Raw genomic sequence first — 72,089 nt, 5'->3', positions numbered from 1 at the left:
ACGTGGAGAGGATGACAGCAGGGACCCGCCAAGGTCATGGCAGTACGCAAGCAAGTGCCTCCTTATTTCAAGCCAATAAAAAATGGCTCCTCCTAGTGGATTTCTGACATCTGGGTCCCATGCCATTGTCAACGTAGTCAATAAACGAGAGAATTGCACAACGAGCGGCTGACACCAGGGACCCAGCAGCTCGCCCAGTTATTTTTGTTTTGGGTTAATTTGATAAATGCCACTCCAAATCTGGTGTATCCGAGAAATGCCACTGCAATTTCCAAACTTTGAAAAATGCCATTTCATGCCATTTCTAGTGGCATTTTTCGAAGTCTGGAGTGGCGTTTTTCAAAGTTTGCAAACTGCAGTGGCGTTTTTCAAAGTTTGCAAAAATTGCAGTGGCATTTTTCAAAGTTTGGAAATTGCAGTGGCATTTTTATGAATCGCCATAATTGGAGTGGCATTTATCTAATTTGTTTTTGAGACGGAAGCAGGGTGTCAACTGGGCTGTGCGGGACACTCTGGCCTGTCTAGACAGCCTTTTCTTTTATGTTTACCACAGACCAGCCCAGTAGTTTTTTTTCTTTCTGAAAATGGCTAGCCCAGTTTTTTTGTGATTTGTCAAGTAAGTCGCTTTATCAGGCCTGTTGGGCTGCAAATCTTTCAAGACGAGGAGAGCTTCATTCGGCTGGCCGAGAAAATGGCCTATCAGTAATGAGAAATGGGCTGTACATTTTTAAAACACATCAAACCGGCAATTATTTTCAAATATCTTTTTTTCATTTCGAGATTTTAAATTGCATTGATTTTTATGCGTGGACAATTTATTGGATTTTATATTGATATACATTTATTTTTAAAATCAGTCTGAATGTGACTCGAAATTTCGGGATTAAAAACAGTTCAGACCGCACCGACATATGCAAAATTTCGTATAATTTTTTAACCGTGGCCACAATATGGGCTGTAATGCTAACATAAAGAATATGGGCTCCAAAAAAACCCGTAAGAATTAGCAAATGGGCTGTAAATTATTTGAAATAATGGCAGATGGGTTGTATGCTGTTTTCCACAGATTTGAGGCTTTCCACAGATGGCCTGTATACTGTTGGATGTCCATCCAACGGCCGTCGTGCTTCTTCAATCTCTGCTCTTCCTGCTCCAGCCGCTCAAACAAGCGCCGGCGGGACTGCCTGCTCCCTCCTCCCCGCGGCCGGCTGTGCTGCCGCGCAGGCCTCACCGCCCCACCGTACTCCCATCGCTGGCCTAGCCATCCCTCTACTCACCCACACCTGCTGTTATTCTCCGGCGACGGCAGACGAACCAGTAAACCCTCGTACAGTCGTACTCCCCTCCGCGTGGGAAACAAAAACAACGGCCGAGTCTTCCCTGCCTCCGTGTCGTTCCCTTCCTAGGCCTCGCCGTCGTCCACCGCCCTGGTGCTCTCGGCGTGGCGTGGTCAGCGTGGTCAACGACCGACATGCATCTGAAGTGGACTGTACGTGGAGAGGCTGACAGCTGGGTCCACGGCCGCACGCAAGGAAATGCCTCCTTATTACGCGCAAAATAATGATTTCCTCCACCTGACATCTGGGACCCACCGAAACGGCCTCTGTATTTCGCGAAAAAAACGTTACCGCCGCTGACAGCTCGGACCCACCAGCTATATCTTCGCACGCAAGGAAGTGCCTCCTTATTACGCACAAAAAAATGAATACTCCCCCTGCTAGCTGGGACCCAGTATAGTGGGCCTACTAAGTTGACGGGGACGAAGGGCTTTGTCAACTTAGTCAATATGCACGATTCTAGCTCGACTGACCGTACGATGTCCATCCAACGGCCGTAGTGCTTCTTCAACCTCTGGTCTTCTTGCTCCAGCCGCCCAAACCAGCGCCGGTCGTGCCGCCTGCTCCTGCCTCCCGTGGCCGGCTGTGCTGCCGCGGAGGCCTCACCGCCCCCATACTACTCCCACCGCTGGCCAGGCCATCCCTCCACTCCACTCACCCACACCCCCTGTTATTCTGCGGCGACGGCAGCGCAGCCGAACCAGTGAACCCTCGTACTCCTCTCCGCGTGGGCATCCACTGCCGCGTCTTCCCCGGCTCCGCGTCATCCCCTTCCTAGGCCTCACCGTCGTCCACCGCCGTGGTGCTGTCGGCGCGCCGTGGTTAATGTGGTCAACGACCGAATTCCATCGGAAGAATACTGTACGTGGAGAGGCTGACAGCTGGGTCCACGGCAGCCGCAAGGAAGTGCCTCCTTATTACGCGGAAAATAATTATTCCTCCACCTGACAGCAGGGACCCACCGGACGGGCCACCAGTATTTTGCGAAAAAAATCATTTCCCCCTGACTGCTGGGACCCACCGGACGGGCCACCGTATTTCGCGAAAAAAATGTTCCCCCCGCTGTCAGCTCGGACCCACCGGAAGTGCCTCCTTATTACGCACAAAAAATGAATACTCCCCCGGCTAGCTGGGACCCACCTTGCTGGGAGGCTGACTTGTGGGCCTACTAAGTTGACGGGGACGGAGGGCTTTGTCAACTTAGTCAATATGCACGATTCTAGCTCCAGTGACCGTACGATGTCCATCCAACGGCCGTAGTGCTTCTTCAACCTCTGGTCTTCTTGCTCCAGCCGCCCAAACCAGCGCCGGTCGTGCCTCGTGCTCCTGCCTCCCGTGGCCGGCTGCGATGCGGCGGAGGCCTCACCGCCCCCTACTACTCCCACCGCTGGCCAGGCCATCCCTCTACTCACCCACACCCCTGTTATTCTGCGGCGACGGCAGCCTCACACCGCAGCGAACCAGTGAACCCTCGTACTCCTCTACGCGTGGGCATCCACTGCCGCGTCTTCCCCGGCTCCGCGTCGTCCCCTTCCTAGGCCTCGCCGTCGTCCACCGCCCTGGTGCTCTCGGGGCGCGTGGTCAACGTGGTCAAGGAACGACTTCCATCGGACGTGGACTGTACGTGGAGAGGCTGACAGCTGGGTCCACGGCCGCAGCAAGGAAGTGCCTCCTTATTACGTGCAAAATAATTATTCCTCCACCTGACAGCGGGGACCCACCGGACGGGCCACCGTATTTCGCCCCCCTGACTGCTGGGACCCACCAGCTACATCTTCGCAGGCAAGGAAGTGCCTGACAGTCGGGACCCACCTGGTCGAAGCGTACGTAGCGTTGTCATTCTGGTCGCGAACGTGTACGTACATATATACTGGTGGATGTAGAGGCGCGCATGTGTCGTAGTAGAGGGGCCAGGCGGCCAGGGTGCAAGAAAGAAAATACGGCCACGTATGTGTACATACGGGCGGGGTCTCGAACGCCTACTCGCGCATACGTACGGCGAGGGCTCGTGTACATGGCTGGGTCGGAACGGAGAAACAGCGTCGTCGTCGTGTTCATGGGTCGGAACGGAATGCGTGGTCGTGTTCATCGGGAGGGCTTGGACGGAAGAGGCGATGGAAACGAGGCCTGGCGTACCGCACAACGGAGGAAACGGACCTCCTACGGTCGAAACGGGGGTCCTGTTGATCGGGAGGGGTGTGGCGTACCGCAAAACGGAGGAAACGGACCTCCTACGGTCGAAACGGGGGTCCTGTTGATCGGGAGGGGTGTGGCGTACCGCAAAACGGAGGAAACGGACCTCCTACGGTCGAAACGGGGGTCCTGTTGATCGGGAGGGGTGTGGCGTACCGCAAAACGGAGGAAACGGACTTGTGTTGGAGCGCTACGGTCGAAACGGGGGTCCTGTTCATCGGGAGGGGTGTGGCGTACCGCAAAACGGGACTCCACGGGATACTGTTCATCTCCACCGTCGACCCCCTCCAGCCTCCACGAGCTACTGTTCATCCACCGTCGACCTCCTCCAGCCTCCACGGGCTCCTGTTCATCCAGCCTCCACCGCGCGCTACTCCACCGGCTACTGTTCAACCACCCCTCCACCGTCTACTGTTCATCCAGCCCTCCACACCACGGGGTCCTGTTCAACCACCCCTCCACGGGCACCCCTCCACCGTCTACTGTTCATCCTACCCTCCACACCACGGGGTCCTGTTCATCCACCCCTCCACGGGCACCCCTCCACCGTCTACTGTTCATCCAGCCCTCCACCACACCACGGGGTCCTGTTCATCCAGAGGCAACGCCACCGCTCACTGGTCATCCAAACCCCCCGCAACGCTCACTGTTCATCCCATCGATCGGCTTCAGTTAGCAGCAGTAGCCAAGGAATCGCTCGATCGGGTTCAGTTAACAGCCATCGATCGATCGCTCGGGTTCAGTAACGCGTAGCCTGCAGTGCAATCGCTCGGGTTCAGTTAGAGCCCAACGCCTCGCTCGGGTTCAGTTAGAGCCAACGCCTCGCACACACGCGCGTACGTGTACGAGAGAAACGTGCATCGCTCGGCCCCCGACCTCCCACCGTAACCAGGAACTCCCCGAAATTTTGCTCCCCCTCGCTTCTACCATGGTTTTTTCCGTCATGGACGGCCCAAAGAATTTCATGCAGCTGCGTCTCCGGCCCGCCCAGGACGAAAAGCCCATTTTCTGTCATGATTTTTTGTCATAGAAGTAGGAGCCCACCACATCTATGATGATACCGGGTTTTGTCACAATTATCGTCATAGAAGTGTCATATGTATGACAGAAAAAAATTTCGTTCGGCCCAAAATGTCACGGATGTGTCTTTTTTTTGTAGTGGGTGGTGTTTCATTTATATGATGAGCATAAGGAAATGTCAATTTATGATTTCTGTCGGGTTTGTTTAGTCCCTTTTGAGGGCAAGACAGAAGAACCACATCATGATGATGTGGCTGGGTTTATTGATAATATCATTGTAGGAGAAACCAGGAAGGTTTCCGATGCACGAATCACTAGCATACATTTTCCTGTTTTGCGATACTTTGCATTATTTGCTAGTCGTTGTTTAATTGGACGTGGAAATTCTGGAAACCTGAGTATCCCTGATTTAATTATTCTGCTCCAAGGTTTATACAGTAATAACACTTTTAGTTTGGGCGGTATTATTGCTAGACAGTTAAATATGAACCGTACTAAGGGCCCATCTTTGGAGGCATCTATGCCACACGCCTAGCCGCACATTTTAACATACCTATTAGGCATGCTGAGAAGGAAGAAAAGGTGCTGCCCCGTGTTTATCTAGATCATAAAAGTATGGTGGCACGTGATTTTACTGTTAAGAATAGAGCAGGAGAGCTTAAGTATCAATTGTTCTTTAATAAACATCATCCTGAGACTATTACCTTGCTTGCTCCTTCTTTGTTTGATTTGACTGCAGGCACGTACCTTGTTCCGTTGACGGCTATTCATGCCTACCGGAACCCTGCACCAGTCGAGGAGCCAGAACCGGAACCACAATTTGATCCTTCATGACAGTCTAACTATCAGTGGGATCCAGAGATGATTGCCAGCCAGTGGCAATCGGAGCCTTCTTCTTCCTCATTACAGTACAACCCCAACAACTATTATTATGGATATCCGCCAGGCCAGCCATGGCCATAGACCAACTTAGGCCAAAAGCCTAAGCTTGGGGGAGTACGTATTTCTCACCGACATTACATTTATGTTCACACACACTCATTGCTAGATGTCGGTGCTCATACTTTTTCACTGTAATATCCATGCTAGTTTATTTTCTTTTTCTTGCTTTCTTCTTGTGTGTTTGTTAAACTTAAGAAAAACCAAAAAAATTAGTAGTAGTTTATTTTTCTGCTGTAGAAGTAATAATTAAAAAGAAAACCCAAAAATATTTCCCGTTCTTCTTTTGCTTGGGAGCTTTCTCGTGTAAATAGTTTTATTTCTTTTCTTTGGGGTCAGTAGGAGAAGACCATAATTAAATTGGTGAAGTGGCTCTTATATGCATTATTGTTGATTTAACCAAGAGCCCATATTGCTTGTCTTCTCCTGTTTATTGAATGCTCGCAGATTCCAGCTTAGTCCAATGCAAGTGCACTCTTATTATTATTCACACCGTTCGGTCGTGCAAGTGAAAGGCAATTATGATGATATATGATGGACTGACTGAGATGAGAAAAGCTGGTATGAACTCGACTTCTTTTGTTTTTGTAAATGTGATGAGCCCGTCGTTCTTGATTCAGCTTATTATGAATAAACATGTTTGCAATGACAATTAGATATCAGAGTTGCTTGTGCCATGCTTGATTAGCTATGAGTTATAATGATTTACCTTGTATGCCGACATGCTATTGAGATGATTATGATGTGGTATGATGGGGTGGTATCCTCCTTTGAATGATTTAAGTGACTTGACTTGGCACATGTTCACGCATGTAGTTGAAACAAAATCAACATAGCCTTCACGATATTTATGTTCATGGTGGATTATATCCTACTCACGCTTGCATCCAATGTTTATTAATTTTAATGCATGTACATGGACGTTGTCGCTCTCTAGTTGGTCGCTTCCCAGTCTTTTGCTAGCCTTCACTTGTACTAAGCGGGAATACTGCTTGTGCATCCAATCCCTTAAACCCCAAAGTTATTCTAGATGAGTCCACCATACCTTCCTATATGCGGTATCTACCTACCGTTCCAAGTAAATTTGTATGTGCCAAACTCTAAACCTTCAAACAAATATTCTATTTTGTATGCTCGAATAGCTCATGTATCAACAAAGGTTGTCCTTATCTTCCATGTTAGGCGGGTTATTCTCAAGAGGAGTGGACTCCGCTCCTCACTCATGAGAAAATGGCTGGTCACCGGGATGCCCAGTCCCATGCTTTATGCAAACTAAATCAAAATTAATTGCAAACAAAACTCCACCTGGGACCTGATGTATGTTGGAGGCACTCGTTGTTTCGAGCAAGCCATGGATTGATGCTTGTTGGTGGAGGGGGAGTATGAACTTTACCATTCTGTTTGGGAACTGCCTATAATGTGTTTAGCATGGAAGATATCGCCATCTCTTAGTTGTTACATTGACAATGAAAGTATACCGCTCAAAATACAATTTATCTCTATTTCAAAACCGAGCTCTGGCACCTCTACAAATCCCTACTTCCCTCTGCGAAGGGCCTATCCGTTTACTTTTATGTTGAGTCATCACCCTCTTATTAAAAAGCACTAGCTAGAGAGCACAGCCGTCATTTGCATTCATCACTATTAATTCATATTGGGTATGACTATGATTGGATCTCTTTTACCATGAATTACAATGTCTAGTCAGTCCTTGATCTTTAAAGGTGCTCTGCATTTATGTTTTGCGGTCTCAGAAAGGGCTAGCGAGATACCATCTTGTTATATCATATTATGATTGTCTTGAGAAAGTGTTGTCATCCGAGATTTATTATTATGACTCGCTAGTTGATTATGCTATTGATATGAGTAATGATGAGACCTGAGAATTATTGCAAGTGTGGTTAGTTATGATCTATGCTGAAAACTTGAATGCTGGCTTGACATAGTTACAACAACAAGAGCAAACAGAGTTTGTAAAAGTTTTTCTTTCTTTCTTTCAGTTTTTCAACTGAATTGCTTGAGGACAAGCAAGGGTTTAAGCTTGGGGGAGTTGATACGTCTCCGTCGTATCTACTTTTCCAAACACTTTTGCCCTTGTTTTAGACTCTAACTTGTATAATTTGAATGGAACTAACCCGGACTGACGCTGTTTTCAGCAGAATTACCATGATGTTGTTTTATGTGCAGAAAACAAATATTCTCGAAATGACCTGAAACTCCACGGGAGGTCTTAGAAAAAATAATAAAAAATCCTCGCCAAATATGAAGACCAGGGGGCCCACACCCTTCTCACGAGGGTGGGGGCGCCCCCCCCCCCACTAGGGCGTGCCCCCTACCTCGTGGGCCCCCTGTTGACCCTCCGCCGCCAACTCCAACTCTATATATTTGCTTTCAGAGAGAAAAAAATCAGGGAGAAGAAATCATCGCGTTTTACGATACGGAGCCGCCGCCAAGCCCTAAAACCTCTCGGGAGGGCTGATCTGGAGTCCGTTCGGGGCTCCAGAGGGGGGGATTCGTCGCCGTCGTCATCATCAACCATCCTCATTCACCAATTTCATGATGCTCACCGCCGTGCGTGAGTAATTGCATCATAGGCTTGCTAGACGGTGATGGGTTGGATGATATTTATCATGTAATCGAGTTAGTTTTGTTAGGGTTTGATCCCTAGTATCCATTATGTTCTGAGATTGATGTTGCTATGATTTTGCTATGCTTAATGCTTGTCACTAAGGCCCGAGTGCCATGATTTCAGATCTGAACCTATTATGTTTTCATGATCCTATCTTGCAAGTCTATAGTCACCTACTATGTGTTATGATCCGGCAACCCCGAAGTGACAATAATCGGGGCCACTCCCGGTGATGACCATAGTTTGAGGAGTTCATGTATTCACTATGTGCTAATGCTTTGTTCCGGTTCTCTATTAAAAGGAGGCCTTAATATCCCTTAGTTTCCAATAGGACCCCGCTACCACGGGAGGGTAGGACAAAAGATGTCATGCAAGTTCTTTTCCATAAGCACGTATGACTATATACGGAATACATGCCTACATTACATTGATGGATTGGAGATAGTTCTGTGTCACCCTATGTTATGACTGTTACATGATGAACCGCATCCGGCATAATTATCCATCACTGATCCGGTGCCTACGAGTTTTCCATATACTGGTTTACGCTTATTTACTTTCCCGCAGCTACTGTTACAATCACTACAAAATACCAAAAACATTACTTTTGTTGTCTTTACTTTTGTTGCCGCTACCACCACTATCATATTACTTTGCTACTAAACACTTTGCTGCAGATACTAAGTTTCCAGGTGTGGTTGAATTGACAACTCAGCTGCTAATACTTGAGAATATTCTTTGGCTCCCCTTGTGTCGAATCAATAAATTTGGGTTGAATACTCTACCCTCGAAAGTTGTTGCGATCCCCTATACTTGTGGGTTATCAGCCCTCTCCATTAAACTTAACAAAATCTGAATTTTATATCCCGGGGGGCATTGAATTGCATCAAAGTATTCTCGATATGGCTTTTGGTAAATCTGGTTCCGTGGTAACTCAACTCCGAAATTCTCTCGGAGCATCTTAGCCATATCCTCTCTAAGATTAGCTAGACCATCATCCATAGCGGACGATGAAGCTTGTGGAATTGGCATAGGAGGAGTAGGGTTAGTAGCAACAGGTGTGAATTGTGGCAAGTATGCCGAACTATAATTCAGCAATGATCTAATAGCGTTTGCACTTGTGGGTAGGGTTTGGTTCGGCATCACCACCGAACTTAGCATACTCATTATAGGATTAATGGGTGCAGCAACAATTTGATTGGTTGGGCTAGGATAAAAATTCATCGGCATGGGAGGCGCCGATGAAATAGACAAAGTTGGATTAGGGATTTCTGCGGTAATAGGCACACCAACATTACCAATAGATGATTGAGGCATACTTTTTTGAGCATTACTATTTTCCAAGAAAATGTGGTATAAAAGATTATTGCTATCAGTAATGCGACTATCAATTTCAGCCCATACCTCAGGAGAGAAGGTATTACTCATAGAGGGTTTAACCTGCTCATCATGAAGAGGAGGAAGCTTGATTTCTCCAACCGAAGTGATGTTGCCTTGGCAATCCTTCTTGAAATTCCCAAGAAACTCCTGCATCTCCTTCTCTTCACGTTCCTTCTTGTAATCCTCATAAATTCGGCGATACTCTGCCGATAATTCCTCAAAATTGGGCTTGATGATGTTACCGGCATCCACTTCAGATGGCTTAGGAATCTTTTCGCTTATAGACATGATGGATGATGATGATGATTGCTCTTTAGTCCCTAGCGGAGTCGCCAAAAAGTCTGTTGACGCACGAACACGTCACGTGTACCCTCGACGCCGGGGGTGATCCGTCGCAGCTCACGTCGAAGGAGACCCGACCGATAGTGCGATAGGCAGGACAGTCGGCGGGTGCCTTTTATACCCGAAACCCCGCACACCCAGGAGGGGCCCCGTCAGGGAGTGCGGCGGCAATGGGCTGCCCTAGGTAGATTCACTCGCCCCTAGAGCCTCGGGATTTGCAGATCTCATACTCGAGGAACAGCGAAGAATGAGAGAGAAAAACGGTGGAGAGATAAAACGTAGATGAAAAAGTAGTATATTGATTTGTTCGATTGTATGTTGTTTCAATAGGCCGTCACTCCTAACATATATAAGAGGCGGCTGAACTTCCCGTACAAGTAAAGGATTCATCTAGGCTTTCCTTACAAGAAAATTACATCAATTCACGCCCTACCATTCTAGTTTCAGTCCAACTCAGATTCAGTCCGAATCTGTCCCATACTTCTGTCGTGCTTCTTGCACGGGCTGTAGAAATCGCATACTAACTCGGATGGAGTCGAGTTGAACATCAAACTTGTTCGCCTCTATGATCTGCATAATACAAAGCAGGTGACTTCGACTTTGAAGGCCATCTTTATGACTTTTAGGGCCCATCTTTAACTGTGTATCGGATTCAATTATGCAGTTTTCTGAACTGTCCGAGTCTTGTAACAACTTTGCAGGCCGTATACTATCTCCGAAGACGATGACTCCAAAAGAGAAGTTGGCTGTTTTGACGATACACACAACTTCCATGTAGAACACTTTTCCATCCGAGGTCATCTGAATAACCTTCGAGCCCATCTCCAACTTTCGGTCAGATTGACTTTGACATCCTCCACTTTTCCAGCAAGCTTTCCACGCTGGCAAGCTTTCCACCCCGACAAGCTTTCCACACCAGCAAGGTTTCCACCCCGGCAAGCTTTCACACCGGCAAGGTTTCCACCTGGCAAGCTTTCACACCGGCAAGCTTCCAGGAAAGGTTTCACCCCGGCAAGCTTTCACACCGGCAAGCTTCCATGCCGGCAAACTTTTCGCACCGGCAACCTTCATTCAGCCGGCAAAGGCCGAATAACTCACGCGACCCATCAGACATCACCTAGGTGGGTGTCTAGTCCCTCGCGTCACTTTTTCACTAAGGACCAGTCCGCAAAGTATTGCTCTAACTTTTGAATACGAACTTGGATTGGGATGATTTTTATATCAAAATCGACCGTTTCGACGAGACGAAGACAATTCATGTAGAAAGTTTTCCCATTTGAGGTCGTCTTGGGGGGCTTAATCGAACAAACTGTACTCTGCATATAAGATCTTGGTACTTTGAGCATAGTTTCGGCCTTCGAGATGAAATCGGACGGCGATGGCCCAAACTTCAAAGATGTTCATATCAACAATATGGAACTCTTTCATGTAGACCACTTCTCCATTTGAGGTCATCTTAGATAAGTTCTTGATCGTGCCAAAACCTGGTGTCAACAGGGAGCCAAAGAATATTCATGAGTATTAGCAGTTGAGTTGTCAATTCAACCACACTAGAAAGACTTTATATTTGCAGCAAAGTTTTTAGTACCAAAGTAGTATGGAAGTGTTGGGGAACGTAGTAATAATTCAAAATTTTCCTACGTGCCACCAAGATCAATCTAGGAGATGCTAGCAACGAGAGAGAGGGAGTGCATCTTCATATCCTTGAAGATCGCTAAGCGAAAGTGTTACAAGAACACGGTTGATGGAGTCGTACTCGCGGCGATTCAAATCGCGGAAGATCCGATCCAAGCACCAAACGGACGGTGCCTCCGTGTTCAACACCGTACATCCTGGGACGTCTCCTCCTTCTTGATCCAGCAAGGGGAGAGGAGAAGTTGAGGGAGAGCTCCGGCAACACGACGGTGTGGTGGTGGAGCTTGCGGTTCTTCGGCAGGGCTTCGCCAAGCACTACGGAGGAGGAGGAGGTGTTGGAGGAGGGAGGGACTGCGCCAGGGGAAGGGGTGCAGCTGCCCTCCCACCCCCACTATTTATAGGGGGAAGGGAAGAGGGGGCCGGGCCCCCTAGATGCATTAGAGGGGGCGGCGGCCAGGAGGGGGAGACTTGCCCCCCAAGCAAGTGGGAGGCGCCCCCTCCCCTAGGGTTTCCAACCATAGGCGCCTTGGGCCCTTGGGGGCGCACCAGCCCACTAGGGGACTGGTTCCCTCCCATATTCAGCCCATTAAGTCCTCTGAGGCAGGTGGCCCCACCCGGTGGACCACCGGGCACCTTTCGGTGGTCCCGGTATAATACTGATAACCCCTGAAACCATTCCAGCGACTGAAACTGGACTTCCCATATATAAATCTTCACCTCCGGACCATTCCAGAACTCCTCGTGACGTTTGGGATCTCATCCGGTACTCTGAACAACCTTCGGTAACCACATACAATTTCCCATAACAACTCTAGCGTCACCGAACCTTAAGTGTGTAGACCCTACGGGTTCGGGAACCATGCAGACATGACCGAGACATCTCTCTAGCCAATAACCAACAGCGGGATCTGGATATGTGGATCATAACTCGTAATAAGTGTCTACAACTTGCAAGATAGGATCAAGAACACAAATATATTCATGAAAACATAATAGGTTCAGATCTGAAATCATGGCACTCAGGCCCTAGTGACAAGCATTAAGCACAGCAAAGTCATAGCAACATCAATCTCAGAACATAGTGTATACTAGGGATCAAACCCTAACAAAACTAACTCGATTACATGATAAATTTCATCCGACCCATCATCGTCCAGCAAGCCTACGATGTAATTACTCACGCACAGCGGTGAGCATCATGAAATTGGTGATGGAGGAAGGTTGGTGATGATGATGGCGACGAATCCCCCTCTCCGGAGCCTCGAACAAACTCCAGATCAACCCTCCCGATCAAGAACAGATGGCGGTGGCGGCTCCATATCATAAAATGCAATGAATCCTTCTCCCTAAGTTTTTTCTCCCCGAATAGGGTTATATAGAGTTGGAGTTAGGGTCGGAAGAGGTCCAGGGGGCCCACAAGCCCTCTAGGTGCGCCCCCTAGGCTTGAGGCCTCTGGGTGGACCCCCTCTGATTAATTCTTGCACTAATATTCTTTATATATTCTACAAAAATTCTCCGTATATCTTCAGGTCAATCCGAGAACTTTTATTTCTTCACAAAAATAGCACCATGGCAATTCTGCTGAAAATGGCGTCAGTCCGGGTTAGTTCCATTCAAATCATGCAAATTAGAGTCCAAAACAAGGGCAAAAGAGTTTGGAAAAGTTGATACAATGGAGACGTATCATATAGTATTATATGAGTTATGTGATTTGGTGACCAAATGTTGTTTGGAGTCCCGGATGAGATCAGAACATGACGAGGAGCTCCAGAATGGTCCGGAGGTAGATTGATATATAGGACGATGCTATTTGGTCACCGAAAAGGTTTTGGAGTGTATCGGGTAGTCATCGAATCACCGGAAGGGGTTCCGGGAAGCCCCGGAAGGTTAATGAGCCTTATGGGCCAAGAGGGGGGAACACACCAGCCCACAAGGGGCTGGCGCGCCCCTTCCCTTGGCCGTCTGCCCTATGGATGGAAAGGGGGAGGGCCAGCCCCTCTTTCCTTCCTGTTGTGGAACGCAATATTTCAAAAAAATTCCTATGATCACGCAAGATCTATCTAGGAGATGCATAGCAATGAGAGGGGAGAGTGTGTCCATGTATCCTCGTAGACCGAAAGCGGAAGCGTTTAGTAACGCGGTTGATGTAGTCGAACTTCTTCACGATCCAACCGATCCTAGCACTGAACATACGGCACCTCTGTTCAGCACACATTCAGCATGATGACGTCCCTCGAGCTCTTGATCCAGTTAAGGACGATGGAGAGTTCCGTCAGCACGACGGTGTGGCGACAGTGATGATGAAGTTACCGGTGCAGGGCTTCGCCTAAGCACTACGACGATATGACTGAGGTGGTAAACTATGGAGGGGGGCACCGCACACGGCTAAGAGATGTCTGTTGTATCTTTCAGGTACCCCCCGCCTCCATATATAAAGGGGGGAGGAGGAGGTGGCCGGCCTAAGGAGGCGCGCCATAAGGGGGGAGTCCTACTTGGACTCCCAGTCCAAGTAGGATTCGCCCCCCCCCCCTCCTTCCTTCCACCGGAGAGGGAAAAGGGGAAGGGAGAGAGGGGGAGAAGGAAAGAGGGGGACCGACCCCCTCCCCTAGTCCAATTCGGTTTGGGCAAGGGGGGGGGGCGCCCCTCTCACGTGGCCTTTCTCCTCCCCTCCAATAAGGCCCAATATGCCTAATACTTCTCCCAGGGGGTTCCGGTAACCTCCCGGTACTCCGGAAAAATGCCCGAACCACTCAGAACCATTCCGATGTCCAAATGCAACCTTCCAATATATGAATCTTTACCTCTCGACCATATCTAGACTCCTCATCATGTCTGTGATCTCATCCGGGATTCCGAACAAACTTCGGACATCAAATCAAATAACTCATAATACAAATCGTCATCGAACGTTAAGCGTGCGGACCCTACGGGTTCGAGAACTATATAGACATGACCGAGACACATCTCTGGTCAATAACCAATAGCGGAAACTGGATTCTCATATTGGCTCCTACATATTCTATGAAGATCTTTATCGGCCAAACCGCATAACAACATATGTCATTCCCTTTGTCATCGGTATGTTACTTGCCCGAGATTCGATCGTTAGTATCATCATACCTAGTTCAATCCCGTTATCGGCAAGTCTCTTTACTCATTCCGTAATGCATCATCCCGTAACTAACTCATTAGTCACATTGCTTGCAAGGCTCATAGTGATGTGCATTACCGAGAGGGCCCACAGATACCTCTCCGATACACGGAGTGACAAATCCTAATCTCAATCTATGCCAACTCAACAAACGCCATCGGAGACACCTGTAGAGCATCTTTATAATCACCCAGTTACCTTGTGACATTTGATAGTACAAAAGTGAAGGAAATATGCCCTAAAGGCAATAATAAAGTTATTATTTATTTCCTTATATCATGATACATGTTTATTATTCACGCTAGAATTGTATTAACCGGAAACATAATACATGTGTGAATACATAGACAAACAGATTGTCACTAGTATGCCTCTACTTGACTAGCTCGTTGATCAAAGATGGTTATGTTTCCTAACCATATACATGAGTTGTCATTTGATTAACGAGGTCACATCATTAGGAGAATGATGTGATTGACATGACCCATTCTGTTAGCTTAGCACACGATCGTTTAGTATTCTGCTATTGCTTTCTTCATGACTTATACATGTTCATATGACTATGATATTATGCAACCCCCGTTTATCGGAGGAACACTTTGTGTGCCACCAAATGTCACAATGTAACTGGGTGATTATAAAGGTGCTCTACAGGTGTCTCCGAAGGTACTTGTTGGGTTGGCGTATTTCGAGATTAGGATTTGTCACTCCGATTGTCGGAGAGGTATCTCTGGGCCCACTCGGTAATGCACATCACTATAAGCCTTGCAAGCATTGCAACTAATGAGTTAGGTGCGGGATGATGTATTACAGAACGAGTAAAGAGACTTGTCGGTAACGAGATTGAACAAGGTATTGAGATACCGATGATCGAATCTCGGGCAAGTAACATACCGATGACAAAGGGAACAACGTATGTTGTTATGTGGTCTGACCGATAAAGATCTTCGTAGAATATGTAGGAGCCAATATGGGCATCCAGGTCCCGCTATTGGTTATTGACCAGAGAGGTGTCTCGGTCATGTCTACATAGTTCTCGGACCCGTAGGGTCCGCACACTTAACATTCGTTGACGATATAGTATTATATGAGTTATGTATGTTGGTGACCGAATGTTGTTCGGAGTCCCGGATGAGATCACGGACATGACGAGGAGCTCCGGAATGGTCCGGAGGTAAAGATTCATATATTGGATGATATGGTTTGGCCAAGGGGTCAGGCCCATGGGGCTATAAGTCGGTGCAAAAGGAGTTTTGCGGAGGCCAGGGGGCCAAACGCCGGAGACCCTGGCGTCTGGCCTTGGGCCAGAGGCCGAGGCCCATGGCGTCTGGGCCAGACGCCAAGGATTGTGGCGGTTGGTCCTGGAGTCCAAGTGGGACTCTTGCCTTTCGGGCAAAACCGACTTTGAGGAGGCTTTTGCTCCAAGTTTCGACCCCAGGGCTCAACATATAAATAGAGCGGCAGGGCTAGCACCAAAGACACATCAAGAAACACCAAGCCGTGTGCCGGCAACCCCGTCCCCTCTAGTTTATCCTCCGTCATAGTTTTCGTAGTGCTTAGGCGAAGCCCTACGGAGATTGTTCTTCACCAACACCGTCACCACGCCGTCGTGCTGCCGGAACTCATCTACTACTTTGCCCCTCTTGTTGGATCGAGAAGACAAGGACGTCACCGAGCCGAACGTGTGCAGAACTCGGAGGTGCCATGCTTTCGGTACTTGGATCGGTCGGATCGTGAAGACGTACGACTACATCAACCACGTTGATATAACGCTTCCGCGAACGGTCTACAAGGGCATGTAGACAACACTCTCCCCTCTCGTTGCTATGCATCACCATGATCCTGCGTGTGCGTAGGAATTTTTTTGAAATTACTACGTTCCGCAACAGTGGCATCCGAGCCTGGTTTTATGCGTAGATGTTATATGCACGAGTAGGACACAAGTGAGTTGTGGGCGATATAAGTCATACTACTTACCAGCATGTCATACTTTGGTTCGGCGGTATTTTTGGATGAAGCGGCCCGGGCCAACATTACGCGTACGCTTACGCGAGACTTGTTCTACCGATGTGCTTTGCACACAGGTGGCTGGCGGGTGTCAGTTTCTCCAACTTTAGTTGAACCGAGTGTGGCTACGCCCGGTCCTTGAGAAGGTTAAAACATCACTAACTTGACGAACTATCGTTGTGGTTTTGATGCGTAGGTAAGAATGGTTCTTGCTCAGCCCGTAGCGGCCACGTAAAACTTGCAACAATAAAGTAGAGGACGTCTAACTTGTTTTTGCTGGGCATGTTGTGATGTGATATGGTCAAGGCATGATGCCAAATTTTATTGTATGAGATGATCATGTTTTGTAACTGAGTTATCGGCAACTGGCAGGAGCCATATGGTTGTCGCTTTATTGTATGCAATGCAAACGCCCTGTAATGCTTTACTTTATCACTAAATGGTAGCGATAGTCGTAGAAGCATAAGTTGGTGATACGACAATGATGCTATGATGGAGATCAAGGTGTCGCGCCGGTGACGATGGTGATCATGACGGTGCTTCGAAGATGGAGATCACAAGCACAAGATGATGATGGCCAGATCATATCACTTATATTGATTGCATGTGATGTTTATCTTTTTATAAATCTTATCTTGCTTTGATTGACGGTAGCATTATAAGATGATCTCTTACTAAATTATCAAGGTATAAGTGTTCTCCCTGAGTATGCAACGTTGCGAAAGTTCTTCGTGCTGAGACACCACGTGATGATCGGGTGTGATAGGCTCTATGTTCAAATACAACGGGTGCAAAACAATTGCACACGCAGAATACTCAGGTTAAACTTGACGAGCCCAGCATATAAAATATATGGCCTCGGAACGCTGAGACCGAAAGGTCGAGCGTGAATCATATAGTAGATATGATCAACATAGTGATATTCACCATTGAAACTACTCCATCTCACGTGATGATCGGACATGGTTCAGTTGATATGGATCACGTGATCACTTAGAGGATTAGAGGGATGTCTATCTAAGTGGGAGTTCTTAAGTAATATGATTAATTGAACTTAAATTTATCATGAACTTAGTCCTGGTAGTATTAGCATATCTATGTTGTAGATCAATAGCTCGCGTTTAGCTCCCCTATTTTTTATATGTTCCAAGAGAAAACTAAATTGAAAGATGTTAGTAGCAATGATGCGGATTGGATCCGTGATGTAAGGTTTATCCTCATTGCTGCACAGAAGAATTATGTCCTTGATGCACCGCTAGGTGACAAACCTATTGCAGGAGCAGATGCAGATGTTATGAACGTTTGGCTAGCTCAATATGATGACTACTTGATAGTTTAGTGCACCATGCTTAAACGGCTTAGAATCGGGACTTCAAAGATGTTTTGAACGTCATGGACCATATGAGATGTTCCAAGAGTTGAATTTAATATTTCAAGCAAATACCCGAGTTGAGAGATATGAAGTCTCCAACAAGTTCTATAGCTAAAAGATGGAGGAGAATAGCTCAAGCAGTGAGCATGTGCTCAGATTGTCTGGGTACTACAATCGCTTGAATCAAGTGGGAGTTAATCTTGCAGATAAAATAGTGATTAACAGAATTCTCTAGTCACCATCACCAAGTTAGTAGAACTTCGTGATGAACTATAATATGCAAGGGATAACAAAAATGATTCCCAAGCTCTTCGTGATGCTGAAATCGACAAAGGTAGAAATCAAGAAAAGCATCAAGTGTTGATGGTAAACAAAACCACTAGTCTCAAGTAAAGGGACAAAGGTAAGAAAGGGGAACTTCAGGAAGAATGGCAAGAAAGTTGCTGCTCAAGTGAAAAAACCCAAGTCTGGACCTAAACCTGAAACTGAGTGCTTCTACTGCAAAGGGACTGGTCACTGGATGTGGAACTACCCCAAGTAATTGGCGGATAAGAAGGATGGCAAAGTGAACATAAGTATATTTGATATACATGTTATTGATGTGTACTTTTCTAGTGTTTATAGCAACCCCTCAGTATTTGATACTAGTTCAGTTGCTAAGAATAGTAACTCGATACGGGAGTTGCAGAATGAACAGAGACTAGTTAAGGGTGAAGTGACGATGTGTATTGGAAATGGTTCCAAGATTGATATGATCATCATTGCACACTCCCTATACTTTCAGGATTAGTGTTAAACCTAAAATAAATATTATTTAGTGTTTGCATTGAGCATGAATATGATTGGATCATGTTTATTGCAATACGGTTATTCTTGTAAGTTAGAGAATAATTGTTGTTCTGTTTACATGAATAAAACCTTCTATGGTCATACACCCAATGAAAATGGTTTGTTGTATCTCGATCGTGGTGATACACATTTGTTAGGGAACGTAGCAGAAATTCAAAATTTTCCTACGTGTCACCAAGATCTATCTATGGAGAAACCAGCAACGAAGGGAAGGAGAGTGCATCTACATACCCTTGTAGATCGCTAAGCGGAAGCGTTCAAGAGAACGGGGTTGATGGAGTCGTACTCGTCGTGATTCAAATCACCGATGATCCTAGCGCCGAACGGACGGCACCTCCGCGTTCAACACACGTACGGAGCAGCGATGTCTCTTCCTTCTTGATCCAGCAAGGGGGGAGGAGAGGTTGATGGAGATCCAACAGCACGACGGCATGGTGGAAGTAGCGGGATTCCAACAGGGCTTCGCTAAGCGCTGCGGGAGGAAGGAGATGTGTCACGGGAGGGAGAGGGAGGCGCCAGGCCTTAGGTATGGTTGCTCCTCCTTTTCCCCACTATATATAGGGCCAAGGGAGAGGGGGGAGGCGCAGCCCTTGCCCCTTCCTCCAAGGAAGGGTGCGGCCAAGGGTGGGGAGGAGTCCATCCTCCCCAAGGCACCTCGGAGGTGCCTTCCCCTTTTAGGACTCTCCCCTTTTTCTCTTCTCTTGGCGCATGGGCCTCTTGGGGCTGGTGCCCTTGGCCCATGTAGGCCAAGGCGCACCCCCTACAGCCCATGTGGCCCCCGGGGCAGGTGGCCCCACCCGGTGGACCCCCGGGACCCTTCCGGTGGTCCCGGTACAATACCGGTGACCCCGAAACTTGTCCCGATGGCCGAAATAGCACTTCCTATATATAATTATTTACCTCCGGACCATTTCGGAACTCCTCGTGATGTCCGGGATCTCATCCGGGACTCCGAACAACTTTCAGGTTACCGCATACTAATATCTCTATAACCCTAGCGTCACCGAACCTTAAGTGTGTAGACCCTACGGGTTCGGGAGACATGCAGACATGACCGAGATGAATCTCCGGTCAATAACCAACAGCGGGATCTGGATACCCATGTTGGCTCCCACATGTTCCATGATGATCTCATCGGATGAACCATGATGTCAAGGACTTAATCAATCCCGTATACAATTCCCTTTGTCTAGCGGTACGATACTTGCCCGAGATTCGATCGTCGGTATCCCAATACCTTGTTCAATCTCGTTACCGGCAAGTCTCTTTTACTCGTTCCGTAACACATCATCCCGTGATCAACTCCTTGATCACATTGTGCACATTATGATGATGTCCTACCGAGTGGGCCCAGAGATATCTCTCCGTTTACACGGAGTGACAAATCCCAGTCTCGATTCGTGCCAACCCAACAGACACTTTCGGAGATACCTGTAATGTACCTTTATAGCCACCCAGTTATGTTGTGACGTTTGGCACACCCAAAGCACTCCTACGGTATCCGGGAGTTGCACAATCTCATGGTCTAAGGAAATGATACTTGACATTAGAAAAACTTTAGCATACGAACTACACGATCTTGTGCTATGCTTAGGATTGGGTCTTGTCCATCACATCATTCTCCTAATGATGTGATCCCGTTATCAATGACATCCAATGTCCATGGTCAGGAAACCGTAACCATCTATTGATCAACGAGCCAGTCAACTAGAGGCTTACTAGGGACATGGTGTTGTCTATGTATCCACACATGTATCTGAGTTTCCTATCAATACAATTATAGCATGGATAATAAACGATTATCATGAACAAGGAAATATAATAATAATCAATTTATTATTGCCTCTAGGGCATATTTCCAACAGTCTCCCACTTGCACTAGAGTCAATAATCTAGTTCACATCACCATGTGATTAACACTCACAGGTCATATCGCCATGTAACCAACATCCAAAGAGTTTACTAGAGTCAATAATCTAGTTCACATCACCATGTGATTAACACTCAATGAGTTCTGGGTTTGATCATGTTGCTTGTGAGAGAGGTTTTAGTCAACGGGTCTGAACCTTTCAGATCCGTGTGTGCTTTACAAATCTCTATGTCATCTCCTAGATGCAGCTACCACGCTCTATTTGGAGCTATTCCAAATAACTGTTCTACTATACGAATCCAGTTTACTACTCAGAATAATCTGGATTAGTGTCAAAGCTTGCATCGACGTAACCCTTTACGACGAACTCTTTTACCACCTCCATAACCGAGAAAATTCCTTAGTCCACTAGTTACTAAGGATAACTTTGACCGCTGTCCTGTGATCCATTCCTGGATCACTCTTGTACCCCTTGACTGACTCATGGCAAGGCACACTTCAGGTGCGGTACACAGCATAGCATACTATGGATCCTATGTCTATGCATAGGGGACGACCTTCGTCCTTTCTCTCTGTTCTGCCGTGGTCGAGCTTTAAGTCTTAACTTCGTACCTTACAACTCATGCAAGAACTCCTTCTTTGACTGATTCATCTTGAACACCTTCAAGATCATGTCAAGGTATGTGCTCATTTGAAAGTACCATTAAGCGTTTTGATCTATCCTTATAGATCTTGATGCTCAATGTTCAAGTAGCTTAATCCAGGCTTTCCATTGAAAAACATTTTTCAAATAACCCTATATGCTTTCCAGAAATTCTACGTCACTTCTGATCAACAATATGTCAACAACATATACTTATCAGGAATTCTATAGTGCTCCCACTCACTTCTTTGGAAATACAAGTTTCTCATAAACTTTGTATACACCAAAATCTTTGATCATCTCATCAAAGCATACATTCCAACTCCGAGATGCTTACTCCAGTCCTTAGAAGGATTGCTGGAGCTTTGCATACTTATTAGCATCTTTCAGGATTGACAAAACCTTTCGGTTGTATCACATACAACCTTTCCTCAAGAAAATCGTCGAGGAAACAATGTTTTGACATCCTATCTGCAAGATTTCATAAATAAAGCAGTAATCGCTAATATAATTCCAACAGACTCTTAGCATCGCTACGAGTGAGAAAGTCTCATCGTAGTCAACTCCTTGAACTTGTCGGAAAACATCTTAACGACAAGTCGAGCTTTCTTAATGGTGACATTTACCATCATTGTCCGTCTTCCTTTTAAAATCCATATGTACCTAACAGCCTTACGACCATCAAGTAGTTCTTCCAAAGTCTACACTTTGTTTTCATATATGGATCCTCTCTCGGATTATATGGCCTCGAGCCATTTATCGGAATCCAGGCCCACCACCGCTTCTCCATAGCTCATAGGTTCATTGTTGTCTAGCAACATGACTTCCAAGACAGGATTACGTACCACTTTGAAGTAGTACGCATCCTTGTCGACCTACGAGGTTTGGTAGTGACTTGATCTGAAGTTTCATGATCACTATCATAAGCTTCCACTTCAATTGGTGTAGGTGCCACAGGAACAACTTCCTGTGCCCTGCCACACACTAGTTGAAGAGACGGTTCAATAACCTCATCAAGTCTCCACCATCCTCCCACTCAATTCTTTCGACAGAAACTTTTCCTCGAGAAAGGACCCGATTCTAGAAACAATCCCTTATTGCTTTTGAATCTAAGACAGGAGGTATACCCAACTGTTTTGGGTGTCCTATGAAGATGCATTTATCCGCTTTGGGTTCGAGCTTATCAGCCTGAAGCTTTTTTCACATAAGCGTCGCAGCCCCAAACTTTTAAGAAATGACAGCTTAGGTTTCTCTAAACCATAGTTCATATGGTGTCATCTCATCGGAATTACATGGTGCCCTATTTAAAGTGAATGTGGTTGTCTCTAATTCCTAACCCATAAACTATCGTGGTAATTCGAAAAGAGACATCATGGTATGCATCATATCCAATAGGGTGCAGTTATGATGTTCGGACACACCATCACACTATGGTGTTCCAGGCTGTATTAGTTGTGAAATAATTTCCACAATGTCTTAATTCTATGCCAAACTCGTAATTCAGATATTCATCTCTATGATCATATCATAGATATTTTATCCTCTTGTCACGACGATCTTTCAACTTCACCTTGAAATTACTTGAACCTTTCAATAATTCAGACTCGTGATTTATCAAGTAAATGTACTCAACATCTACTCAAATCATCTGTGAAGTAAGAACATAATGATATCCGCTACACGCCTCAGCACTCATTGGACTGCACACATCAAAATGTATTACTTCCAACAAGTTGCTTTCTAGTTCCATTTTACTGAAACCGAGGCTTTCAGTCATCTTGCCCATGTGGTATGATTTGCATGTCTCAAGTGATTCAAAAATCAAGTGAGTCCAAATGGTCCATTTGCATGGAGTTTCTTCATGCATATACACCAATAGACATGGTTCGCATGTCTCAAACTTTTCAAAAATGAGTGAGCCCAAAGATCCATCAACATGGAGCTTCTTCATGCGTTTTATACCGATATGACTTACGTGGCAGTGCCACAAGTAGGTGGTACTATCATTACTATCCTATATCGTTTGGCATGAACATGTGTATCACTATGATCGAGATTCAATAAACCATTCATTTTAGGCATAAGACCATTGAAGGTATTATTCAAAAAAACAGAGTAACCATTATTCTCCTTAAATGAATAACCGTATTGCGATAGACATAATCCAATCACGTCTATGCTCAACGCAAACACCAAACTCGATGGTAGAGGGAGCATACGATATTTGATCAACCTTGGAAATACTTCCAACACACATCGTCATCTCACCTTTAGCTAGTCTCCGTTTATTCCGTAGCTTTTATTTCGAGTTACTAACACTTAGCAACCGAACCGGTATCTAATACCCTGGTGCTACTAGGAGTACTAGTAAAGTACACATCAACACAATGTATATCCAATATACTTCTATCGACCTTGCCAGCCTTCTCATCTACCAAGTATCTAGGGTAATTCTGCTCCAGTAGTTCTTCCCCTTATTACAGAAGCACTTAGTCTCGGGTTTGGGTTCAACCTTGGGTTTCTTCACTAGAGCAGCAGCTGAATTGCCGTTTTATGAAGTTTCCCTTCTTGCCCTTGCCCTTCTTGAAACTAGTGGTTTCACCAACCATCAACAATTGATGCTCCTTCTTGATTTCTACTTTTGTGGTGTCAAACATCGCGAATATCTCAAGGATCATCATATATGTCCCCGATACATTATAGTTCATCATGAAGCTCTAGCAGCTTGGTGGTAATGACTTCGGAGAAACATCACTATCTCATCTGGAAGATCAACTCCCACTCGATTCAAATGATTGTTGTACTCAGACAATCTGAGCACAAGCTCAACAATTGAGCTTTTCTCCTTAGTTTGTAGGCTAAGAAAACCGTCAGAGGTCTTATACCTCTTGACGTGGGCACGAGCCTGAAATCCCAATTTCAGCCCTCGAAACATCTCATATGTTTTGCGATGTTTCAAAAACATCTTTGGTGCCTCAACTCTAAACCGTTTAACTGAACTATCACGTAGTTATCAAAACTTGTATGTCAGATGTTCACAACATCCACAGACAACGTTCGAGGTCCATCACACTGAGCGGTGTATTAAGGACATAAGCCTTCTAAGAAGCAATGAGGACAGTCCTCAGTTTACGGACCTAGTCCGCATAATTGCTACTATCAACTTTCAACTAAATTTTCTCTAGGAACATATCTAAACAGTAGAACTGAAGCGCGAGCTACACCATAATTTGCAAAATCCCTTTTTGACTATGTTCAAGATAATTAAGTTCATCTCATGAACTCCCACTCAGATAGACATCCCTCTAGTCATCTAAGTGATTACATGATCCGAGTCAACTAGGCCGTGTCCGATCATCACGTGAGACGGACCAGTCAACATCGGTGAACATCTTCATGTTGATCGTATCTACCATACGACTCATGCTCGACCTTTCGGTCTTCTGTGTTCCGAGGCCATGTCTATACACATGCTAGGCTCGTCAAGTCAACCTAAGTGTTTGCATATGTAAATCTGTCTTACACCCGTTGTATGTGAACGTTTGGATCAAACACCCGATCATCACGTGGTGCATTGAAACAACGAACTGTCGCAACAGTGCACAGTTAGGGGGAACACTTTCTTGAAATTTTAATGAGGGATCATCTTATTTACTACCGTCGTTCTAAGCAAATAAGATGTATAAACATGATAAACATCACATGCAATCAAATAGTGACATGATATGGCCAATATCATATTGCTCCTTTTGATCTCCATCTTCGGGGCTCCATGATCATCATCGTCACCGGCATGACACCATGATCTTCATCATCATGATCTCCATCATCGTGTCTTCATGAAGTTGTCTCGTCAACTATTACTTCTACTACTACAGCTAACGGTTAGCAATAAAGTAAAGTAATTACATGACGTTTATGTTGACACGCAGGTCATAAAAAAATTAAGACAACTCCTATGGCTCCTGCCGGTTGTCATACTCATCGACATGCAAGTCGTGATTCCTATTACAAGAACATGATCATCTCATACATCACATATATCATTCATCACATCCTTTGGCCATATCACATCACATAGCATACCCTGCAAAAACAAGTTAGACGTCCTCTAATTGTTGTTTGCATGTTTTACGTGGCTGCTATGGGTTTCTAGCAAGAACGTTTCTTACCTACGCAAAGACCACAACGTGATATGCCAATTGCTATTTACCCTTCATAAGGACCCTTTTCATCGAATCCGATCCGACTAAAGTGGGAGAGACAGACACCCGCCAGCCACCTTATGCAACTAGTGCATGTTTGTCGGTGGAACCGGTCTCACGTAAGCATACGTGTAAGGTTGGTCCGGGCCGCTTCCTCCCACGATGCCGCCGAATCAAGATAAGACTAGTAACGGCAAGCATATTGAACAAAATCAACGCCCACAACTACTTTGTGTTCTACTCGTGCATAGAAACTACGCATAGACCTAGCTCATGATGCCACCGTTGGGGAACGTAGCAGAAATTCAAAATTTTCCTACGTGTCACCAAGATCTATCTATGGAGAAACCAGCAACGAAGGGAAGGAGAGTGAATCTACATACCCTTGTAGATCGCTAAGCGGAAGCGTTCAAGAGAACGGGGTTGATGGAGTCGTACTCGTCGTGATTCAAATCACCGATGATCCTAGCGCCGAACGGACGGCACCTCCGCGTTCAACACACGTACGGAGCAGCGACGTCTCCTCCTTCTTGCTCCAGCAAGGGGGGAGGATAGGTTGATGGAGATCCAACAGCACGACGGCGTGGTAGAAGTAGCGGGATTCCAACAGGGCTTCGCTAAGCGCTGCGGGAGGAAGGAGATGTGTCACGGGAGGGAGAGGGAGGCGCCAGGCCTTAGGTATGGTTGCTCCTCCTTTTCCCCACTATATATAGGGCCAAGGGAGAGGGGGGAGGCGCAGCCCTTGCCCCTTCCTCCAAGGAAGGGTGCGGCCAAGGGTGGGGAGGAGTCCATCCTCCCCAAGGCACCTCGGAGGTGCCTTCCCCTTTTAGGACTCTCCCCTTTTTCTCTTCTCTTGGCGCATGGGCCTCTTGGGGCTGGTGCCCTTGGCCCATGTAGGCCAAGGCGCACCCCCTACAGCCCATGTGGCCCCCGGGGCAGGTGGCCCCACCCGGTGGACCCCCGGGACCCTTCCGGTGGTCCCGGTACAATACCGGTGACCCCGAAACTTGTCCCGATGGCCGAAATAGCACTTCCTATATATAATTCTTTACCTCCGGACCATTCCGGAACTCCTCGTGACGTCCGGGATCTCATCCGGGACTCCGAAAAACTTTCGGGTTACCGCATACTAATATCTCTATAACCCTCGCGTCACCGAACCTTAAGTGTGTAGACCCTACGGGTTCGGGAGACATGCAGACATGACCGAGATGACTCTCCGGTCAATAACCAACAGCGGGATCTGGATACCCATGTTGGCTCCCACATGTTCCACGATGATCTCATCGGATGAGCCACGATGTCAAGGACTTAATCAATCTCGTATACAATTCCCTTTGTCTAGCGGTACGATACTTGCCCGAGATTCGATCGTCGGTATCCCAATACCTTGTTCAATCTCGTTACCGGCAAGTCTCTTTTACTCGTTCCGTAACACATCATCCCGTGATCAACTCCTTGATCACATTGTGCACATTATGATGATGTCCTACCGAGTGGGCCCAGAGATATCTCTCCGTTTACACGGAGTGACAAATCCCAGTCTCGATTCGTGCCAACCCAACAGACACTTTCGGAGATACCTGTAATGTACCTTTATAGCCAACCAGTTACGTTGTGAAGTTTGGCACACCCAAAGCACTCCTACGGTATCCGGGAGTTGCACAATCTCATGGTCTAAGGAAATGATACTTGACATTAGAAAAGCTTTAGCATACGAACTACACGATCTTGTGCTATGCTTAGGATTGGGTCTTGTCCATCACATCATTCTCCTAATGATGTGATCCCGTTATCAATGACATCCAATGTCCATGGTCAGGAAACCGTAACCATCTATTGATCAATGAGCCAGTCAACTAGAGGCTTACTAGGGACATGGTGTTGTCTATGTATCCACACATGTATCTGAGTTTCCTATCAATACAATTATAGCATGGATAATAAACGATTATCATGAACAAGGAAATATAATAATAATCAATTTATTATTTCCTCTAGGGCATATTTCCAACAACATTTTCATAATATTGAAGCCAAAATATGGAAAGTTAATAATGATAGTGTAACTTATTTGTCGCATTGCCGTTTAGGTCATATTGGTGTAAAGCGCATGAAGAAAATCCATGCTGATGGGCTTTTGGAATCACTTGATTATGAATCAGTTGATGCTTGCAAACCATGCCTCTTGGGCAAGATGACTAAAACGCCGTTCTCCGGAACAATGAAGCAAGCAACAGATTTGTTGGAAATCATACATACTAATGTATGTGGTCCGATGAGTGTTGAGGCTCGCAGCGGGTATGGTTATTTTCTGACCTTCACAGATGATTTGAGTAGATATGGGTATATCTACTTGATGAAACATAAGTCTGAAACATTTAAAAAGTTCAAAGAATTTCAGAGTGAAGTGGAAAATCATCGTGACAAGAAAATAAGGTTTCTACGATCTGATCACGGAGACAAATATTTGAGTTACGAGTTTGGTCTTCAATTAAAACAATGTGGAATAGTTTCACAAATTCGTGCCACCTAGAACACCACAGCATAATGGTGTGTCCGAACGTCATATCCGTACTTTATTGGATATAGTGCAATCTATGATGTTTCTTACCGATTTACCACTATAGTTTTGGGGTTATGCATTAGAGACAGCTGCATTCATGTTAATAGGGCACCATCTAAATCCGTTGAGACGACACCGTATGAACTATGGTTTGGCAAGAAATCTAAGTTGTCGTTTCTTAAAGTTTGAGGTTGCAATGCTTATGTGAAAAAGTTTCAACCTGATAAGCTTAGACCCAAATCGGAGAAGTGTGTCTTCATAGGATACCCAAAAGAAAATGTTGGGTACACCTTCTATCACAGATCCAAAGGCAAGATATTCATTACTGAGAATGGATCCTTTCTAGAGGAGTTTCTCTCGAAAGAAGTGACTGGGAGGAAAGTAGAACTTGATGAGGTAACTGTACCTGCTCCCTTATCAGAAAGTAGTTCATCACAGAAATCTATTCCTGTGACTACTACACCAATTAGTGAGGAACCTAATGATGATGATCATGTAACTTCAGATCAAGTTACTACCGAACCTCGTAGGTAAACCAAAGTGAGATCCGCACCAGAGTGGTACGGCAATCCTGTTCTGGAGGTCATGTTACTTGACCATGACAAACCTACGAACTATGAGGAAGCGATGATGAGCCTAGATTCCGCGAAATGGCTTGAGGCCATGAAATCTGAGATGAGATCCATGTATAAGAACAAAGTATGGACTTTGATTGACTTGCCCATTGATCGGCGAGCCATTGAGATTAAATGGATCTTCAAGAGGAAGATGGACGCTGATAGTAGTGTTACTATCTACAAAGCTAGAATTGTCGCAAAAAGGTTTTCGACAAGTTCAAGGTGTTGACAACGATGGGAGTTTCTCACTCGTATCTATGCTTAAGTTTGTCCGAATCATGTTAGCAATTGCCGGATTTTATGAAATCTGGCAAATGGATAAACAAAACTGCATTCCTTAATGGGTTTATTTAAGAAGAGTTGTATATGATGCAACCAGAAGGTTTTGTCAATCCTAAAGGTGCTAACAAAATATGCAAGCTCCAGCGATCCATCTATGGATTGGTGCAAGCATCTCGGAGTTGGAATATACGCTTTGATAAGTTGATCAAAGCATATTGTTTTATACAGACTAGCGGTGAAGCCTGTATTTACAAGAAAGTGAGTGAGAGCACTACAACATTTATGATAAGTATATGTGGATGACATATTATTGATCGGAGATAATGTAGAATTATTCTGCAAAGCATAAAGGAATGTTTGAAAGGAGTTTTTCAAAGAAAGACCTCGGTGAAACTGCTTACATATTGAGCATCAAGATCTATAGAGATAGATCAAGACGCTTGATGAGTTTTTCAATGAGTACATACCTTGACAAGATTTTGAAGTAGTTCAAAATGGAACAGTCAAATAAAGAGTTCTTGCCTGTGTTACAAGGTGTGAAACTGAGTAAGACTCAAAGCCCGACCACGGTAGAAGATAGAAAGAGAATGAAAGTCATTCCCTATGCCTCAGCCATAGGTTCTATAAAGTATGCCATGTTGTGTACCAGATCTATTGTATACCCTACCACTGAGTTTGGCAAGGGAGTACAATAGTGATCTAGGAGTAGATCACTGGACAGCGGTCAAAATTATCCTTAGTGGAATAAGGATATGTTTCTCGATTATGGAGGTGACAAAAAGGTTCGCCGTAAAGGGTTACGTCGATGCCAATTTTGACACTGATCCAGATGACTCTAAGTCTCAATCTGGATACATATTGAAAGTGGGAGCAATTAGCTAGAGTAGCTCCGTGCATAGCATTGTAGACATAGAAATTTGCAAAATACTTACGGATCTGAATGTGGCAGACTCGTTGACTAAACTTCTCTCACAAGCAAAACATGATCACACCTTAGTACTCTTTGGGTGTTAATCACATAGCGATATGAACTAGATTATTTACTCTAGTAAACCCTTTGGGTGTTGGTCACATGTCGATGTGAACTATGGGTGTTAATCACATGGTGATGTGAACTATTGTTATTAAATCACATGGCGATGTGAACTAGATTATTGACTCTAGTGCAAGTGGGAGACTGAAGGAAATATGCCCTAGAGGCAATAATAAAGTTATTATTTATTTCCTTATATCATGATAAATGTTTATTATTCATGCTAGAATTGTATTAACCGGAAACATAATACATGTGTGAATAAATAGACAAACAGATTGTCACTAGTATGCCTCTACTTGAATAGCTCGTTGATCAAAGATGGTTATGTTTCCTAACCATAGACATGAGTTGTCATTTGATTAACGGGGTCACATCATTAGGAGAATGATGTGATTGACATGACCCATTCCGTTAGCTTAGCACACGATCGTTTAGTATTCTGCTATTGCTTTCTTCATGACTTATACATGTTCCTATGACTATAAGATTATGCAACCCCCGTTTACCGGAGGAACACTTTATGTGCCACCAAACATCACAACGTAACTGGGTGATTATAAAGGTGCTCTACAGGTGTCTCCGAAGGTACTTGTTGGGTTGGCGTATTTCGAGATTAGGATTTGTCACTCCGATTGTCGGAGAGGTATCTCTGGGCCCACTCGGTAATGCACATCACTATAAGCCTTGCAAGCATTGCAACTAATGAGTTAGTTGCGGGATGATGTATTACAGAACGAGTAAAGAGACTTGCCGGTAACGAGATTGAACTAGGTATTGAGATACCAACAATCGAATCTCGGGCAAGTAACATACCGATGACAAAGGGAACAACGTATGTTGTTATGCGGTCTGACCGATAAAGATCTTCGTAGAATATGTAGGAGCCAATATGGGCATCCAGGTCCCACTATTGGTTATTGACCAGAGAGGTGTCTCGGTCATGTCTACATAGTTCTCGAACCCGTAGGGTCCGCACGCTTAACGTTCATTGACGATATAGTATTATATGAGTTATGTATGTTGGTGACCGAATGTTGTTCGGAGTCCCGGATGAGATCACGGACATGACGAGGAGCTCCAGAATGGTCCGGAGGTAAAGATTCATATATTGGATGATATGGTTTGGCCAAGGGGTCAGGCCCATGGGGCTATAAGTCGGTGCAAAAAGAGTTTTGCGGAGGCCAGGGGGCCAAACGCCGGAGACCCTGGCGTCTGGCTCTGGGCCAGACGCCGAGGCCAGTGGCGTCTGGGCCAGACGCCAAGGATTGTGGCGTTTGGTCCTGGAGTCCGAGTGGGACTCTTGCCTTTCAAGCAAAACCGACTTTGAGGAGGCTTTTGCTCCATGTTTCGACCCCAGGGCTCAACATATAAATAGAGGGGAAGGGCTAGCACCAAAGACACATCAAGAAACACCAAGCCGTGTGCCAGCAACCCCGTCCCCTCTAGTTTATCCTCCGTCATAGTTTTCGTAGTGCTTAGGCGAAGCCCTACGGAGATTGTTCTTCACCAACACCGTCACCACGCCGTCGTGCTGCCGGAACTCATCTACTACTTTGCCCCTCTTGCTGGATCGAGAAGGCAAGGACGTCACCGAGCCGAACATGTGCAGAACTCGGAGGTGCCGTGCTTTCGGTACTTGGATCGATCGGATCATGAAGACGTACGACTACTCAACCGCGTTGATATAACGCTTCCGCGAACGGTCTACAAGGGTATGTAGACAACACTCTCCCCTCTCGTTCATATGCCTCACCATGATCCTGTGTGTGCGTAGGAATTTTTTTGAAATTACTCATTCCCCAACAACAAGGTGTTCCTCCGATATTCGGGAGTTGCATAATCTCATAGTCAGAGGAACTTGTATAAGTCATGAAGAAAGTAATAGCAATAAAACTTAACGATCATTATGCTAAGCTAACGGATGGGTCTTGTCCATCACATCATTCTCCTAATGATGTGATCCCGTTCATCAATTAAAACACATGTCTATGGTTAGGAAACTCAACCATCTTTGATTAACGAGCTAGTCTAGTAGAGGCTTACTAGGGACACTGTGTTTTCTCTATCTATCCACACATGTATCAAGTTTTCGGTTAATACAATTCTAGCATGAATAATAAACATTTATCATGATATAAGGAAATATAAATAACAACTTTATTATTGCCTCTAGGGCATATTTCCTTTAGTCTCCCACTTGCACTAGAGTCAATAATCTAGTTCACATCGCCATGTGATTTAACACCAATAGTTCACATCACCATGTGACCAACACCCAAAGGGTTTACTAGAGTCAATAATCTAGTTTACATCACCATGTGATTAACACCCAAAGAGTACTAAGGTGTGATCATGTTTTCCTTGTGAGAGAAGTTTAGTCAAAGGGTCTGCCACATTCAGAGCCGTATGTATTTTGCAAATTTATGTGTCTACAATGCTTTGCATGGAGCTACTCTAGATAATTGCTCCCACTTTTAATATATATCCAGATTGAGACTCAGAGTCATCTAGATTAGTGTTAAAGCTTGCATCGACGTAACTCTTTTACGACGAACTCTTTATCAACTCCATAACCGAGAAACATTTCCTTAGTCTCTTAGGTAACTAAGGATAATTTTGACCGCTGTCCAGTGATCCACTCCTGGATCACTATTGTACCCTCTTGCCAAACTCATGGTGAGGTACGCAATAGGTCTGGTACACAGCATAGCATATTTTATAGAACCTATGACCGAGGCATAGGGAATGACTTTCATTCTCTTTCTATTTTCTGTCGTGGCCGGGTTTTGAGTCTTACTCAACTTCACACCTTGCAACACAGGCAAGAACTCCTTTTACTGTTCCATTTTGAACTACTTCAAAATCTTGTCAAGGTATGTTCTCATTGAAAAATCTTATCAAGCGTCTTGATCTATCTCTATAGATCTTGATGCTCAATATGTAAGCAGCTTCACCGAGGTCTTTCTTTGAAAAACTCATTTCAAACACTCCTTTATGCTTTCCAGATAATTCTACGTCATTTTCGATCAACAATATGTCATTCACATATACTTATCAAAAAGGTTGTAGTGCTCCCACTCACTTTCTTGTAAATACAGGTTTCTCCAAAAGTCTGTATAAAACCATATGCTTTGATCACACTACCAAAGCGTATATTCCAACTCCGAGAGGCTTGCACCAGTCTATAAATGGATCGCTAGAGTTTGCACACTTTGTTAGCACCTTTAGGATCAACAAAACCTTCTGATTGCATCATATACAACTCTTCTTTAGGAAATCCATTAAGGAATGCAGTTTTGACATCCATTTGCCAAATTTCATAATCATAAAAATGCGGCAATTGCTAACATGATTCGGACAAACTTAAGCATCGCTATGAGTGAGAAAATCTCATCCTAGTCAACACCTTGAGCTTGTTGAAAACCTTTTGCGACAATTCGAGCTTTGTAGATAGTAACACTACTATCAGTGTCTGTCTTCCTCTTGAAGATCCATTTATTCTCAATGGCTCACCGATCATCGGGCAAGTCAATCAAAGTCCATACTTTGTTCTCATACATGGATCCCATCTCAGATTTCATGGCCTCAATCCATTTCGTGAAATCTGGCCTCATAATCGCTCCCTCATAGTTCGTAGGTTCGTCATGGTCTAGTAACATGACTTCCATAACAGGATTACCGTACCACTCTGGTGCGGACCGTACTCTGGTTGACCTACGAGGTTCGGTAGTAGCTTGATCTGAAGTTTCATGATCATCATCATTAGCTTCCTCACTAATTGGTCTAGGAATCATTGGAACTACTTTCCAATTTAGGAGAAGGTACAATTACCTCATCAAGTTCTACTTTCCTCCCACTCACTTCTTTTGAGAGAAACTTCTTCTCTAGAAAGGATCCATTACTAGCAACAAAGATCTTGCCTTTGGATCCGTGATAGAAGGTATACCCAATAGTTTCTTTGGGGTATCCTATGAAGACGCACTTAAGAAACGACATCTTTGGTTTCTTGCCAAACCATAGTTCATACGGTGTCGTCTCAACAGATTTAGACGGTGCCCTATTAAACGTGAATGCAGCTGTCTCTAATGCATAACCCCAAAACGATAGTGGTAAATCGGTAAGAGACATCATAGATCGCACGATATCTAATAAAGTACGGTTACGACGTTCGGACACACCATTACACTGTGGTGTTCCAGGTGGCGTGAGTTGTGATACTATTCCACATTGTTTCAAATGAAGACCAAAACTCGTAACTCAAATATTCGCCTCCGCGATCAGATTGTAGAAACTTTATTTTCTTGTTACGATGATTTTCCACTTCACTCTGAAATTCTTCGAACTTTTTCCAATGTTTCAGACTTATGTTTCATTAAGTAGATATACCCATATCTTCTCAAATCATCTGTGAAGGTCAGAAAATAACGATACCTGACGCGAGCCTCGACACTCATCGGACCGCATACATCAGTATGTATTATTTCCAATAAGTCAGTTGCTCGCTCCTTTGTTCCGGAGAACGGAGTCTTAGTCATCTTGCCCATGAGGCATGGCTCGCAAGCATCAAGTGATTCATAATCAAGTGATTCCAAAAGCCAATCAGCATGGAGTTTCTTCATGCACTTTACACCAATATGACCTAAACGGCAGTGCCACAAATAAGTTGCACTATCATTATTAACTTTGCATCTTTTGGCTTCAATATTATGAATATGTGTATCACTATAGTAAAGATTCAATAAACCATTTATACTGGGTGTATGACCATAGAAGGTATTATTCATGCAAATAGAACAACTCTGACTTAAATGAATAGCCGTATTGCAATAAACATGATCCAATCATATTCATGCTCAACGCAAACACCAAATAACATTTATTTAGGTTCAACACTAATTCCGAAGGTGGAGGGAGTATGCGATGGTGATCTTATCAACCTTGGAATTTCTTCCAACACACATCGTCACTTTGCCCTCAACTAGTCTCTGTTCATTTTGTAACTCCTGTTTCGAGTTACTAATCTTAGCAACTGAACCGGTATCAAATACCTAGGGGTTACTATGAACACTAGTAAAGTACGCATCAATAATCTGTATATCAAATATACCTTCATTCACTTTGCCATCCTTCTTAGCCGCCAAATGTTTGGGGCGGTTTTGCTTCCAGTGACCATTTCCTTTGAAGTAGAAGCACTCAGTTTCAGGCTTAGGTCCAGACTTGGGCTTCTTCCCGGGAGCAGCAACTTGCTTGCTATTCTTCTTGAAGTTCCCCTTTCTTCCATTTGCCCTTTTTCTTGAAACTAGTGGTCTTGTTAACCATCAACACTTGATGCTCTTTCTTGATTTCTACCTTCACAACCTTTAGCATTGCGAAGAGCTCAGGAATTGTCTTGTTCATCCCTTGCATATTATAGTTCATCACGAAGTTCTAGTAACATGGTGATAGTGACTAGAGAACTTTGTCAATCACTATCTTATCTGGAAGATTAACTCCCAGTTGATTCAAGCAATTGTAGTACCCAGACAATCTGACCACATGCTCACTGGTTGAGCTATTCTCCTCCATCTTGTAGGCAAAGTACTGTCAGAGGTCTCATACCTCTCGACACGTGCATGAGTCTGAAATACTAATTTTCAACTCTTGGAACATCTTATATGCTCTATAGCGTTCAAAATGTTTTTGAAGTCCCGGTTCTAAGCCGTAAAGTATGGTGCACTAAACTATCAAGTAGTCATCATACCGAGCTTGCCAAACATTCATAACGTCTGCATCTGCTCCTGCAATAGGTTCATCACCTAGCGGCGCATCAAGACCATAATTCTTCTGTGCAGCAATGAGGATAATCCTCAGATCATGGACCTACTCCTCATCATTGCTACTATCATCTTTCAACTTATTTTTCTCTAGGAACATATCAAAAATAAATGGGGAGCTATAACGCGAGCTATTGATCTACAACATAATTTGCAAATACTATCAGGACTAAGTTCATGATAAATTAAAGTTCAATTAATCATATTACTAAAGAACTCCCACTTAGATAGACATCCCTCTAGTCATCTAAATGATCACGTGATCCATATCAACTAAACCATGTCCGATCATCACGTGAGATGGAGTAGTTTTCAATGGTGAACATCACTATGTTGATCATATCTACTATATGATTCATGTTCGACCATTCGATCTCAGTGTTCCGAGGCCATATCTGCATATGCTAGGCTCATCAAGTTTAACCCGAGTATTATGCACGTGCAAAACTGACTTGCACCCGTTGTATGTGAACGTAGAGCTTATCACACCCGATCATCACATGGTGTCTCGGCACGACGAACTATAGCAACGGTGCATACTCGGGGAGAACACTTATACCTTGAAATTTAGTGAGGGGTCATCTTATAATGCTACCGCCATACTAAGAAAAATAAGATGCATAAAGGATAAACATCACATGCAATCAAAATAACTCCGATAAGGCTGAAATTTTGAGGGGGAGTTTCTTCGGAAATTATCTTTCTTGCGGCAAAAGAAGGGCTCCAACAAACCTACGAGGTGACCACAAGGCATCAAGGCGCGCTTGGGGGGTAGGGCGCGCCATGTTGTCTTGTGAGGCCCTCGGGCACCATCTTGTGTTCTTTTTCCCAAAAATCACATACGTTCTATAAAAATCTCCATAAAATTTTATCGTGTTTGGACTTCGTTTGATATAGATTTTCTGTGAAACAAAAAACATGAACAAACATGAACTGGCACTGGTCACTGAATCAATATGTTAGTTCAAGAAAATTACATAAACTGCTGCCAAAAGTATATGGAAGTAGTAAAATATTGGCATGAAACAATAAAAAAAATATAGATACGACGGAGGCATATCAGCATCCCCAAGCTTAATCTTACTCATCCTCGAGTAAGTAAATGACAAAAATATAATTTTTGATGTGGAATGCTAACTAACATAATATTGGTAAAATAATCTAATCATGACATGAATATTAGGATACGAGTGATTCAAGGAAATAGTCTATCATTTTATATAAACACATAAATACTCAGACATACTAACAAAAAATCACGCCCTTCAAAATAAAGATGCTGAAGAACGCTATCCCTACAAAATCATATAGCTTAGCATGCTTAGTCTTCCTAGCACAAAGATATTAATCATGAACTACCCTGATGACAAGCCAAGTAATCAAATGATACTTTTTCTCACTTCAACTTTTTCAACATTTATACAAAACTTGAGCGCGAGTCAAGGACTTAGCACTTTGGATTATAAAGAGAATGATGATAGGGGTTCATAAGGGAAGAAAAAAGTATAAAAAAGTGTCACATCAATGTGGCTGATTGTTATGCAATGGAAAGGCTTTACAATCGATATTGATGTGAGGAGTGGGGATTGTCATACAACGGATGCATCAGAGATATAAGTCTCTTCTAATGCAGCCAAGTGGGTGTGCATCCAACTTGTTTGCTCATGAAGCCCTCGAGCATTTAAGAAAGCTCGTCATCGTAATATACAAGCCAAGTTCTATAATATAAAGATCCCACCAGTATATGAAAGTGAAGAATCATGAAGACTTTCTATATAAAAAACATGGTGTTAATTTGAAGCATAAGTATGGTAAAAGGATAGTAGCGAAAGTGACGAATCATGAAGACTCTCTATATGAAAAATATGGTGTTAATTTGAAGCATAAGTATCGTAAAAGGATAGTAGCGTGCCCCCTTTCTCTTTTTCTCTTATTTCCTTTGTTTTCTTTTTTCGCCTCTTTTTAATACAAATTTATATTTATTTTTCAAATATATGTTTTGATGTATAATTCTTATCATGTATGATTTAGTTTTTTGTATACATCAGCAACATTTTTTAGATACATGATTAGTAGTTTTGATATATGTTTTAATGTCTACTTTTTTTCATACAGGTTGCATATTTTTTGTATACATCCAAAATATTTTTATTCATGTTTTAAAAATATAGGCTTCCGTAATTTCAGAAAAATATATTTTACATTTGCTTTCAAATGCATGATTAACATTCTAAAAATATAGGCTTTAGTAATTTTACAAAAATATGTTTTAACATTTTTTTTCAAATTCAAATACAGGTTGGCACATTTGTTGAATGATAATAAACTGTTTTTGAACTATGCAAACATTTTTCGAAATATCAAGATTACATTTTGAAAATCATAGATATTTTCTATAATGTAACATAAAGTTTTTTTAATGTAGGCACATTTTCTTTTAAATTAACAACATTTTTTCTAGATTGCATAAGGATTTTGAAATGTCATTTCCTGTTTTTTAAAGGCATGCCATTTTTTCATTCTCACAAAACATTTTCGTCGAACAGATTTAATATTTTTCAAATGCATGAGAAATGTTTTTCAATAATTTATATAAACCATTTTTGTAAATAAATAAATATATAAGCGAAAACAAAAATTTGACGAAAAAAGGCAGGGAGAAAAATAAAACTTGTGACATCACCGTGATGTTAACAAGACGTGACATATGGTTACTAGGCTGGCCGAGTACCAGCTTCCTGCAGGCCAGACATGGTAGTACATAGATGCACCTTGTCTATCTATCTCTCACATGGAGTGACCCTATTTAGTGCATGACGTGCTGGCCTTCCCTTTTTTTCTGTTGTGAAACATCAAAAAATGCAAGCGCATCCTGCGGTATTTAAACAAGCGACCTCCTGGCCGTTCATACCTTGCGCTAACCATCCCACCGTCCTCACCTCACGTGCTCAATTACTTCTTCTTCACCCTTTTCTTCTTATGTCTTTTTCTTTTTTTTAATTCAGAAACATTCTGTTTTATTTTTATTCCTTTTCTACTTTCTTTTGATAAATCGAATGAATTTTATTCCAAAATCAATGAACTTTTTTTTAAATGATGAACTGTTTTTCAAATGTGATGAACTTTTTCAAAATTGATGAACTCATTAAAATATTGAGTTTTTTTAAATAATCATTGAAGCGTTTTCAAATTTGATGAACTATTTTCAAATTTGATGAAGTTATTTCAAATTTGTGAACTGTTTTCAAAATCAATGAAAATTTGATGAGATTATTTTCAAAATCAATGGACTTTCATAATCGGTATTTTTTTAAAGTTTCATGAAATGTTTCTAAAAAAAATTGAATGAACTTTTTACAAAATACTTGAACATTTTTTCATTCTCGTTTTTATCAAAAAAATACGAATTTTTACGTATTTTTTGTTTTTTAAATCAAAGGTTGACCAATCAAACTGGTAAGTCGCGACCGGTCAAACAGGGCTCGAGCCAGCGCGGGTTCTGTATAGGGCGTACCGCGCCCGCGGCTGTTCTATCGACGGGCCCATTTTGGGGTTTCACCCTAACCGGGTTTGGGAAGGTTCTCCCTGAACCGGGTTTTTCGGTTTTTCTTTTTCTTTTTCTTTTTCTTTTTTCTTTTCATTTTTTCTTTACTTTTAATTTTTTGTTTTTATTGTTGTTTTTTCATTTCCGAAAATTCGATTAATTCACGATTTGTTTGTAAAATCTTTTTTTTGGAATGATGAACTTTTTTTCAAAATCATGGTTTTATTTTACTAATTCGTTACTCTTAAATCATGAACATTTTTTTGAAACCGTGCACATTTTTTAAAACTGACGAACATTTTATTGAAATCGTCAACATTTTCTTAAATTTGCGAAAACTCACTTTACTCTTAAATCGTGAACATTTTTTTGAAAACTCACGAACATTTTTTAGAAATATGCGAACATTCTTTTAAGTCATGAACTTGTTTGTCGACTCATGAACATTTTTTTTAAAATAAAGAACATTTTAAAATTAAAGAATTTGTTTCAAAACCACTTTTAGAATTAGCGCACATTTGTTTTGAATTGTGATCCTTTTTTGAATTGTGAACCACTTTCAAAGTCGTGAACATTTTTAGAATTAGCGCACATTTGTTTTGAATTGTGAACCTTTTTTTCCAAATTCCTGAACATTTTCAGGATTAGCGAACATTATTTTCAGTCATGTACATTTTTTCCAAATTCGTGAACATTTTTCTAATTAGCGAACATTTTTCTGAATCGTGATTTTTTTTAATTATGAACATTTTTTTACAAATTCGTGAACAGTTTTTGAATTCCAGAGCATTTTTCTGTAATCATGAATATTTTTTATCATCATTGTCATCGAATTCAACATTTTTGTTCACCGGATTAAAAAAATTCACCAATATTCAAAATTGTTCACTGACTTAGGAAAATGTCCATTAAATGTAAAAAAATCATTATTTTCAACAAATGTTCATTGAGTTCAACATTTTTGTCCATTCGATTTATAAAATGTTCACCAAAATGCAAAAAATGTTCACCGACCTAAAAAGAATGCTCATTAAACTAAAATTTTGTTTATCATTTTCAAAAAATATTCGTGAAAGTAAATAAAAATTCATGAAATGTAAAAAATATTCATCATTATTAATAAATGTTCATCAAAATAAAAAGAAGGTCATTCTTTTGAATCACAAATATTTTTGAATTCAAGAACTTTTCTTATGACAATTCACAATATTTTGAATTTTAGATATAATACCGAATTATTTTAATATAGGATAAACATAAACAGAAAACAGAACATAAAAAGGGAAAAGTAAAACAAACAAAAACGAAAAACAGAGGGGCGCCCGCCCAGCGCATGGGCCAGCCCAACTGGGCGCGCGGGGGCGCAGTGGTGCGGGCTACCGCGCGAGTGGGGGGCGCCCCACGCGCGGGCATTTCCTAAACGGCGGAGTTCTCCTCGTTGGCGCCTTCTGCGCTCGTTAGCGAAACCGGCGCCCAGTGCGTCGCTTGCATGGGCCTGGCCCAACAACGCTCGCAGGCTGCCCGCCGCTCGCAAGCTAGTAGTCTGTTCGATCGCTGGCTTCCTGCTCGATCAATTGTTTCTTTTCTTCGCTCAAAACAAAATACTATAGTATGTGCTATTTTTATTAGGGAAAAAACTAACTGGTTTGCTACAGTATGTACTTCTGTTCTTAGCAAAAAATTCATCGAATTTGAAAAAAGTTCATCTAATTTGAAAAAAAAGTTCATTAAATTTGAAAATAGTTTATCGAATTTTAAAAAAACATTTAAATAGGAAAAAAGTTCATCTAATTTGGAAAATGTTCATAAAATTTTAAAAAAGTTCAGAGAATTTGAAAAAAGTTCAACGAATTTGAAAAAGTTCATCAAATTTGAAAAAAAAGTTCATCAAATTTGGAAAAAGTTCATCAATTTTTTAAAAAGGTTCATCAAATTTGTCAACAAAATTCATCAAAATTCGGAAAAAAGTTCATCGATTTTGCAGAAGAAAAGTCATAAAGAAAGAAAGTTTTGCGAATTTGAAAAAAGAGAGAAAAAAAGAAAAGAAGAAGACGTAGAAAAGAAAGAAAAACATGTAGCTAACCTCACCGAGTGAAAGTGGTCAGGTGGTTGTCGTGTCGTATCTTCAAGTCCCCCGTCGCGGTTCGAAACCCAGTGCTCGCGATGTTTTTGCAGTTTTGAAAACCGAAAAATTGGCAAACCGAAAAATTGTCAAAACTGGGCCGGCCCAATATGACGAGGGGGTATGCGCCAGTTAGTAGAAACACCTGTATCGGGCGCAGCGGGCGCCGAATAGGATTTGGCCCCACGCGCCATATAGGAAGTCCCCGAGCCAGCGACCAGACGGGGCGAGAAGCGACCGAGCGCTCGCTACATGTGCTAGCCCATGTGCTCCTGCTCACGTGGTTCCTATATAACGCGTAGGTTGCTGGGAACCGAGGTAGCGAGCCGGGCCAACCCTCCCTGAACTGGATTTTTCTTGTTTCATTTCTTTTCCGTTTGTTTGTTTTGGTTTTTATTCTTGTTTTTCTAAATTTTCAAAATCTTTTAAATTCGTGAATATTTTCCAAAGTCGCAAAGTTTTTATGAAATGATGAACATTTTTAAAGGCATGGTTTTGTTTTTACAAATTCATCAACAATATCTTAAATCATGAATATTTTTTGAAATTGTGAACATTTTTTAAAATACACGATCATTTTTTGCAAACGTAAACATTTTTTAAAATCATGAAATGTTTTCAAATTCATGAAACAGTTTTCTCGAAATCTTGAACATTTTTAGAATCATGAACATTTCTTAAATTCGCGACCAATTTCGTAGAAATCATGAAATATTTCTAAATTCGTGATCATTTTTTACACTACACACGTGGAGCAGCGCACGAGAATCATCGGCACATGCGCATGCCACGAATACCATCGCAAAAAGGTGTCCCCACGGGTGCCCTTGGCCCATGCGTCATGGACTCCCAAAGAAATTGGTTGGGTGCGGACGGTGCAGAGCGCGCCAGAGAATCATCGGCAGGAAGCGGGCACTAAATGGATGGTGCTGAGCGCACTCGCAGGAGCCGATGCCCCGATGAGGTAGATACTCCATCATCCCTTATACTACAAGTATTTTTTTTATTTTTGCGAATATAGGAGTATATAATTGACAGGAGTATTGCCTTTGCGTGCACAAAGACTTTGAGTCTGATGCTGGTACAACGTTGTTATGCCCTCGGTAGGATTTTGGCCCTCCTTTGATTACAATTCTGGATACAGGAGGAAGGATTGGGGAAGAAGGAAAGGGAAGTTCAGCATGTGCTAATTCTCCGCCCCTCCTCCTGCCCGTGCTCCACCTCCTTATTTCCCCTCCTTGCTGCTGGTCGTCGTCTGCTGGACTTGTTGGGCCCGCCAGGCTCGATCGAGCTGGCGACTGCGTCTTGAGGCCTTGGGCCTTCTTCCCGGGTTGGGCCACCACATGACATTCCCCACCCCTTGCGACGCGGCTTGACCCCAAGCCGGGTGAGTAGGAAACTGTTGATGCAGAACAAAGGCTTCCTCCCAGGTATCCTAATCTTCACTTCGGCCCCGCCCAACGCACCTTGAGGCGAGGTTTCAACTTGCCACCGCGCTGGAAGAGCTGCTTTTGCACCACCGCCTCAGAACGGAGAGGACACAACGATCTTGGAGCGACCATGGAGACGTCTGGCTCGCTGGTCATCTTGGGCGGCACTTGTTTCTTCAGCTGCGAAACATGAAGCACGTAATGGATTCGAGAACTGGCTGGAAAATCAAGCTTGTATGCCACAGCGCCCACACGACTCAGCACTGTGTACGGTCCGAAGTACTTCAGCGATAGTTTCTGATTGCAACGAGCAGCCAACGAGGTTTGCAGGTAAGGCTGCACTTTGAGAAAAACCTGATCCCCCACTTGAAACGCGCGCTCACTGCGATGTTTGTCTGCCTGTTTCTTCATGCGCTGCTGAGCTTTCTGGAGGTGTTGTCGGAGGAGTTCTGTCATGGATTCTCTTTCTTCGATTAGCTCCTGCAGGTCTCCACTAGTGGCTGGAGCAGTAATGCCAAACGGATGAGGCTGATGATACGACCGGTTCTAAGTGTACCGACAACAATGATGGCACACAAGCTAATATTCAGGATCCAGTTGTCGTCGCGCCAGTAGTAGTCTCAGAGGGTGATGTATATGTTTCAACCTGGATACAGCAGAAATACGAAGACGCTGATGACAAGTCACCGTTACATGCGTGCATGCAACATGGTGCAACAATCAGAGCAAGTTTAGACAAATGACAATTACATTGGCCAATCAGGAAATTACACATGAGTCAACTAGAGGAGCAAACCTAGAGCTGACCGGGTGCATCATTGGGTCCATGCTAAAACAAACTAGTACATGCACGCACAGTACAAAGGGAGTTTGCTTTTATCTTTTGGAGGAAATAGATCGGCCAAGGATTGCTCATGAATTTGCATGCAAGTTACGTACTTTGATCAGAGATAATAAAACAGGAGACATATTGGCTGATTTGTTGGGATCCATCAAGAAGATAAAAGGCAGATATTTATTTCTGTTTTTGCCGCCTCCACGTAAAGAGGAAAGTGCTCAACGTGGAAAGAGTTGGAGGTTAGTACGTGATTTCATGTCATTAAAAGACACGGGCTGGGGTCCACCATCATTATTATTCGGTTGTAAGTTTAGGGTCAGCCGAGGTTTAAAAGGTAGTTTAATTAGAAAAGAGTTTTTACGTGTGCTAGTTTATTGCCCTGGTTACATACGTGAGGTGTTGGTCGGTTACTGTTTTTTCTTTGAGATCATGTACCGTAGGTGTTTGTGCAGGCTATATATAAAGCCAATTGCGTCAATGTAATGGGAGGTTATTTTTATATGAAATAGACACGATGTGTTTTTCAAGGTAGACACCCGTATCATGTTTTGGAGGGATCTTTAGAAAACCTCTGTGTTGCGATTTCTCTTCGTGGAAATTGTTTTGCACGTGAGTACCTTCGTCGAGATTGGTTTTCTCGTGCTGGGCCGCAAGGTTCAAACCCTCTATTTTTCGTGCATATCGCGTGCACGGGTGAGAGGCTACTGCTGCTGAAGATGGAGTGTCGTGAAAGGTCGGGCCGCAACAACAGACCGGATCTCGCCAACGGGGTTCGGTCTACATCAGGTGGTATTCAGAGCAAGGTTGTTCACGACACTATGGAGAAGGTGACGAGCGCATCATCATTTAGTAAGTTAAGCTATGGATTTCAGTTGGAGGAGGAAGGCCGCTGGGCCGGGCTTTTTCACACCCGTGTGGTGGTGAGAGAGAGATCGTGTGCCATGACGATCGATCACATGAGTTTGACCAACACCGCAAGCATCGAGATGGTGGAGAAGTTGGAGCTATCAATGACACCACATCCACAACCATACTCGTTTTGTTGGGGTTATGAAGAGCTCACTGTCACGCACCAGACCAAGGTACCGTTTTTTTGGGAAAATATTTTTGTGAGGTCTTGTGCGACGTGATTTCGGCACCGATGATTTCGTGTCACTTATTGTTGGGCGAGCCATGGTACAGAGAGCATGATGTTATGTTTGATTGTCTAACACACACATATACCCTCAAGAAGGGAAAGAAGTACGACCTCGTGTCCATGGGAGACGACCGTTTTATTGCTTGGAGGAAAGAACATCTTGAAAAGATTAATAAGCAGAAAGAAGTAGACAATAAAAGGGTCGAAGCTGCTGAAATTGTCACGGTTGTCGTTCAATCTGCAAATCAAAATATTGTTCAAGAGATCGCCTCAAAACCGAGGACGGTTTTGTTTCAAGGGGAGGAGGATGATACGACCGGTTCTAAGTGTACCGACAACAATGATGGCACACAAGCTAATATTCAGGATCCAGTTGTCGTCGCGCCAATAGTAGTCTTAGAGGGTGATGTATATGTTTCAACCTGGATATAGCAGAAATACGAAGACGCTGATGAGCAAGTCGCCGTTACATGCGTGCATGCAACATGGTGCAACGATCAGAGCAAGTTCAGACAAATGACAATTACATTGGCCAATCAGGAAATTACACATGAGTCAACTAGAGGAGCAAACCTAGAGCTGACCGGGTGCATCATTGGGTCCATGCTAAAACAAACTAGTACATGCACGCACAGTACAAAGGGAGTTTGCTTTTATCTTTTGAAGGAAATAGATCGGCCAAGGATTGCTCATGAATTTGCATGCAAGTTAGGTATTTTGATCAGAGATAATAAAACAGGAGACATATTGGCTGATTTGTTGGGATCCATCAAGAAGATAAAAGGCAGATATTTATTTCTGTTTTTGCTGCCTCCACGTAAAGAGAAAAGTGCTCAACGTGGAAAGAGTTGGAAGTTAGTACATGATTTCATGTCATTAAAAGACACGGGCTGGGGTCCACCACCATTATTTTTCGGTTGTAAATTTAGGGTCAGCCGAGGTTTAAAAGGTAGTTTAATTAGAAAAGAGTTTTTACGTGTGCTAGTTTATTGTCCTGGTTACATACGTGAGGTGTTGGTCGGTTACTGTTTTTTCTTTGAGATCATGTACCGTAGGTGTTTGTGCAGGCTATATATAAAGCCAATTGCGTCAATGTAATGGGAGGTTATTTTTATATGAAATAGACACGATGTGTTTTTCACGGTAGACACCCGTATCATGTTTTGGAGGGATCTTTAGAAAACCTTTGTGTTGCGATTTCTTTTCGTGGAAATTGTTTTGCACGTGAGTACCTTCGTCGAGATTGGTTTTCTCGTGCTGGGCCGCAAGGTTCAAACCCTCTACTTCGTGTACATCGCGTGCGCGGGCGAGAGGTTGCTACTGCTGGTGGTGGAGTGTTGTGAAAGGTCGGGCCGCAACAACCGATCGGACCTCACATCGAGTTTCGGTGCTATATCAGCTGATACCCATACAGAGCTTCAAACGGAGTAATGCCAGCCGCTATGTGGTATGTGGTGTTATACCAATGTTCGGCGAGAGCCAGCCATTTCGTCCACTTGGCTGGAGCATCGTGCGTAGAGCAGCGAAGAAATGCCTCGAGACATTGATTCAATCTCTCTGTCTGGCCATCTGTCTCCGGGTGACGTGCCGAGCTCATATTCAGAAGAGTGTCTGAGAGCCGGAATAACTCTTGCCAAAACAAGCTAGTAAACACGGGGTCACGGTCAGAGATGATGCGAGCAGGCATACCATGAAGTCGATAGACATGGTCAAAGAACAACTGAGCCACTTGCAATGCCGTGTACGGGTGCTTGAGCGGCAAAAATGTGCAAACTTGGTGAATTTGTCGATCACAACCAGAATCACTTCATAACCTTGAGAAGACGGTAGCCCTTCGACGAAATCCCAACTAATGGTATGCCAAGGATGTGGAGGAATCTCATGTGGGTGAAGCAGCCCTGGCTTGCGACAGTGTTCAGTCTTCGCTCGCTGACAGATATCGCAACTCTGAACATATTCAATGACTGACAATTTGAGCCGTGGCCATGCAAAAAGCTTCTTGATACGCTGATACATTGCTAGGACCCCGGAGTGCCCTCCCAGCGCGCTTGCATGTAATGGCTGTAGAATATGTTGTTGTGCCAACAGGTTCTGACCCACCCATATGCGGCCCTTGTATCGGATCACTCCCGCTTCGAGAGAGTAACCTTGAGCATTCGGAGAGGTGACAACCAGTTGTTGCAGTAACTGCTTTGATTCAGGATCCTCATTGTCCACCAGGGTCTCGAGCCAGGAGGGCACCGCTGCCGAAATCGCCAGCAAGGGTGCCCCATGCTCACGGCGCAATAAAGCATCAGCCGCCGCATTAGCAATCCCTTTTTTATATTGGATAGTGTAGTCAAGTCCCATGAGCTTAACAAAAGCTTTGTGTTGGATCCCAGTACTTAATCGTTGCTCGGTCAAGTGCAGCAGGGCTTATTGATCGGTGCGGATCACAAAATGCTGGTGTTGTAGGTAAGATCTCCACTTGTTGACCGCCATGAGGATCGCCAGGCATTCTTTTTCATATGTACTTAAGGCTTGGTTCTTTGGACAAAGTGCTTTGCTGAGATATGCCACCGGGTGCCCTTGTTGCATCAGGACTGCCCCCACTCCATCTTTGCATGCATCTGTCTCCAGGACAAACTGCTGACGGAAATCTGGCACTGCCAGTACTGGGGCTTGAATCATGGCTATTTTCAGAAGTTGGAAGGCTTGATTAGTCACTAGTGTCCACTGAAATATTGTCCCCTTCTTGAGAAAATTGTTCAGAGGCTTGCTGATGACCCCGTAGTGCTGAATAAATCTTCGGTAGTAGCCGGTAAGTCCCAAGAAACCCCGCAGAGCGCGTACGGTGGTTGGTACCGGCCACTGCTGGACAACTGCTACCTTCGCTGGATCGGTGGACACTCCTGCCGCACCGATTACATGGCCGAGATATTCAATTTGAGGCTTGGCAAATTCACACTTTGACTATTTAAGCACCATGTGGTTGTCGCGCAGGAGCTGCAAAACGGTCCTCAGCTTTGCAATGTGTTCCTGAAGTGTCCTACTAAACACCAAGATATCGTCCATGAACACGACTACACCTTCACGAAACACCGGCGCTAGAGCCATATTCATCACACCTTGAAATGTTGCGGGAGCTTCTAACAAGCCAAAGGGAACTACTAGGAACTCGTATAGCCCATGGTGCGTCCGAAAAGCTGTTTTGAATTCATCTCCCTCCACCACTCAAACCTGATGATAACCCGCCAACAAATCCAATTTGGTGAACCAAGCTGCTCCTGCAAGCTCGTCAAGCAATTCTTCTACTATAGGCATTGGGTGCTTATTTTTTATGGTTATGTTGTTTAGTTGCCGGTAGTCCACACAAAATCGCCACGATCCATCTTTCTTGCGAACCAGTAGAACGGGTGATGCAAAAGGACTGGAGCTAGGATGAATTATGCCTTTGCGCAACATCTCTTTGACCTGCCTCTGTATTTCATCTTTTTGTTGGGGGTGTAGCGATACGGGCGAACGCTGACCGGTTGAGCACCCAGAATGAGGGGAATTTTATGATCACCCAAACTCCGGGGTGGCAGGGTGGATGGCTCCACGAACACATCCTTGTACTCTTGCAGGACCGTGGCTACCTCTGGAGGAAGTGGGTCAGGGGTTGGAACAGTATCAACAACGGAGCATAATTCTTTCTCTTGGTGCACGCGCTTGATTGCTGAATTGCCTCTCGGCGCAGCAGTCCTTTCAATTTCCCTGTCGAGACGGGTTTAAGATGCTGATTTGTGTCCTGAATGCCTCGCAAGGAGATGCGGCGCCCTTTGTGAGTGAACTTCATCCACTTTTTGTGCCAATGAACCCACATCGAGCTGTGCTGCTCGAGCCAATCCGCACCAATGATGATATCATAACAGCCGAGGGGGAGCACTTTCATGTCTTAGCAGAAGGTATGGCCTTGAGTCCACCATGAGAGCTGGTTCACCATTTGAGAGCTCATCAATGTCCCTCCTCTTGCAATTACATATGAGGCTGGCTTCGTTTGTTGCACTGGAAGTTGTAACTCATCGACTATCACCGCATCCACAAACGAGCAATTGGCACCAGAGTCCACCAAAATTAGCACCTCTCGGCTACCAATTCGACCATGGAGACACATGGTGCGTCGCTTGACTTGCGGGGTTGAGCCACTGTCCCCGGCCAAAAGCATTACCTCCTCATCTGAGATGGAGTCTGATAGATGCTAAGGGTCGGGAGGATCATCTAACTGCAAAATCTCCAGTAGCTCTTCCATGACATGAATGGGCACCTTGTCAGGACATTTGTGGCCGCGTGCCCACGGATCACCACAAGTGAAACAGAGATTCTTCGACTTGCGGTAGGCACGCAGTGCTTCCAGCTTTTCAGACCATTTCCGCGAGTCTTCTGAAGCGGAAACCCCTTGTTTCTTCTCCGCCGATGATTTGTTGTAAGAGTGCGAGCCATGCTTCACAGCTGACAGAGATTTGTCATGTTCCATCTCGACTTCCTGCAACAAGGCCAAACAACTAGCAGTATCCACACTTTCAGGACGGTGTAAAACAACATCGGAACGAATGTCAGGACGGAGCCCTGCAATGTAATGCTCTACAAAGAGCACCTCATGTGTATGTGGATCAGCTAACAAAATCTGATGACGAAGAGTGTCAAATTTGGTAGTGTACTCAGCTACAGATCCTATCTGACTCAATAACAACAACTGACGCATATAGAACTGATGCTTATCCTTGCCCCATTTTTCTGCTACTGCTGCACGCAATTCATCCCAATGCTGGAGGGGTTTGCGTTTTGGGGCCATTTTGAGCCAAAGTGCAGCGTTACCGATCACATTCAAAGAGGCAAATTTAACTTTCATATGGTCTGAGACACCATAGATGTCAAAATACAGCTCGCAATTGTCGAGCCATACTTGATAGTCCTCCCCATCAAACTTGGGGAAGTCCATCTTCGATGTACTACCGAAGGAGGACCGACCGACTGCGCCGGTCGACGGTCACCATGGCAAGTCTCTGAGTCGAACCCCGTGCGGGTGTTTGGGAACATACCATGAGCCGGAGGCAGCTGAGGGAATGGATGATCCCCCAAAACTGGCCCCCATGGAGTTGGATGTACGTCGTGCCCTTGGGGCCGATCCGTGCCCGTCATGCGCACCTCCACCGTAGGAGGCGGCGTCGAAGAGGAGGCCGGATCTAGAGGTATCGTGGGACGCGGTGAAGAAGACTCCAGCGCGCGGAGGCAAGCGGACGCGTCCTCGAAATGGAGCTGCAGAAGCGACACCGAGGAGTTGAGGTTGCGGGTCATCTCGTCCATCGTCCGCATCCAGGCTGTGATGCCCTTGAGCTGCTCCGCAATCTCGTCGAGCTTGGTGGTGGTCTCCACGTTGTGCTGCTCGATTGACCCCATGCCGCCGAGAGCTGCGCCTGAACGACCGTGGGTGGTGACGCTTGGGCGCCAGATCGACGCCCGGATCGGGCGTTCCTGCCGAAGGATGGGGATTACGGCGGCGGAGCGAATCCACCACCAACCGCGATCATTGTAGCGACCAGACCTCAAACAGTCCGATCTCTATGCTCCGGTGTCATCCCTGGATCAGTAATGCTGACACCACACAGTGCTCGGAGGATTTATAGCAGAGTAGCAATCACACACTTATTACATCGAGTGTCTCAAAAGAGAACTTATTACAATAAATATGGCTTAAGGCCATCTAATAACGATAACAACGGAAGGCTTGGAAGATAAGTGAGTCCATCAACTCCAACGGCATCACTGAGTATAGAACCATGACCTAAAAACTCCTTAATCATCGTCTGAAAAGTCTGCAACATTAACGTTGCAGCCCGAAAATGGGTCAGCACATGGAATATGCTGGCAAGGTAACACATAGAGAATAATGGAATGCAACAGCTATACTATATGCATATTTGGCTGGTGGAAAGCTCTACGGTTACAGTTTTTGCGTAAAGCCAATTTTCCCTACTTCAAAGGAATAGAATTGATTACTATCATGGTGGTTGTTAAACATTGAGAATGGTTGACAGCATTCTCAATCCCAATTAAGTAACATCATTAAAACCCATCAAAATTAATTTAGAGTAACATGTTGAGATTCACATGATAATCCAGGTACTAGATACTCAAGATGTCCATAACCGGGGACACGGCTAACCATGATTAGTTTATTACACTCTGCAGAGGTTTGCGCACTTTTCCCCACAAGACTCGATCGCCTCCGTTTGTTTTCTTGCACTACATGGTGTTTGAGAAGACGGATGACCGAGACATAGTCTTTCAGAAGCGCTAGCACCTTACGATCGGGTAGACCGTACCACCTACATCCCCTACATCTGCTAGTCTACCACTGTAAGAGTTCGCACAACTTAGTCAACTATGCCAGAGCCCATAATGGCTTGTGGCTGCACATGGAAGTTTCTAGTATGAATAATCTCATGATCCCTTTGGGCCTGGGTGGCGGTCCAAAGAAAAACAGGCAAGTCCTGGAAACCCCAGGTGCCTCAATCCACCCAGATGTGTGTTAGGTTGCCACCTTAGATAAACCATTAATTAACAATCTCACATCTGTCATGGATATCACTCACCCAATCCACGTCTACTAGCATAGCGTGGCATAATAAGCAAACGTAGAAGTAACTCCCAAAGGTTTGATAATAAACAGGTAATAGGTACTACCTCATCTACTTCCCATCCCACAATTTAATTAGATCCTAATCATGCAATGTGTGAGGATTGATCTAATGCAATAAAACTGGGTTGTAGAAAAAGGTATGATCAAAGTGTTACTTGCCTTGCTGATGATCCGCGTAACCTAGAGATTCAACGTAACAGGCGGCACACTCCGGGTATTCTATCGCAGACAAACAACAAGCATACAATAAGTACTCATCTAATGCACAGGTAAAACTCAAATAGAAGATCTAACCAGAAAGTTCAACTTAAGAACCCTGGTTGGCAAAAAGAATCAAATCGAACGAAGCAAAAGAAATCAAACGGCGAAAGAAAACAACTTCGTTCTAGTAATCTGGATCTAGGGCAAATTTTGTAGGGGAACATAGCATAAATTCAAAATTTTCCTACGTGTCACCAAGATCTATCTATGGAGTCATCTAGCAACGAGGGAGGAGTGGATCTACATACCCTTGTAGATCGCGCGTGGAAGCGTTCAAGAGAACAGGGTTGATGGAGTCGTACTCGTCGTGATCCAAATCACCGATGATCCTAGCGCCGAACGGACGGCACCTCCGCGTTCAACACACGTACGGAGCAGCGACGTCTCCTCCTTCTTGATCCAGCAAGGGGGGAGGAGAGGTTGATGGAGATCCAACAGCACGACGGCGTGGTGGTGGAAGTAGCGGGATTCCAACAGGGCTTCGCCAAGCGCTGCGGGAGGAGGAAGGTGTGTCATGGGAGGGAGAGGGAGGCGCCAGGGCTTAGATATGGTTGCCCTCCCTTCGTCCCACTATATATAGGGCCAAGGGAGAGGGGGAGGGCGCAGCCTTGCCCCTTCCTCCAAGGAAGGGTGCGGCCAAGGGGGGGAGAAGTCCATCCTCCCCAAGGCACCTCGGAGGTGCCTTCCCCCTTTAGGACTCTCCCCTCCTCTTGTCCCTTTGGCGCATGGGCCTCTAGGGGCTGGTGCCCTTGGCCCATGTAGGCCAAGGCGCACCCCCTACAGCCCATGTGGCCCCCGGGGCAGGTGGCCCCACCTGGTGGACCCCCGGGACCCTTCCTGTGGTCCCGGTACAATACCGGTGACCCCGAAACTTGTCCCGATGGCCGAAATAGCACTTCCTATATATAATTCTTTACCTCCAGACCATTCCGGAACTCCTCGTGACGTCCGGGATCTCATCTGGGACTCCGAACAACTTTCGGGTTACCGCATACTAATATCTCTATAACCCTAGCGTCACCGAACCTTAAGTGTGTAGACCCTACGGGTTCGGGAGACATGCAGACATGACCGAGATGACACTCCGATCAATAACCAACAGCAGGATCTGGATACCCATGTTGGCTCCCACATGTTCCACGATGATCTCATTGGATGAACCACGATGTCAAGGACTTAATCAATCCCGTATACAATTCCCTTTGTCTAGCGGTACGATACTTGCCCGAGATTCGATCGTTGGTATCCCGATACCTTGTTCAATCTCGTTACCGGCAAGTCTCTTTATTCGTTCCGTAACACATCATCCCGTGATCAACTCCTTGATCACATTGTGCACATTATGATGATGTCCTACCGAGTGGGCCCAGAGATACCTCTCCGTTTACACGGAGTGACAAATCCCAGTCTCGATTCGTGCCAACCCAACAGACACTTTCGGAGATACCTGTAGTGTACCTTTATAGCCACCCAGTTACGTTGTGACGTTTGGCACACCCAAAGCACTCCTACGGTATCCGGGAGTTGCACAATCTCATGGTCTAAGGAAATGATACTTGACATTAGAAAAGCTTCAGCATACGAACTACATGATCTTGTGCTAGGCTTAGGATTGGGTCTTTGTCCATCACATCATTCTCCTAATGATGTGATCCCGTTATCAATGACATCCAATGTCCATGGTCAGGAAACCGTAACCATCTATTGATCAACGAGCTAGTCAACTAGAGGCTTACTAGGGACATGGTGTTGTTTATGTATCCACACATGTATCTGAGTTTCCTATCAATACAATTCTAGCATGGATAATAAACGATTATCATGAACAAGGAAATATAATAATAATCAATTTATTATTGCCTCTAGGGCATATTTCCAACAGTCTCCCACTTGCACTAGAGTCAATAATCTAGTTCACATCGCCATGTGATTAACACTCGCGGGTCACATCGCCTTGTGACCAACATCCAAAGAGTTTACTAGAGTCAATAATCTAGTTCACATCATTATGTGATTAACACTCAATGAGTTCTGGGTTTGATCATGTTATGCTTGTGAGAGAGGTTTTAGTCAACGGGTCTGCAACATTCAGATCCATATGTACTTCGCAAATCTCTATGTCATCTCCTAGATGCAGCTACCACGCTCTATTTGGAGCTATTCCAAATAACTGTTCTACTATACGAATCCAGTTTACTACTTAGAATAATCTGGATTAGTGTTAAAGTTTGCATCGGCGTAACCCTTTACGACGAACTCTTTTACCACCTCCATAATCGAGAAAATTCCTTAGTCCACTAGTTACTAAGGATAACTTTGACCGCTGTCCTGTGATCCATTCTTGGATCACTCTTGTACCCCTTGACTGACTCATGGCAAGGCACACTTCAGGTGTGGTACACAGTATAGCATACTGTAGAGCCTATGTCTTAAGCATAGGGGACGACCTTCGTCCTTTCTCTCTATTCTGCCGTGGTCGAGCTTTAAGTCTTAACTTCATACCTTACAACTTAGGCAAGAACTCCTTCTTTGACTGATCCTTCCTGAATACCTTCAAGATCATGTCAAGGTATGTGCTCATTTGAAAGTACCATTAAGCGTTTTGATCTATCCTTATAGATCTTGATGCTCAATGTTCAAGTAGCTTTAATCCAGGCATTCCATTGAAAAACACTTTCCAAATAACCCCATATGCTTTCCAGAAATTCTACGTCATTCTGATCAACAATATGTCAACAACATATACCCATCAGAAATTCTGTAGTGCTCTCACTCACTTCTTTGGAAGTACAAATTTCTCATAAACTTTGTATACAACCAAAATCTTTGATCATTTTATCAAAGCATACATTCCAACTCCGAGATGCTTACTCCAGTCCTCAGAAGGATTGTTGGGGCTTTGCATACTTATTAGCATCTTTCAGGATTGACAAAACCATCCGGTTGTATCACATACAACCTTTCCTCAAGAAAATCATCGAGGAAACAATGTTTTGACATCCTATCTGCAAGATTTCATAAATAATGCAGTAATCGCTAATATAATTCCAACAGACTCTTAGCCTCGCTACGGGTGAGAAAGTCTCATCGTAGTCAACTCCTTGAACTTGTCGGAAAACATATTAACGACAAGTCAAGCTTTCTTAATGGTGATACTTACCATCATTGTTCGTCTTCCTTTGAAAATCCATATGTACTTAACAGCCTTACGACCATCAAGTAGTTCTTCCAAAGTCTACACTTTGTTTTCATATATGGATCCTCTCTCGGATTATATGGCCTCGAGCCATTTATCGGAATCCAGGCCCACCACCGCTTCTCCATAGCTCGTAGGCTCATTGTTGTCTAGCAACATGACTTCCAAGACAAGATTACGTACCACTCTGAAGTAGTACGCATCCTTGTCATCCTATGAGGTTTGATAGTGACTTGATCTGAAGTTTCATGATCACTATCATAAGCTTCCACTTCAATTGGTGTAGGTGCCACAGGAACAACTTCCTGTGCCCTGCCACACACTAGTTGAAGAGACGGTTCAATAACCTCATCAAGTCTCCACCATCCTCCCACTCAATTCTTTCGAGAGAAACTTTTCCTCGAGAAAGGACCCGATTCTAGAAACAATCCTTTATTGCTTTCGGATCTGAGACAGGAGGTATACCCAACTGTTTTGGGTGTCCTATGAAGATGCATTTATCCGCTTGGGGTTCGAGCTTATCAGCCTGAAACTTTTTCACATAAGCGTCGTAGCCCCAAACTTTTAAGAAATGACAGCTTAGGTTTCTCTAAACCACAGTTCATACGGTGTCATCTCATTGGAATTACGTGGTGCCCTATTTAAAGTGAATGCGGTTGTCTCTAATGCCTAACCCATAAACTATCGTGGTAATTCGATAAGAGACATCATGGTATGCATCATATCCAATAGGGTGCAGTTATGATGTTCGGACACACCATCACACTATGGTGTTCCAGGCTGTATTAGTTGTGAAACAATTTCCACAATGTCTTAATTCTATGCCAAACTCGTAATTCAGATATTCATCTCTATGATCATATCATAGATCTTTTATCCTCTTGTCACGACGATCTTTCAACTTCACACTGAAATTACTTGAACCTTTCAATAATTCAGACTCGTGATTCATCAAGTAAATATACTCAACATCTACTCAAATCATCTGTGAAGTAAGAACATAACGATATCCACTACATGCCTCAGCACTCATTGGACTGCACACATCAAAATGTATTACTTCCAACAAGTTGCTTTCTAGTTCCATTTTACTGAAAACGAGGCTTTCAGTCATCTTGCCCATGTGGTATGATTTGCATGTCTCAAGTGATTCAAAATCAAGTGAGTCCAAACGGTCCATTTGCATGGAGTTTCTTCATGCATATACACCAATAGACATGGTTCGCATGTCTCAAACTTTTCAAAAATGAGTGAGTCCAAAGATCCATCAACATGGAGCTTCCTCATGCGTTTTATACCGATATGACTTACGTGGCAGTGCCACAAGTAGGTGGTACTATCATTACTATCTTTTGGCATGAACATGTGTATCACTACGATCGAGATTCAATAAACCATTCATTTTAGGTGTAACACCATTGAAGGTATTATTCAAATAAACAGAGTAACCATTATTCTCCTTAAATGAATAACCATATTGCGATAGACATAATCCAATCATGTCTATGCTCAACGCAAACACCAAATAACAATTATTTAGGTTTAACACCAATCTCGATGGTAGAGGGAGCGTGCGATGCTTGATCATATCAACATTGGAAACACTTCCAACACATATCGTCAGCTCACCTTTAGCTAGTCTCCGTTTATTCCGTAGCTTTTATTTCGAGTTACTAACACTTAGCAACTGAACCGGTATCTAATACCCTCTAGCTACTAGTAAAGTACACATCAACACAATGTATATCCAATATACTTCTATCGACCTTGCCAGCCTTCTAATCTACCAAGTATCTAGGGTAATTCTGCTCCACTGGCCTTTCCCCTTATTACAGAAGCACTTAGTCTCGGGTTTGGGTTCAACTTTGGGTTTCTTCACTAGAGCAGCAACTGATTTGCCGTTTCATGAAGTATCCCTTCTTGCCCTTGCCCTTCTTGAAACTAGTGGTTTCACTAACCATCAACAATTGATGCTCTTTCTTGATTTCTACTTTCGTGGTGTCAAACATCGCGAATATCTCAAGGATCATCATATATGTCCCTGATATATTATAGTTCATCACGAAGCTCTGGCAGCTTGGTGGTAATGACTTCGGAGAACCATCACTGTCTCACCTGGAAGATCAACTCCCACTTGATTCAAATGATTGTTGTACTCAGACAATCTGAGCACAAGCTCAACAATTGAGCTTTTCTCCCTTAGTTTGTAGGCTAAGAAAATCGTCGGAGGTCTTATACCTCTTGACGTGGGCACGAGCCTGAAATCCCAATTTCAGCCCTCGAAACATCTCATATGTTTCGCGACGTTTCAAAACGTCTTCGGTGCCTCAACTCTAAACCGTTTAACTGAACTATCACGTAGTTATCAAAATGTGTATGTCAGATGTTCGCAACATCCACAGACGACATTCGGGGTTCAGCACACTGAGCGGTGCATTAAGGACATAAGCCTTCTACGAAGCAATGAGGACAATCCTTAGTTTACGGACCTAGTCCGCATAATTGCTACTATCAACTTTCAACTAAATTTTCTCTAGGAACAGAACTAAACAGTAGAACTAAAGCGCGAGCTACGACATAATTTGCAAAATCCTTTTGACTATGTTCAGGATAAACAAGTTCATCTTATGAACTCCCACTCAGATAGATATCCCTCTAGTCATCTAAGTGATTACATGATCCAAGTCAACTAGGACGTGTCCGATCGTCACGTGAGACGGACTAGTCAACATCGGTGAACATCTTCATGTTGATCGTATCTACCATACAACTCATGCTCGACCTTTCGGTCTTCTGTGTTCCGAGGCCATGTCTGTACATTCTAGGCTCGTCAAGTCAACCTAAGTGTTTGCATGTGTAAATCTGTCTTACACCCGTTGTATGTGAACGTTGGAATCTATCACACCCGATCATCACGTGGTGCTTAGAAACGAACGAACTGTCGCAACGGAGTACAGTTAGGGGGAACACTTTCTTGAAATTTTAATGAGGGATCATCTTATTTACTATCGTCGTTCTAAGCAAATAAGATGCATAAACATGATAAACATCACATGCAATCAAATAGTGACATGATATGGCCAATATCATATTGCTCCTTTTGATCTCCATCGTCGGGGCTCCGTGATCATCATCGTCATCGGCATGACACCATGATCTCCATCATCATGATCTCCATCATCGTGTCTTCATGAAGTTGTCTCGCCAACTATTACTTCTACTTCTACAGCTAACGGTTAGCAATAAAGTAAAGTAATTACATGACGTTTAAGTTGACACGCAGGTCATAAATAAATAAAGACAACTCCTATGGCTCCTGCCGGTTGTCATACTCATCGACATGCAAGTCGTGATTCCTATTACAAGAACATGATCATCTCATACATCACATATATCATTCATCACATCCATTGGCCATATGACATCACATAGCATATCCTGCAAAAACAAGTTAGACGTCCTCTAGTTGTTGTTTGCATGTTTTACGTGGCTGCTATGGGTTTCTAGCAAGAACGTTTCTTACCTACGCAAGAACCACAACGTGATATGCCAATTGCTATTTACCCTTCATAAGGACCCTTTTCATCGAATCCGATCCAACTAAAGTGGGAGAGACAGACACCCGCCAGCCACCTTATGCAACTAGTGCATGTTTGTCGGTGGAACCGGTCTCACGTAAGCATACGTGTAAGGTTGGTCCGGGCCGCTTCATCCCACAATGCCGCCGAATCAAGATAAGACTAGTAACGGAAAGTAAATTGACAAAATCAACGCCCACAACTACTTTGTGTTCTACTCGTGCATAGAATCTACGCAATAGACCTAGCTCATGATGCCACTGTTGGGTAACGTAGCAGAAATTCAAAATTTTCCTACGTATCACCAAGATCTATCTATGGAGAAACCAGCAACGAGGGGAAGGAGAGTGCATCTACATACCCTTGTAGATCGCTAAGCGGAAGCGTTCAAGTGAACGGGGTTGATGGAGTCGTACTCGTCATGATCCAAATCACCGGAGATCCTAGCGCCGAACGGACGGCACCTCCGCGTTCAACACACGTACAACCCGGTGACGTCTCCCATGCCTTGATCCAGCAAGGAGAGAGGGAGAGGTTGAGGAAGACTCCATCTAGCAGCAGCACAACGGCGTGGTGATGGTGGAGGAGCGTGGTACTCCAGCAGGGCTTCGCCAAGCATCGCAAGAGACGAGGAGGAGAGAGAGGTAGAGCTGCATCAACAAGAGATCAAATCGCGTGTGTTGAGAGGCCCTCCTTCCCCACTATATATAGGGAGCCCAAGGGGGGGGGCACCGGCCCTAGGATATCCAATCTCCTAGGGGGGCGGCGGCCAAGGGAGGATTCCCTCCCCCCCAAGGCACCTACGGGGTGCCTTCCCCTTGTGGGACTCTTCCCTTTTGAAACCCTAGGCGCATGGGCCTCTTGGGGCTGGTGCCCTTGGCCCATGTAGGCCAAGGAGCACCCCCTACAGCCCATGTGGCCCTCCGGGGCTGGTGGCCCCACTTGGTGGACCCCCGGGACCCTCCCGGTGGTCCCGGTACGTTACCGATAAAACCCGAAACTTTTCCGGTGACCAAAACAGGACTTCCTATATATAAATCTTCACCTCCGGACCATTCCGGAACTCCTTGTGACGTCTGGGATCTCATCCGGGACTCCGAACAACATTCGGTAACCACATACAAACTTCCTTTATAACCCTAGCGTCATCGAACCTTAAGTGTGTAGACCCTACGGGTTCGGGAACCATGCAGACATGACCGAGACGTTCTCTGGTCAATAACCAACAGCGGGATCTGCATACCCATGTTGGCTCCCACATGTTCCACGATGATCTCATCGGATGAACCATGATGTCAAGGACTTAATCAATCCCGTATGCAATTCCCTTTGTCTATCGGTATGATACTTGCCCGAGATTCGATCGTCGGTATCCCGATACCTTGTTCAATCTCGTTACCGGCAAGTCTCTTTACTCGTTCCGTAACACATCATCCTGTGATCAACTCCTTGATAACATTGTGCACATTATGATGATGTCCTACCGAGTGGGCCCAAAGATACCTCTCCGTCACACGGAGTGACAAATCCCAGTCTCGATTCGTGCCAACCCAACAGACACTTTCGGAGATACCTGTAGTGCACCTTTATAGTCACCCAGTTACGTTGTGACATTTGGCACACCTAAAGCACTCCTACGGTATCCGGGAGTTGCACAATCTCATGGTCTAAGGAAATGATACTTGACATTAGAAAAGCTTTAGCATACGAACTACACGATCTAGTGCTATGCTTAGGATTGGGTCTTGTCCATCACATCATTCTCCTAATGATGTGATCCCGTTATCAACGACATCCAATGTCCATGGTCAGGAAACCGTAACCATCTATTGATCAACGAGCTAGTCAACTAGAGGTTTACTAGGGACATGGTGTTGTTTATGTATCCACACATGTATCTGAGTTTCCTATCAATACAATTCTAGCATGGATAATAAACGATTATCATGAACAAGGAAATATAATAATAATCAATTTATTATTGCCTCTAGGGCATATTTCCAACAGCGCCCTCCTCAGGCAGGGCTCGGGGGCTCTTCCCTGGAGGGCCACCGACCTGGCTAGGGTCACGAGGGAGGCGCTTGGGCACCACATGGAGGCGTGCTTCAAAGCACGTTTCCCTCAAGAAGGAGTAAGGCAAGGAGGGCCAGCCCCTCAGGAGTTTGTCAGCAAGGCCATTCAGGAGCTACAGGAGTCAAGGGTCATGAAAGGCGGCCGCCGTCTACCAGCAGTGGCTCCCCATCCAGGCGAGGATGGTGGGTTGCGCATCTGCATCGACATACCAGGGCTCAACCGAGTCGCCTCTCTGGAGCGCCTCTGGGCCTCGCGAGTGGGGTGCTGCGGAGGTCCACCACACAGCTGCGTTCGCATGCCTTACGGCTTGCCGAACGCGGCTGTCACGCACCAGCGCCTCATGAGGGGCATCATGGAGGCACAAGAGGCCAGGCGTTCCGCAGCCCTGGCGGAGATGGAGATGGCCCGCAGGGAGCCACCAGCGCCTCCGGAGCCTCCTGAGGCCCCTGGGCCTGGGGGCTCGTGAGGATCGGCTTCCGCAGCCCACCGAGTCTGCTACACCAACACCCCTTCGTCCTCAACGTCATCAAGTGACATCTTTCAAGTTTTACTTCCAGCTGGGAGCGCCCCCCCAAGGCTGCATTATCCCCAGGCCGCGTGGGTCCGTCCCTGCGGCATGTATCCCTTTTATTTCATGTTGTTAGCTTACCTTGTTGGGGGCGCCCCTCGGGCTGCACGACCCCCAAGTCGCTCGGGCCAGACCCAGCGGCTTGTATCTCATTTGCAGTTATTTCCAGTTATGCGTCATACCCACCATGCTTGATTATCTGATGCCGGCCCACGGCACCTCTTCTTCTCCATGCCGACCGCTTGCACGTTAAAGGGGGGGGGTACCTGAGCATCGCGACTCAGGGCTCTTAGTGGCTCTCCAGCCCTCACCCTCTGGCCTTGTCCACGGCATCGCGACCTGGCATACCAGCGACGGCTGAGACCAGCTCGAGGGCCGGGACCCGAGGACGTAGAGTGCCGGCATCTAACAAAATTTGCAGGGACACATCACAAGATAAGGCCCAGTGCCAGGTGCAACCCGCCTAGAGGTAGGGCCCCGCGAGTCCCGTGCTGGCCCACGGGTGCCCAGATACACCTCGCCAGGCCCTACCGTGCTAGCCACGTGTCAGGGCGGGGCTGTATACGCCCCGGGGGCTCCTCCCGGAGGGGGGCCTCCTCCCACGTACCAGTGGAAGCACCATGCTCCGCACTGGCTGACGACACTACCGAGGAGCGGCTATGCCCGTACACATACGGAAGCGCTATGCTCCGCATTGGTGACAAACAACTGAGGGTGGCCCTCGGGCCGCATCAACCTCAGGGAGCCCAGAGCTCAGTGTCTAGCCTCATCGTAACGCCTCCCCTCGGGAGTGCCGCGCGAGGGGCTGGGCGGGGGCTGCGCCTGGGTCACGCCCAGACGCACGCCGCCCAGCCAGGCCCCCCCGGGCCTGGTTCGTCGCGCGTCTCTCCCCGAGCGGAGCCAAGGTACGAAGGCCGTTTGAGCGTCAAGGGGGACTCCTGAGCATCGCGACTCAGGAGCCTAACTGGTCACGTAGCCCCTCACTCCTTAGTTTCGAAAGGCTAACGCTGGGTGAGGTATGCGCGCGGCCGGGCTCTGCAGACGTAGAACGGTAGATCCACCCACATCACACCTCCCTACTTGCTGTTCGTGCGCCAAGGGGGACTCCTGAGCATCGCGACTCAGGAGCCTAACTTGTCACATAGCCCCTCACTCCTTGGCCCCGTCCTGGTTTCCGGTCGGGACTAACGCTGGGTGAGGTATGCGCGGGGCCAGGCTTTGCGGGCGTAGAACATAAGCAAGTAGGAAGGAAAAGCGCAAATTTCAAGGAATTCAAAAGCAAATATTACAGTCCACACTGTTATCTCAATGCCAAACGCAAGTTTAAACGCCTCCCTGAGGCATGATACATGTGCAGGAATTAAAGGCAGGACAGGAGCCACAACGGAGTCACTTGTCGGTGGTGGAGCATCGCGGAGTGGGTGCGCCTCATGGAGCAGTGGGGTCGGCAACACCTTGCTTTGGCTTGGTGCTGAAGGCCCAGAACTTCCCCAGCAGAGCCTCCGGGCGACCCTTCACGGCCTCGGCAGCGGCAGCGGCACGCTCGCCGCTTACTGGCTCCAGCAGGCCGTCGAGGTCGACGTCGGGATCGCGAAGGTAGATGTGGGTGAGCACCCGCGTCAGTGCTGCAGAAGACAGGACACACGCCTCGGCCTCCTCCGTGGGGCCAAGGCCAAGGGAGACATCTTCAAGAGCGTGAACCAGGAAGGGAAGCAGCTTGGCGGGGCCGTCCTCGGCGCCAGCCAGCGGCTCTCCAGGCCGCTGTCATAAAGCGTCCTCAGTGAGGAGCGAGCCTTCGCCTCCATCTCCGTGAAGTCCACGCGGTCCTCGGCAAGAACCAGGGCCTTGTCGTCCAGCTCGGCCTTCCTCGCCCTCAACTCCTGCTCCAGCGCGCCTAGGCGGTCGCGGCGCTTCCTGAGCTTGACCTCCCTCTCCGTGACGGCCGCCTCGCGAGCCTTCACACCTTCTTCCTGCTCTTGGCGAAGGCGGACCTCTTTCGCGAGCTGGTCTCGCCAGGCCCTGCAGCTCGTCCTCCAGCGCCTTGCAGCGACCACGGACGTCGACCACCTCCCCCAGGGCTGCGTCACGAGCAGCCTTCGCCTCAAGGACGGCCTGCTTCTCCTCATCGCAAGCCGTCGAGGCCTGGACCAGTGCCGCCCGAATCGAAGCGTCGGAGCGAACCCATCCGGAAGCCAGCTCCAAGCGCCCGGCCACCAAGCAAGGGTTGGCGCCAAGAAGATCCTGCCGCAGTCGGTCCAGCTCAGCGACAGCATGATCCAGAACGGTAGAAGGAGTCGGAGAGACAGCAGCCGGTGGAGTAGGAGGAGAAGGCGGATGCGCGGCCACAGCATCCTGAGGCGGAGTCTGCTGCGCCCCAACGGTTGTAGTGGCGGCGGCAGGCAAGGACACCTCGGGAGTCACTTGGGCCATGGGGGCCAAGCTCGCCCCAACCGGCTCAGCCAGGCCTCGCAAGGACGACCGGGCAGGAGAAGCCCGTGCGTCGCGGTCACCCTCCTTCGCGGGCAGAGGTGCTACCACGGGTGGAATCTCAGGAGCTCCCTTCGGTTTCTTTGCTGCGGGCGCCAGCCTGTCCAAGCGATGCGGACGTCAAGCCTCAGAAGTAGAATAAGAAATAAAGACAAGAACCAAACGCTTACGGGTCGTCGCCAGTGAGCTTGAGCGGCCTCCGGCCAAATTTGAAGCCTGAAAGCCGGCTGGAAGGGTCAACCTCGGGAAGCTTGGAAGCGGAAGGTGCGGTCCGCCTCGGGGCCGGGGCAGACCCGCGGGAGATCAGCCCGGTCCTGTCCTTCTTCGGGATCGAGGGCAAGCTCCCGCCGTCCTGCTCGTCGTCATCCTCGTCGTCATCCTCGTCATCATCGCTCGGAGAGAGGCGGAGAACGCGGGACCTGCGCCGGGGGAGGGGAGCCCTCGACTCTCCGTCAGTCGCCTCGGAGTCAGGCCCTCTTTCCCGCTCCCCTCCTTCCTCCTCTTTGCTGGAGTCGTCGGAGGGCACGTCCACCGGTTCCTCGGGAGTTTCCATGGGCATGAGCCCATCCCCGTTGAAGACGGGCATGGACTCCACTACCTGCTCCCAGTCGTCGCGGAGGAACAAGGGCGTAGGAGCACCCTCCAACCTCGCCACATCGCCCCCGACCAGAGATTGGAGGACCGCAACCAGATCTCCGTCGGCCAAGGTCGCGGGGCTCGGATGGGGCCTCCACATCGGGAGTGAGTACAGCCGAAGCAAACGTAGAAGTAACTCCCAAAGGTTTGATAATAAATAGGTAATAGGTACTACCTCATCTACTTCCCATCCCACAATTTAATTAGATCCTAATCATGCAATGTGTGAGGATTGATCTAATGCAATAAAACTGGGTTGTAGAAAAAGGTATGATCAAAGTGTTACTTGCCTTGCTGATGATCCGCGTAACCTAGAGATTCAACGTAACAGGCGGCGCACTCCGGGTATTCTATCGCAGACAAACAACAAGCATACAATAAGTACTCATCTAATGCACAGGTAAAACTCAAATAGAAGATCTAACCAGAAAGTTCAACTTAAGAACCCTGGTTGGCAAAAAGAATCAAATCGAACGAAGCAAAAGAAATCAAACGGCGAAAGAAAATAACTTCGTTCTAGTAATCTGGATCTAGGGCAAATTTTGTAGGGGAACGTAGCATAAATTCAAAATTTTCCTACATGTCACCAAGATCTATCTATGGAGTCATCTAGCAACAAGGGAGGAGTGGATCTACATACCCTTGTAGATCGCGCGCGGAAGCGTTCAAGAGAACGGGGTTGATGGAGTCGTACTCGTCGTGATCCAAATCACCGATGATCCTAGCGCCGAACGGACGGCACCTCCACGTTCAACACACGTACGGAGCAGCGATGTCTCCTCCTTCTTGATCCAGCAAGGGGGGAGGAGAGGTTGATGGAGATCCAATAGCAGGACGGCGTGGTGGTGGAAGTAGCGGGATTCCAACAGGGCTTCGCCAAGCGCTGCGGGAGGAGGAAGATGTGTCATGGGAGGGAGAGGGAGGCGCCAGGGCTTAGGTATGGTTGCCCTCCCTTCCCCCCACTATATATAGGGCCAAGGGAGAGGGGGAGGGCGCAGCCTTGCCCCTTCCTCCAAGGAAGGGTGCGGCCAAGGGGGGGAGGAGTCCATCCTCCCCAAGGCACCTCGGAGGTGCCTTCCCCTTTTAGGACTCTCCCCTCCTCTTGTCCCTTTGGCGCATGGGCCTCTAGGGGCTGGTGCCCTTGGCCCATGTAGGCCAAGGCGCACCCCCTACAACCCATGTGGCCCCCGGGGCAGGTGGCCCCACCCGGTGGACCCCCGGGACCCTTCCGGTGGTCCCGGAACAATACCGGTGACCCCGAAACTTGTACCGATGGCCGAAATAGCACTTCCTATATATAATTCTTTATCTCCGGACCATTCCGGAACTCCTCGTGACGTCCGGGATCTCATCCGGGACTCCGAACAACTTTCGGGTTACCGCATACTAATATCTCTATAACCCTAGCGTCACCGAACCTTAAGTGTGTAGACCCTACGGGTTCGGGAGACATGCAGACATGACCGAGATGACTCTCCGGTCAATAACCAACAGCGGGATCTGGATACCCATCTTGGCTCCCACATGTTCCACGATGATCTCATCGGATGAACCACGATATCAAGGACTTAATCAATCCCGTATACAATTCCCTTTGTCTAGCGCTACAATACTTGCCCGAGATTCGATCGTTGGTATCCCGATACCTTGTTCAATCTCGTTACTGGCAAGTCTCTTTACTCATTCCGTAACACATCATCCCGTGATCAACTCCTTGATCACATTGTGCACATTATAATGATGTCCTACCGAGTGGGCCCAGAGATACCTCTCCATTTACACGGAGTGACAAATCCCAGTCTCGATTCATGCCAACCCAACAGACACTTTCAGAGATACCTGTTTTGTACCTTTATAGCCACCCAGTTACGTTGTGACGTTTGGCACACCCAAAGCACTCCTACGGTATCCGGGAGTTGCACAATCTCATGGTCTAAGGAAATGATACTTGACATTAGAAAAGCTTCAGCATACGAACTACATGATCTTGTGCTAGGCTTAGGATTGGGTCTTTGTCCATCACATCATTATCCTAATGATGTGATCCCGTTATCAATGACATCCAATGTCCATGGTCAGGAAACCGTAACCATCTATTGATCAACGAGCTAGTCAACTAGAGGCTTACTAGGGACATGGTGTTGTCTATGTATCCACACATGTATCTGAGTTTCCTATCAATACAATTCTAGCATGGATAATAAACGATTATCATGAACAAGAAAATATAATAATAACTAATTTATTATTGCCTCTAGGGCATATTTCCAACAAATTTTACAGTAGCAAAAACTTGTTTAAGTTGATTATTCGGAAAGAGGGTTTCGAGACGAAACTCCAGGTGCTTGAATCGCGTGATTCCGATAAACGAGCGAAAAGTTATACTAAAACGAAAATCGGATCAGAAATCGCGATCAGAAAATAACCGCGGAAAATTCGACGAAAAAGGCAAACGACGAACAGATTTTTTTTTAAAAAAAAACTGCACGGGAAACGAGGCGGCGAACCTCGAAAGTCGCGCGGCTCCGGCGGCGGCGGCGGCGGGCGGCGGCGGCGGCGGCTAGAGGCGGCGGCGGCTAGGGTTTGGTCGGCGGGGTCAGGCGCTGGCTGTCTCCCGGGCCGGGGCGGTCGCTATTTAAAGGCCCGGCCGGCGGTTTCCTGGCCGGATACGGCCCGGAGTCGGTTTGCGTTTTTTTTATAAATCCGGTCAGAAGAAAAATAAAAAGAAATACTAAACGGACTCCAAAAATCCTGAAATAAATTTTGCCGGGTTCCTAAAATCAAGCCCGATAAAGTGAACATTTCTCTGGGTCCAAACTACAACTTTGAAAAACACGCATTTTTCCTAAATTCAAATAAAAATACCGAAAAACTCCGAAATAAATCTTATTTGTTTTTTTTTGTTAAATCCTCAATATTTCTATATTTTGGGAAAGTCATTTTATTCCCTCTCTCATATTTTTGTAATAGAAATAATTGATGATAAAATAAATAAAATCAAATGATCCTGTTTACATAATTTGAGAAAACTCAAATATGTAAATAACGAAATCCCCAACCCTCTCCGTGGGTCCTTGAGTTGCTTAGGATTTTCTAGGATCAAAACCAAAAGCAAAATAAAATATGATATGCATGATGACCTAGTGTATAACATTCCAAATTGAAAATTTGGGATGTTACAAACCTACCCCCTTAAGATGAATCTCGCCCTCGAGATTCGGGTTGGCTAGAAAATAGGTGAGGGTGGTCCTTGAGCAAATCTTCCTCTCGCTCCCAGGTGGCTTCATCCTCCGTGTGGTGGCTCCACTGAACTTTGCAAAACTTGATAACCTTGCTGTGAGTAACTCGGCTGGCAATCTCGAGGAACTTGATTGGTTTCTCCTCATAGGTCAAATTGTCATCTAACTGAATTGCTTCTAATGGCACTGTGTCTCTCAAAGGTATGTCAGTCATCTCCGCGTGACACTTCTTCAACTGAGAAACGTGAAACACATCATGCACTCTTGTTAATCCTTCTGGCAATTCCAATTTGTAGGCCACTTCTCCCACACGCTCCAAAACTCGATATGGTCCTACAAATCGTGGCGCTAACTTCCCCTTAACTCCAAAGCGCTTGATCCCTCGAAGTGGGGATACTCGAAGATAAACTCTGTCTCCAACTTCGTAAACTATTTCCTTGCGTTTAGAATCTGCGTAGCTCTTCTGCCGGGACTGGGCTACCTTGCGCCTATCGCGAATCAACTTCACCTTCTGTTCAGACTCTTTAATCAGATCTGGTCCAAACAACTGGTGGTCTCCAACTTCGTCCCATGACAACGGTGTCCTGCACCTCCTTCCGTACAAAGCTTCGAAAGGGGCCATCTTCAAACTGGTCTGATAGCTATTATTGTAAGAGAACTCTGCATATGGCAAATTATCGTCCCAACTAGATCCATAATCTAGCGCACAAGCTCTCAGCATATCCTCCAAAATCCGATTGACTCTCTCAGTCTGTCCATCTGTCTGCGGAAAAGCTGTACTAAATTCTAGCCTAGTACCCAAAGTCTCATGCAACTGCTTCCAGAACTTTGAGGTAAACTGGGTTCCTCTATCTGATACAATACTCCTCGGAACTCCATGCAGACAAACGATCCTGGTCATGTATATCTTTGCCAACTTAGCACTGGTGTAAGTGGTCTTTACTGGGATGAAATGAGCTACCTTCGTCAATCGATCGACTACAATCCAAATCGAGTCATAGCCTGAACGAGTCCTTGGCAATCCCGTGATAAAATCCATGCCTAACTTATCCCACTTCCATTCGGGTATCGGCAATGGTTGCAACAATCCTGCTGGCTTCTGATGCTCTGTCTTTACTCTCTGACATACATCACAAACTGCTACATACTCCGCAATATCCTTTTTCATTCCGGTCCACCAGAAAATATCCTTCAAATCCAAATACATCTTGGTATTTCCTGGGTGAATCGAATACGGTGAGTCATGTGCCTCTTGCAAAATCAACTTTCTGATCTCCGGATCATTGGGCACGTAAACACGGTCTTCAAACCATAGGGTGTCGTGCTCATCCTCACGAAATCCTTTAGCTTTTCCTTTGCTCAGTTTATCCTTTATGGCGGAAATCTCTTTGTCCGTTTTCTGAGCTTCTCTGATTCTATCCATCAAAGTTGACTGAATCTCTAGTGCTGCTACATAGCCTCTGGGAACTATTTCCACACATAGTTCACGAAGATTTTCTGCTAACTCCTTGGGTATTTCTCCCGTCATTAGTGTATTGACATGGCTCTTGCGGCTTAATGCATCAGCTACTACATTAGCCTTCCCGGGATGATAATGCAATCTCATATCATAATCCTTGATAAGCTCCAACCATCTCCTTTGTCTGAGGTTCAACTCCTTCTGTGTGAAAATGTACTTCAAACTCTTATGATCCGTGTACACCTCACAATGATTTCCAATGAGGAAATGTCTCCATGTCTTCAATGCATGCACTACGGCTGCTAACTCCAAATCATGCGTAGAGTAATTCAATTCGTGGGGCTTCAGTTGCCGTGAAGCATACGAAACAACTCTCCCTTCCTGCATAAGCACTGCTCCAAGTCCTCGACGTGAAGCGTCGCAATACACCTCATAATCCTTGGTTTGATCTGGCAAAATCAACACCGGTGAGGTAACCAAGCGTTTCTTCAACTCCTGGAAACTAGCCTCACACTCATCAGTCCATTTGAACTTAGTATCCTTCTTCAGCAACTCCGTCATAGGCTTTGCAATCTTTGAGAAATTCTCAATAAATCTCCGGTAGTATCCTGCGAGTCCAAGAAAACTCCGGATCTCCCCAACTGTTGTTGGTGCTTCCCACTTGGTCACGGTTTCAACTTTAGCGGGATCTACTGCTATACCTTCTCCAGTTATAACGTGTTCGAGGAATCCTACTTCCTTCAACCCAAACTCACATTTGTTGCTGCTTCCCTTCAATCATAAGAGCACGATCTACCAACTCCTGGTAGTTGTTGAAGGTGGCTACCATCAACTGCATACTCAACTCATCATTCAGTCCTTCCAGGAATTTCTCCTGCTTAGCTGCATCCGTAGCAACGTCATCCGGGGCATAACGTGCTAGCTTACTAAACTCCTCCACATACTGGCCAACTGTCCGTCCTTCTTGGCGCAAGTTACGAAACTCACGCTTCTTCATGGCCATTGCTCCTGCTGAAACATGGGCAGTATGAAAAGCCTGCTGAAACTGGTCCCATGTGACAGTGTCGATTGGGAAGGTGGCTGTGAAATTCTCCCACCAAGATGTTGCGGGTCCTTCTAACTGGTGTGCGGCAAACTTAACCTTCTCCACATCTGTGCATCCTGCTGTGGTCAACTCTCTAGCTATCTTGCAGAGCCAATCATCTGCTACTATCGGCTCGGTGCTACTGGAAAACACCGGTGGATTCAGCCTAAGAAAACAGGCTAAGTGGTCAACAGGTGGTGGTGGTGGTGGGTTGTTGTTGTTGTTGTTCCCCTGATTCTGATTCTGAACTAGCAACTGCATCAAGGTGTTCTGCTGCTGGATCAACTGGGTGAGCTCCGGCGGAAAGGCAAATCCGGGGTCACGTCTCGGAGGCATCTGAGGGTTTAGAAAAGATGAGATATAAGAATAGAGGGGGTCTAAAGGGAAAACACTACCCATATGCACATGAGGCAAAAGCACACAATTCACTTCAATCAAACAAACAAAACATACAATCGATCTAACTATCGCAAAAGTGCTCGGACTACTATATTTACATGGTGGACTACTACTACTGATGAGGTGGTCTACTAGAAATATTCTACGGTTGTAGACTCCATGATGTCCGCTCCTGCTTCATCCACATAGTCATCATCGCTACTATTTTGTTCTGAGTCGGTGCCGTTAATGATGATGTAGTCTTCCGGGCTAATCTCCTTGGGTTCTTCGTCTTCATCTACTGGTGTCGGGCCTCCCATAAATATGCCAATCTTCTTTGTTAGGTCGGCATTCTTATCCACCAATACTTCAATTTCTTTTTCATAATCTTCGCGTGTAGCCTTGAGTTCTTCCTCCAGTTCCGTGATTCTAGTCTTAGCCTTCTTCAGATCTATCATGTCGGCACACATCTGATTCTCCTGTCATCGAATATGTTGGTTTAACTCCTGAATAAAAGCTGCTATTGATCTATCTTTCCTGGTGCTGATCATCTCCCAGTGTTCATCTCGGCGCCCACAAATCTGGTAGATAGTATCCTTAAGATCCTTGCGGTAGACTTCTCCAATGCATCCCATGGTGATGTGAGCTACCATACTCTTTTCTAGACTCCAAGTTGGTGCATCAAAAGAAAACTCTATGGGCTCAGTGACTGGCATGAACGTCCTTCCTGGAACTTGAACTTGAATCATCCAGCGCTCTTCTTCAGGTAAAGTGGCGTTGTAGGTTCCCGTGAAGCTTGGTACTCCTATGTTCAGGTATCTAGTGACTTCCTTCAAGCGGCGTCCAAAGGGTGTATCTTCATCTGGTTGGGTGAACTTGTTCCTTGCATCCGCCATCCTAAATAGTAGAAGAGATGAGAGGTCAGAAGAGAAGAGAGTGAGTAGTGATCTAGGTCTTTAGCTTAGTGGTCGTGTCCTACAGTCAGCGTGTGCTCTGATACCATCTCTATAGCGACCAGACCTCAAACAGTCTGATCTCTGTGCTCCGGTGTCATCCCTGGATCAGTAATGCTGACACCACACAGTACTCGGAGGATTTATAGCAGAGTAGCAATCACACACTTATTGCATCGAGTGTCTCAAAAGAGAACTTATTACAATAAATATGGCTTAAGGCCATCTAATAACGATAACAGCGGAAGGCTTGGAAGATAAGTGAGTCCATCAACTCCAACGACATCACTGAGTATAGAACCACGACCTAAAAACTCCTTAATCGTCGTCTGAAAAGTCTGCAACATTAACGTTGCAGCCCGAAAACGGGTCAGCACATGGAATATGCTGGCAAGGTAACACATAGAGAATAATGGAATGCAACAGCTATACTATATGCATATTTGGCTGGTGGAAAGCTCTACGGTTACAGTTTTTGCGTAAAGCCAATTTTTCCCTACTTCAAAGGAATAGAATTGATTACTATCATGGTGGTTGTTAAACATTGAGAATGGTTGA

Source organism: Triticum aestivum, chromosome 6A (assembly GCF_018294505.1).
Source record: "Triticum aestivum cultivar Chinese Spring chromosome 6A, IWGSC CS RefSeq v2.1, whole genome shotgun sequence".
NCBI lineage: Eukaryota > Viridiplantae > Streptophyta > Magnoliopsida > Poales > Poaceae > Triticum > Triticum aestivum.
The sequence above is the reverse complement of the archived record's forward strand: the minus strand, read 5'-3'. Positions refer to the sequence as shown.